The following is a 69,602-nucleotide window of genomic DNA, read 5'->3' as shown; positions in this document are numbered from 1 at the left end:
GTTGAAGGCCTTTAGAGAGAAGACTGAGCTTCCCTGAGGAGGAAGGAATTCTCCCAGCCGACTGCTTACCAGAATTTCTAGCCTGCCAACCTGCCTGCAGACTTCAGGCTTGCCAGTACCCACGTGGCATGAGCCACTTCCTTAAAATCAATCTCCCTCTGTCTCTGTGTCTGTCTCTCTCTATGTGTGTGTCTGTATCTATCTATCTGTCTGTCTCTCCATCCTACTGGTTCTGATTCTCTGGAGACCCCTGAGTAAGACAGTACCCCTTTCTGTCTCTAGTTAGGCCCTGAGAATGGCACATTGAGGCCACCACGAGAGCGGGCAGGCTCCATTTACTTGCTGCACCATTTCGTCCTTCCCTACCGTGGATGGCAAGGTGGCCGTGGGAGGACCCTGGGAGGCTCAGCTCCAGGTTCTTCCTACAGGAGTGATACAGCCAAGGCTCGGCCTCAGAAGACGTGCTTTCAAGTCCTGCTTCCTCTCTGCCCACAGCCATCCGTGTCCTTGGGAAGGGTGCCCTCCTGCCTGAGGAGGAGCGGGGGTGGGTAGAGAGGATGAGGGGGGACAGAGAGATGGTGGCCTAGCTGCGGGCCCCTCTCCCACCCCTGCCCACCGGCTGGCTGCACTGGCCTTTGCAGGGCCTGGCGTCTCTGTGGCTCATCGGGGAGGCTGATGATGGAGGCCCAAGGGGAGAGGGAGGCGGAGCTGGCACGCTGTCCTCCTGCCCCCGGGACGGCACGAAATTAGCACAGAAAGGAGCATGAAAATGAAAAAAACGTTTCTCTTTCTTCCTGCCGCCTCATTCTTGGCTGTCTTCCTGATCTTGCCGAAATTAATGTTTACCATCTCTTGAGACGTCAGAGAACAGAGCTGCTGCTTCCACAACATATTTTCAATGAGAAGAAAAGAAAGAACCAAGCCTGGCTGGGTGGTGGGCTGGGCCGCCCTCTCACTGCCCATTGGGCTGGGTGGCCCCTTGTTTGGCTGCGTCACCATGTATGACATTATCTAAATGCACTTTTATTTTTTTTTTACTTTATTTTTTTAACATCTTTGTTGGAGTATAATTGCTTTACAATGGTGTTAGTTTCTGCTTTATAACAAAGTGAATCAGCCACACATATACATATATCCCCATATCTCCTCCCTCTTGGGTCTCCCTCCCTCCTCCCTATCCCACCCCTCTAGGTGGTCACAAAGCACTGAGCTGATCTCCCTGTGCTATGTAAATGCACTTTTCTTCCGTGCAAATATTAGTCAGGATCAGTGGAAAGATTAAAGAATAGATTTGTTACCCGAGAACAGAAAGTGCTCATGTAATTAGAGACCTGGAAGGAAACCCTGGGTCCTTTTATGGGAAGAAAACTGGACAAGTTGAGGGCTCCCAGCAGTCCCGAAGGGCCATGAAGCCGGGCTGGGCCCTCATCCCGGGCTTAACTAACTGCCTTCAGAGTGAACAAAGAATACAAACGCTTCCCTAGTAAGGATTCAGAAGGCTTGTTTAGCAGTGGGGTGGAATCACTTAAAATCAGCTAAGCTTTTGCCAATTGTATGTAAAAGTTCTCAAAGCCTTTAATGAAGCATTTCTTACTTATTCTGATTCCACTATAGGCTTATCTACACCATCTTATTATCTCACGGCCAAAAGGTTTGCTAACCAAGATTAGCTTTCACTCCTGCCTTGTTCCAATCCTCAGCCCTCCTGCATTCCCAAAGGCACGTTAGCTGTTTTTAAAAGTTAGGGGGCTTCCCTGGTGGCGCGGTGGTTGAGAGTCCGCCTGCCGATGCGGCGGACACGGCCTCGTGCCCCGGTCCGCATCTTTCCAAGCAGGGGCAGGTTTGTTGATCTGCAAGGACATGCGTTCCTCTGCTGCTCGCACGCTCATGCTCTGTGTGTCGCCGACCACGCTTGGTAGCCTTGGTGTTGAGATGAGCACGGTTTCCTGGACGTATTGGCCTCTCCCATGGGCTCATGAATCCCCACCGTGAGTCAGGCTGGTGGGAAGTAACCAGCTGCCGCAGCTTGTCTTTATTCTGTGTACTCATCCGCCTCTGGGAACCAGTGATTTATAAATAAACATTTATTATTTACAAGATCGGAAATGTTACATTTATGGAACTCCAGAAATAAACTGTCAGCGACCAGGAAACATATTTTTGATGTATTGCAAATGTACTTCCCACGTCAACCATTTGCCCAGATGGCCCTCCAGTTTGTCAATTGAAGATGAGCTCTTTCCTCGTAGCATCCGATGCTTTGAAAGTTTACCTTCCTCTTTCATGGCCATGCTTCCCGTGGGGTCTAATCTATTTTCTGTCTCCTTGTCAACAACACCTCAAGGTGTGATGCAATAATTTGAGGGCCACGGAGTAGTAACTCGGTCTTGTATTCACGAGGCATCCTTCTCCCAGGGAAGCAAGGTGCTCTAAGGACAGCTCATGTGCCGTACACAGGGGCAGGTATTACTGTTATCTTTTAACCTTTTCATTTTGGAAATTTTCACAAAAATTCACGAAATTTTTTGCATGCACAGAAGTAGAGGGAAGAGTATCGTGAACCTGTGTGGACTCATCATTCAGCTGTAAGATTACCAACATTTTGCCAATCTTTTTTTAAGACTTTCTTTTTTTTCCCCCAAACAAACAACCCTTTATTGCAGGTTTTTTTTTTTTTTTTTTTTTTTTTTTTTTAATCCCACATTTGTTTCTTTATTTTTTGGGCTGTCTTGGGTCTTCGTTTCTGTGTGAGGGCTTTCTCTAGTTGTTGCAAGCGGGGGCCACTCTTCATCGCGGTGCGCGGGCCTCTCACTATCGCGGCCTCTAGTTGCGGAGCACAGGCTCCAGACGCGCAGGCTCAGTAGTTGTGGCTCATGGGCCTAGTTGCTCCATGGCATGTGGGATCTTCCCAGACCAGGGCTCGAACCCGTGTCCCCTGCATTAGCAGGCAGGTTCTCAACCACTGCGCCACCAGGGAAGCCCATATTGCAGGGTTTTTTTCTTTTCTTTTTCTCTGGCCGCTCCATGCAGTTTGCAGGATCTTAGTTCCCCGACCAGGGATCGAACCCGTGCCCCCTGTAGTGGAAGCGTGGAGTGTTAACCACTGGACCGACCACCAGGGAATTCCCTGAAGTATAGTTGATTTACAATGTTGTGTTAGTTTCTGGTGTACAGCAAAGTGAGTCAGTTATACGTATATATATATATTCTCTTTCAGATTCTTTTCCATTATGGTTTATCACAGGTTATTGAATATAGTTCCCTGTGCTGTATAGCAGGTCCTTGTTGTTTATCTGTTTTATATAATAGTGTGTATATGTTAATCCCAACCTCCTAATTTATCCCTTCCCCACCCTTTCCCCTTTGGTAACCATAAGTTTGTTTTCTATGTCTGTGAGTCTATTTCTGTTTTGTAAAGAAGTTCACTTGTATCATTTTTTTAGATTCCACGTATAAGCGATAGCATATGGTATTTGTCCTTCTTTTTCTGACTTACTTCACTTAGTGTGATAATCTCTAGGTTCATCCATGTTGCTGCAAATGGCATCATCTCATTCTTTTTTACGGCTGAGTAGTATTCCATTGTATATATACACCACATCTTCTTTATCCATTCATCTGTCGATACTTTGCTAATCTTGTTTCACCTATTTCCCATCCTTTCTTCCCCTTACATAGTTTAAAGCAAATCCCAGAGATCGTGCTATCTCACTGCAGTAGGATGCAAGTGTTAATAATTCCACTTTATGGGAAAATAGAAGCACTGAAAAGTATCGCCCAGAATGATACACTGAGTCTGTGGGGGAAGGTAGGTACCAGAAGCCAACTTCCCCCCGTCCTCAACTTCCCCCTGTCCTAACTGTGCTCCTGAAAACTGACGCAGCCATCCCACACACAGATTGACTCGGACATGGAGAGAGCATGTCACCCACGACACAGTGTCAGCTGGGACAGAGGTCTTCAACCAGATCCATCACGTGGAGAGATTTATCTCAGCCCACAACTATTTAAATAAATTAAGAGCTTACTTCCAGAAAGTAAAAGTCGGAGTCCCTCTAAAGAATAACTAGGAAGCTAAACGCCCCAAATTACATTTACTCAGAAGAATGTTATTTAAAATCCAAACATATGGAGCCATAAAGAATAAATGTGTGACCTTTTGTTTAACTGCAACCCTAAAAATACTTATTTTTGTTGTTGCACTGGCAGCTCCAACGTTCCTGCGAGGAGAATGACAGCAAACACCATCTCCCGCCAAGACATCTTGAGTGTCTGGGGTTTTCTGTTGAGCTTTGGATGCCGCCGCATCGAGGAATCTTTGCCAGACGCGTCACCCCCTCCGGCCTCCCCACAAGGGTGGGGCTTCCGGGGCAGCTCCCAGAGGCGAGAAGGCCAGTTCAGGAGTTTCCTTGGCGCCTCGAGGCACCCCCTGGGCAGCTGTTGTACAACAAGAATTTAGCCGTCTTTGTCTCCGGTTCCGGCTCAACCCCTCAGACCACACCTGAGTTTATGCTAATGAGGTGGCTAACCGTGGCCCCTTGAGAGCTTCAGGTGTGGGCGGGGGGGCCTTCGTGCCAGAAAGACCTGGGTTTAGAGGGTGGGGACCTGGTGTCGAGTGACATCAGGCTGACCTCTGACCTCCAGGGAGGGCGGGTGGGGGGGGCTGGAAACTGGATTCAATCACAAGATCAGAGTTCAATCGTGCGTACGTAACAAACCCCTAATAACTCCAGGCGCTGGAAACTCAGATGGGCGTCTGGATCACGTGGCTGTGCTGATGGGCGGAGGGAGCACCCAAGGGCCCTCCCGGACCTCACCTGTAGTCATCGGGACCTGCTTTCCCGAGTTCTGTGAGTCATTCTGGCGAGCGATGGAACTGGAGGGGGTGCCGGGAACCCCCAAATTTGTAGCCAGTTGGTCAGAAGCACGAGGGGCCTGGAACCCCCGAAGTGCAGCTGGTGTCCGGAGTGAGGACGGTCTTGTGGGGGGCCGTGTCCTCAACCTGCAGGGTCTGTGCTGAGCCCGGAGCTGGTGTCAGAGTCGTACCGCTCACCCCAGCGCACTCGCCTTGGGCCCAGGCGCCTGGTCCAGATCTGTCCTGCGACCACCCCCAGATCTCAACATGGCACCCCGGGGGCCTGGGGGCCACGCCCTAAGAGGAGGCAGTACCTCCAGCCTCACCGCGAGCGCGGGGAAGGGCCAGCTGCCCTAACGTTTCCCCCCAGTCGCCGCTTCGTGTACGTTTGGGAACGGACCAGTTGTAGTAGATTTTGTTATCGAATAACACACGTCGTTGATAGCTCAAATATAGAAGCAAACAAAAATATAGACGCCGATAAATGAAAATACCCCCAGTGTCCCCATGGGCTGTCGCCGTGCCCTGGAAGAGGTGCCCTTTTCAGGGGAGAAGGGGGAAGCCGGCCCGGTTCCCGCAGGGAAGGCGGGGATGCTGCACCCGCCCCCAACCCTCCCCCTGCCCCCTCCTGCTCTGTGCCCTGAGGGGCCATTGCACTGGCTGCCCCCAGGATCCTCCGCTGGCTCCCGGGTGGGCTGGCCGATGTGGCCACCTTCAGAAGGCAGAGGGTCGGCAGAAAGCGCGCGGTCGTGCCTGGGTCACCGTGGGTGCAGGGTCCTCGACCGCTGTCACAGCCCCAGGCATCCGCCTGCCTCCCCGGTTCTGGGACCGCCCCTCCCCTGGCCTCCCTCTGGGGGCTCTCAGCTCTCGATAACCAACCCCATGTGAGGAACCAGCGGTGCCTCGTCCCTTGGCCCCAGCTCGCAGCCAGTGCCCGCAGGAAGTGTCCTCAGATGACTGGGACTGTGTCCCGCTGGGAACAGGGAGGGGGCAGCAGAAAGCAGCCTACGCCCCGTGGGAGCAGCCGCCATCCGCCCAGCACTGAGGGTCATGGTGGGGAAGCCCGGGTGGTTCTGGTCCGACCAGGTTGGGGTGAGAGGGGGCAGGCCCGCAAAGGTCACTGAGCACAGAGGGCAGAGGGCAGGTACCCTAGGCTGGCAGACCCTCTGTGCGGCGGGGACGGGGAGGCCCCTCCTCCATCGTGGGCCTGGGGTCTCCCCAGTGTCAGACGTGGGAGACCCGCCTCATGGGCCGACAGCAGCAAACGCTGGAGAGGCCGGGATACCTGCACCCCGGTGTCTCAGGTTGTCACAGGACCAGGAGATGGCGAAGGTGCTACCAGGGCAACACGGGCCCTCCAGCCTCTCTTGGATGCTCCAGAGTGGAGTTTCTCAACGTCTGGTCCAGTCCCACCTGCCTCTCAGTCACTGAGCATTTGTCTAAAGTGCGGACCGTTGGTGCTGAGCCCCAGGAAACCCCCCTGCCCCACACGACTTAGATAAGTCCGCGCTTCCTCACGACCCCCGTAGGACTCGCAGAAGATGCCCCTTTTTTTTTCTAGAAGATGCCCTTTTACACACAGGCCCTCCAATGTCCCGTTCTTTGTCTTGTGAAGGGTGAGCTGAGATTAGAATTGTCCCTGTGAAACCAGCTGGACACAGAGACCAACATTTCCGTTCAGCGAACTGAGCCGTCTCTTGATGGCCCTGCCTGTAAAGCCCAAGGCAGGCCCCCTCCGCTGAGAAGCTCTGATCTCGGGCGTCCCCTTACCTCAGCAGCCTGAATAAAATCGATTTCCACTCTCGTTTGTTTTGTCCCCGCAGCTCCCACCCTGGGCCCAGGAGTCACCGGCGCCCTTGGGCGATTACTACGGGGTCAAGTTTGAGCAGTTCAGCCCTAGAGGCAGCAGCATCAGAGCATCTTGAGGGCTACACGGTCCGACCTCAGACAGACACTGCACGGCCAGGTGAGGGGCACGCGAGCATCCGGCTGGGGGGTCCGCTCTCCAGATGCAGGTCTGTCCTCGGACTCGTGTTCACAGGCCGTCTCTGATCTGCTCCAGGGGGCAAAGATCAGACTTTGTAAATAGAAACTGATTTCAGTAAGTAAATCAACGGTAAGCATTTTGGGGTCAAAACAGCCTCTTCACTCCCCAGGGACCCAGACGTCTCTCCCCACTAGGTCCTCCCCATGCAGCCTTTTATTGGTTTGTTATCATCACCCCTGCTGACAACGAGTGATCTCCCTGGGAGTATCCCAAGGACTGTGCTGGCCGCCAGGTGCTTTGGCACAGATTCCTCTCTGAGTCAGAGCCCGAGGCCGTTAGCGCTGGGGAACAGCTGCGAGGGCCACGCCTCCTCGAGCCATTTGAAAATTTTATGATGAATAAAAACGATCCATGACACAGACTTATGCATTATATATTAGCCTAATACCTCTACAATTACACCACCAACAGTCTTTTGTTGCACACATATTTTCCTAAGGACGCTCCAACTCCAATAGTAAAACGTTGACTATCCAGTGACACTACATAAAATTTCCTCCTTCTGTGTTGTCAAATCCTTAATAACAATGACAAGTCTAACATTCAGTGAAAGGAGGAGAGCGAGGTGGGAACCCCAGGAATGCTAAAAGTGTGGAAAAGAGAATTATGCGTTTTAGATTAAATAACCAAAAGACTGAGCAGAAATACAGGGTCAAAGGATGCTGAAAAATTAACCTTAAATATGGTTCAAGCACCTCAAGCTCTTTAAGCTGTACCCTGCGTGCAGGTGACCTTCGTTTGCAGCAGTACACCTGGTGATGCCATCACGATGCTTTAAAGGACCCGGTGGCACAGTGAGAACGGGGAAGGTGGGACCTGAAAGCCACGAGCCAGAGAAGGACCTGCTTAACTATTACATTTCAAATGGATAAGCAACAAGGTCCTGCTGTAGAGCACAGGGAACTATATCCAATCTCCTGGGATAAACCGTCATGGAAAAGAATGTGAAAAGGGATGTGTATATAAGTGTAACTGAGTCACTTTGCTGTACAGCAGAATTTAACACAACATTTTAAATCAACTATACTTCAATGAAATAAATTTTTTAAAAAAAGAAAGAAAAGGATCTCCCTGGAGGACCACGAGGCCCAGGCTGGAGCTCGTCCTGCCCACAAACCTCTCTGTGCAGTGTGCACACGTTGACTCTATCCAGATCCATCTCCTTCCCTTCCCGGTCGCCATCTCAGGTAGGACGGTCAGGTCGCCAGCGCCCAAGTGAGGTTTCAGCAATGCCTTTCCCCCTTTCCGTTTCTCGTTAACTCTGTCATTTAACAATTCACTCTGAAGGGCTTCCCTGGTGGCGCAGTGGTTAAGAGTCCGCGTGCCAATGCAGGGGCCACGGGTTCGAGTCCTGAACCAGGAAGATCCCACATGTCACGGAGCAACTAAGCCCGTGAGTCACAACTACTGAGCCCACGCGCCTAGAGCCCGTGCTCCGCAACAAGAGAAGCCACCACAATGAGAGACCCCTGCACCGCAACGAAGAGTAGCCCCCACTCGCCGCAACTAGAGAGAGCCCACGTGGAGCAACGAAGACCCAGTGTAGACAAAAATAAATAAATTTAAAAAAAAGAAATCTCAGCTTAAAAAAAAAAAAAATTCGCTCTGAAAACAGCGTTTGGTGGCATGAAGCTTTGTCTATTTCCATGCAATAAACCCACATTTTAATTTCATGCCAGAGCATCCTTTCTTTTCTGATTTCTCCCTATGCTGGCAGCAGCGACTGGCCATATGCTCCGAGGGAGACGGTGTTTTCCTTTGGCTTCCTCCAGCTGGCTCGGAGCAGAGGATGATGTATTTTAAGCCCCACGCTTTAAAAACCTTGGCAAGGCTTCTGATGAACTAAAGACATCAAGATATACTTGTAACCTGGCCTCCGAGTAGTTTGGATTTTGTAAGGTTTTAACACCAGTGCTTAAAAGAGAGAAAAAAGGACTGGGGGAGCCCAGGCGACAGGTCGGACTCCATCCCTCGAGGGCTGGTCCCGCTCCGGGGCGGGGCTGGCATCCCAGGACAGAGCGTGGTGGTCCAGGAAGCCGCTCCGTGGCCCTCAGAGCCTGGCGGCAGCCCTTGCCAAGGGGATGCAGGTGGTCGGTTGGCCTCGACCACCTAAGAAAGTGCAAAGAAGCTTCTCTCCAGGCTGCCCAAGTTTGCCCCCTTAATGTGTTTGCCGGGTTGCCTGTTTTAGACGTTCGACGGGCACGGCTATGCCTGGCCATCCATATCCTGTCCCTGATTTGTTGCACCCATTACATCCCTGCTCAGCTGGGGATTCAGCAGGCGGGGTCAACAGAAGAAACAGCTTCAACCTCAACTGGTAAAAAGAGTTGCTTCTTTCTTTCTTTCTTTAAAAATTTTTTTCCAAAGATTTAAAATTTTATTTTTGAGTATGTAATAAGTTCACATACTTCAAAAATCCAAATGGATGAAAGGAACATACGTGGAGAATTTGTGTTCCAACCCACGTCTCCATCTGTCACAGGCATAGTTCTAACATGGACCTAATCATTCATGCTGCCCTAGTACCTGTTTTGTGGAAGGTCCTCTCCTTGAGTGTGGGTAGACCTTGCTTAACCAGGTCCCGAGCAGCCCACTTTCTGGGACACCCATTTCCGTCCTCACCCTCTGCCCGGCCGAGGTACCCCACCACCCAGCCCCGCAGTGGCCGAGGAGCTGATTCGGTTTTACTGTTTCATTTCCAATATTACTTAGGTTAATACTTGATTTGTAAGTGTCAAACCCGGTATAAATGGAAGGAAGGTATTTTAATATACGCTGGGCAGCAGGGACTGCTCGGGGCACAGGGCATGGGTGGTTTGGAGGGCAGAGTCTGCACCCCTCACCTTCCCCTGGGTCTTCCTGTGCCCTGATGTCTGGAGAAGCCTGTGGTGGGTGCCTGCCCTGTCCATCTCCCCTTTCACCAGCACCCTGTTCCCCCCACAGAAGAAAGGCTGGCTTCTCACTTATCTGGGAGACTGCTCGGATACATCATCCCAGAGATGTTAAAAAAAAAAGAAACCTCCGGGGCACCCCTCAAAGAAACAACTCGCAATGTCAGAGGACGCCCCACTAATCAAGGCCCTAGGACCGCAGAGTGGGGCTCCCATCTTCCCTGGGCTTATATGTGTATTTCTGTTATGAACAAAATGTAGCATTAGACACAGACATTTTGGCCTGTGTCACGACGTTGGGTATTTGGGGGGGGGGGTGGGCTTGAAAGCAGTGGTCCCATGTAGCTGTGCCCCTTCCACCTCCGATTAGGGAAGAAGGACGAGGGTCCTCAGACAGCAGAGCAGACTCAAAGTCAGACCCCCTCCCCTGGCTCAAGGGTACGACTCCCGGCTTCATCCAGGCGATAACCTTTGGCAGGTCGGAGATGGATTTGCGGGATGCTGGGGCGCCTGCCGCACGTTTCCCACAAGGAAGTGTGTGGTGAGTGCTCTCACTAACTGGGGTTCAGCTGCAGTTTTCATGATTTCAAGGAGGCGGGGAGAAGTCCTCACTTCTGACAGATCAAGGTAACATCCTCAAGTAAAAGAAACAGATACCGGAGAAAACTGAATGTTTCACGTGTTCTCCAGACTTGGGAAAACAGTCACTGATTTTTGCCGAAAGGTAACTGGTTACTATAAATCCACACTCTTTTTTCTTTTTGACATGGGGCAATCTTGCCTACTCTCACTCACTCCTGCCTGCACGAAAGTGTGTGTTATATTTAAATGAGCTTAATGGGAAGTGCTGAGGCTTTTGTGTGAAGATGCACTCGGCCATCATCATGGCACGTGTGCAAGCTGGACGCTGACCCCAGCCCAGGGGCGGCTCTCCCATGGCTAAGGGGACAAGCCTCAGGACACTCCCGGGAGTAGTGGAGGGGCCGGCCAAGGCTTCACACAGTCAGGTGGCGTCAGACTTGCAAAAGGAGGGTATTTGACCACAATCACTTAAGACCACAGGCTCTTGGGACTTCCCTGGAGGTCCAGTGGTTAGGGCTCTGCACTCCCACTGCAGGGGGCACGGGTTCGATCCCTGATCAGGGAACTAAGATCCCATGTGCCAAAAAAAACAAAACCAAACCACAGCCTCTTTCCACTCCAGGGTCCTCCATCACTTTCCCCTCCTGGCCGGCTTGGAGTGGCTGTCGGGGCACACTTTGTCTGGGTTTAGAGACATGTCTATGGGTTCACACCGACTTCCGGTGTGGCCGAGCTACTGAGAGCTGTCTGCCGTGGGCACGGCCTCCGGGGACACTCCTGCTTCCCACCGAGCCAACTCGCCAGGCACGCGGATGTGAAGGTGGTGACCAGAGGGGAGACTGCAGTGGGAGCGTCACGGACATGTGCTATGACCATGTCCCATGACCGTGAACATGTAGCATGCTTACAAACATGTGATGTGAACGTGAGCTGTGACCACGTCCTGCGAGGTTTGGCAGCAGTGGTAGGTGGGGAAGGAGGAGAAGCAAGTTTTTGTTTTTGTCTTTTTAAACGTTTATTTATTTATTTATTTGGGGCTGCATCGGGTCTTAGTTGCGGCACACATGATCTTCCCTTGTGGCGCACAGGCTTCTCTCCAGTTGTGGCCCATGGGCTCTGGAGCATGTGGGCTCAGTAATTGCAGCGCACAGGTTAGTTGCCCCACAGGCATGTGGGATCCTAGTTCCCGGATCAGGGATTGAACCCGAGTCCCCTGCTTTGGAAGGCAGAGCCTCAACCACTGGACCACCAAGGAAGTCCTGAGAAGCAAAATTTTGAAATGCAGGGAGCCAGAAACTAGTCATGGAAAATTCTTTAAATCATGAAATATGGCATCAGATTTGATTCCCCTCCATACCTAGACGAACAGAACTTCTCTCTGTGGGAAACAAACTCCATAATACAGTACATGCAATCAAACATAGGCCTTGCTTTCTCTTTTTTTTTTTTTTTTTTTTACGGTACGCGGACCTCTCACTGTTGTGGCCTCTCCCTTTGTGGAGCACAGGCTCCGGACGCGCAGGCTCAGCGGCCATGGCTCACGGGCCCAGCCGCTCCGCGGCATGTGGGACCTTCCTGGACCGGGGCACGAACCCGTGTTCCCTGCATCGGCAGGCGGACTCTCAACCACTGCGCCACCAGGGAAGCCCGCTTTCTCTTTTTTGATGGGAATCATGTGAAATTATATTGATCAGAATTCCTGTGCTTGAAGCAGTGCTACAAACAGCGAGGATGTCTGTGTGCCGTCACAATTTTTATGTGTCCAGACTAAAAACAAATTTTGATCAACCCTGCAGGTGGAAAGACTGAATTATCTTTCTCTCCTATCAAAATAGTACTATAAAAATGCCATGTGGGGCTTCCCTGGTGGCGCAGTGGTTGAGAGTCGGCCTGCCGATGCAGGGGACACGGGTTCGTGCCCCGGTCTGGGAAGATCCCACATGCCGCGGAGCGGCTGGGCCATGGCCGCTGAGCCTGCGCGTCTGGAGCCTGTCCTCCGCAACGGGAGAGGCCACAACAGTGAGAGGCCCGCGTAACGCATAAAAAAAAAAAAAAAAAAATGCCATGTGAAGAAGGATTCAAAAAGTATGCAACCAAAAATTATTTCTTTATTAACTGCCTGACACATAAAGAGGTATGTCGAGCCATTATCAAAATATGTTATTTTTCTGGATTTTGCGAGGTTTACGGTATCTACCAAATTTTAAAATTTGTAAGCTAGTTTTTCCTCATTCTAAATAATATCACTTTCATACCTAATTTTGAATTCATAATTGTGCATTATTTTTATTTAAGAGCGCTCCGTATTCTGTCAGATTTAGGCCCCACAAAACCTGAATCAATCCTCAAGAGTGCGCTATACTTTCTCTTTTTTTTTTTCTATTAATTTTCATTGAACCTCTTCTAGCCTTAAGTATTAGTCATTCATGGATATAGGAACTAATTGAAAAAAATAGTTTCAATACAAATCACTAAGAAATACATATCCAGTAAAAACTTACTTTATAAGTTTAGAAATGTTTGTTAAAATTGGACTTTATAAGTAAGTTACTGAGACTTGTAAAAAAATGCTTTAAGAAAAATTAGGTTTTTATTAAGAATACTGTATTTTAAAAACTTTAATGTTTTCAAAAAATTGTTTAAATTTTAAAATATTTTTTTTAAAAATTTAATATTAATTTAAAAAGTCTCTTCTGTACAAGAATCTGTCAGACATAAAAGAACTCATCTGACACTTTCAAAAATAAAAAGCATTAAATTATTAAATTTTAACAGATGGAAAGAAATTGAAGTAAAAGAGGAGTTCCTAAACGTCAGAAACATTTTTTTTTTTTTTCAGAAACACATTTTTTTTCAAGACACACTGGTTCCTAAAAATCCCACTGAATCAAGAAACAGCCCATGCGAGCCCTGCAGAGCCCGGTGGCTGTTCTCCAAGTTTCTGCTCTAGGCCCCAGCTAACTTGCTCTGAAGGTCCAGCTGAGTCACCCTCTCAGGCTTCCCCCCGACCCCCCTGCCTCCTCCAGACCCCTTGGCTTGTTTGATTCTTCCTTAGTCGGGGTTCCTGACAGTTCCGTTGTCTTGCCAACCTGACCGCGTGCTCTGTCCTAGCTCTGTGCAGAGGGGCTGTGTGTTCAGCCCGGCCCCCTCCGCGCTCTCCAATCCCTGGGTCAGAAGCAAGCTCATTCATCTCCGAGCGCCTGGATTTCACTGCCTAGTTTTTTTCCCACCAAGGGCGCGGGGTAATATGCTGTCTGGAGAAAGGAGTTAGAAGATGGTAGATGTGGGGACAGACGGAAGTGCTATCACCGAAGGCTAGATGTCCAAACACATGGAAAAGAAAGAGAAATGTATTTATTTATTTTTTAATAAATCTATTTATTTATCTGTGGCTGTGTTGGGTCTTCATTGCTGCGTGCGGGCTTTTCTCTATTTGCGGCGAGCAGGGGCTACTCTTCGTTGCGGCGTGCGGGCTTCTCACTGCGGTGGCTTCTCTTGTTGAGGAGCACGGGCTCTAGGCGCGTGGGCTTCAGTAGTTGTGGCACATGGGCTTAGTTGCTCCGCGGCATGTGGGATCTTCCCGGACCAGGGCTCGAACCCGTCTCCCCTGCCTTGGCAGGCAGATTCTTAACCACTGCGCCACCAGGGAAGCCCTGTAAAAGTCTTTTTATTATGAAAGTTCCCAAGGACTTAATAAGTTGCAGAGAACAGAATCGTCAATCACCCAGGCTCAGCAATTATCATTTTCCCATTCTTTTATCATCTCTGCAGCTCAGCCTTTCCCATACTTTTTGTCAGAATATTTCAAACAAATTACCAGTTTAAAAAAAATATAAAACCAGATGGTGAAATTCTTCTCCTACAGGACAGAGCCTGTTGTGGACTGAATGTTTGTGTCCCCCTCAAATTCATATGTTGAAGCCCTAACCCCGGATGTGATGGGAGGAATTAGGACTAGAGAGGCCAGGAGGGTAGGGGGCCCAAGATGGGATTAGTGCCCTTATAAAAAGAGACACCAGAAATCTTACTCTCTGACTCTGCCACGTGAGGACACAGGGAGAAGGCAGACACATGCAAGCCAGGAGGAGGGCTCTCACCAGACGTTGAATCAGCCGGCACCAAGATCTCTTGATCTTGGACGTCCAGCCTCCAGAACTGTGAGACAGTAAATGGGTGTGGTTTAGCCACTGAACCTGCTGCATTTTGCCGTGGCAGGCGAAGGCCTGGCTGCCTGGTTCAGCACCAGCACTTACCACATTAGCAATGCCAAAGGACTTACAGCTTCCTGAAAACGCAACGCTCTTCCAGCATCCAGGCCCGTGCATCACACCCCCCATCCCCCGTGCCTCGGAGACCGACCTTCAGGGCTCCCTCCACCAGCTACACCTGCACCGGTGAGTCCCTGGCCCCCTTCCAGCGTTCAGGTGAGACATCACGCCCCACAGAGCCTCCTCTGATGAACGCCCGCCCTCACCTCTTCTCCAGACAGCTGACTCATGAGACTCGGCACGTGGCCTACAATGTGCCTCACATGCCTCCTTTCTCTCTCAGGCTGTGAACTCGGGAGAGGCCGGCGGCCTTTACCATCTGTGAACCCAAGGCCCAGACCCGAGCCCAGCATGGAGCAGACATTTAGACTGATGTTGATTCCAGGCCGGCAAGAGAGAAAACTACTCCCAAAGGAGCATCACTTCGGTGGTTAATATTTTACATCTTAGTCTCTGTTTCAGACCCTTCTAGAATAAAGGCCAGAGGAGGGCGGAGGGAAGGAGGGCAGGGGAGAGGGCAGTAGAGCTGGGGCGCTGAGCACTGGAGAACACCACTTAGCTGGCCTTTCACTGAATCAAATGATCTGTGGCCGCCTCATAACACTGGGGTATTAACACTTAAAACTGCGGCCCTCAGACCAACCCGGCTCTCTGCCTCTTTCTGTAAGGCCCACAGCAAGAATGGTTTTTAACATCTTTAAAGGGTTGAAAAAAAAGAATGAGAGCCGCACTGACTGTATGTGTCAAAGCCAAAAATATTTACCATCCGGCCCATTTCTGGAAAAGCGTGCCACCCCCTGCTTTAACAGACTGAGTCGGTGTGCTTCGTTTCTGTCTCATGCAGCCTCCCTGCAGGGTGAGGCACATCGTGCCGTTGGCGAACTCATGTTACAAACCTTTCCCTGCATCCAGCGCGCAGGGAACGGGGCCACGGTCACCCAGCGCTGGGGCTGAGCCAGGAAGCCGCCGAGCACTTTCTTGGGGTGGGAGACAAATAGAACTTACAAACTATCAAAACACAAACCTCGGGCTTGGAAGCAGCATCAGAAAAGCCACACGATAACCTGCTGAGTTTCAGGTTAAGCAGCGGCCAGTAAGCATTAGAACCAGGGTCCACAATAAGCAGGGCCTGGACTTAGGGTCTCTGTACAGCCTCCTGCGGTCCCAGGGTATGTGTTGTAACAGGTGTAAGAGAACCAACATCTAGGAAGATGTCAGAGTTCAGGTGACGTGATGGGAAAAATATAGAAGGAGGTAGAATCATTACCTTATTGAACTCAAAAACATATTAAGCCGGTTTAAAAATCTCACAGAAATGAGAGCAATACTTGTGTTCATGAATCACTTACGGTGTGATTATATGCGTTTTTTCCTGAATATACTCATCAGCTCGGCTTCTGGAAATTCATCTTCAAGAAACAATACAAAATACAAAATGCGTTACATTCACAAAGATGTTTCTGGTAGCGCTCTTTAAAGGAGAACACGGGAAATTACACAAATCCAAAACGCTGCACGTGGCGGGGAAGCACGGTGCTGGCCCCAGATGGAGGACCGGGGGTCTGAAGACAGAGCCACACCTGGTGCTGTTTATCGTGGCCGCGGGAAGCCCTTCCAGGGGGCGGGGCAGAGGGAACCAAACTCCCAGAGACACTGAGAGATGAGCCCAACAGCACTGGTTCCAAGGGAGAGCTTCATGCAACTTAAAATATATTTGGACTGGTTTTTATGTAAAAAGAACTTCAACTCTCCGTGGTGTTAACAGCTCAGGGAAACACACTCCGTGGCATCAGAGTCCATGGCCCCCCCTCACAGCACCACAGAGCACAGGGGTTCTGTGGGCCAGTGTGAGAAGCAAGCTATCCAATGAAAAAAAGCCCCAGAAGGATAGAAAACTGTACATACATTATATGGTCATATCTAAACAAAACCACCACCACCACCAGGAAAACCTGTTCAGTGTTAATAATGGTTGGGTTAGCAGAGGGGATTTTAGGTAATCTTAATATTTTCCATTTTCTTTCTTTTTTTCTTTTTTTTTTGTGGTACGCGGGCCTCTCACCACTGTGGCCTCTCCCGTTGTGGAGCACAGGCTCCGGACGCGCAAGCTCAGCAGCCATGGCTCACGGGCCCAGCCGCTCCGCGGCATGTGGGATCTTCCCAGACCGGGGCACGAACCCGTGTCCCCTGCATCGGCAGGCGGACTCTCAACCACTGCGCCACCAGGGAAACCCCGTTTTCTTTCTTTTGGTAATGGGGTTTTAGTGCTATTATAATAAAAAATGTGATTAGAGGAATCTTGCAGAGTTGCTAAGCCTCCAGGGTGGTAACAAAGTCTGAGACATATGATCACGATATTAGTTTTCAACACCATGTTTTCGGTCCTGGTATCCTTACTTGGACTCATTTTAAGAAATGCAGGATTACAGAAATGTGAGTCAGAAGTTATAACACCCTGTACTGTTTGCTATAAATTGACTAGAGGCCAAGAACCAGAATTGAAATGAAATAAGGCCCACGAGTTTGGGCACATAAACATGAGGGAAGTGTGAGAACAGGCAAACCAGGAAACGTCCCCGGTGTGCAGACGGACATTCTGCTTCGGGGGGGGACGCGAGGCCCCAACAGATGGGTGCAGTCTCTCAGCCCAGCAACACCTCATCTGGATTTGTTACTTCTCAGAACGGACTGTTTATTCCGGCCTCACAGGGGCCTGGTGCAGGCACCGAGTGACACACGGGAGCCTGCTCACACAGCGCACGTCCCCAAGCCTGGGTAATGTTCCCGCAAATGACAAGAGTTATTCGGCCAACCCAGAAGCGCTCTGTGGCTAAATGAGCTCAGTCTGCCGGGCCACCTGGGAACCCAGCTGCTGCTGGACCCTATACGACCTTCACCTATCTGTAATGCCACCGCTCGAAACTTCCCCGAGTTTACATCCCATGCCTAATTTAAGTGAGCAAAAGAATTCCGATCCTTCTGATAATAAAATGCCATAATTTAGTAATTTCTTTGCAATGCAGCAGGTAGTTAAAATGTGTAAAACTCCTATTTCCAATTCATCAAGAACTAGGTCTACCAAATCAGAAGGCCCTGCTGCCCCTATCAACACCTTGCTGGTGAACCAGAAAACGCTGAACTGACCAGGGGTCCAGCACAGCAGAATCACAGAGGGAAAGCACCTGCAATTCTCTAATTGTGTGGATCTGTCCAGTGACCCATACTTTATAATTAAGGAAAAATTCCCGGACTTCTCTGGTGGCGCAGCGGTTAAGAATCCGCCTGCCAGTGCAGGCGACACAGGTTCAAACCCTCGTCCAGGAAGATCCCACATGCCGCGGAGTAGCTAAGCCCATACGCCACAACTACTGGGCCTGAGCTCTAGAGCCCACGAGCCACAACTACTGAAGCCCGTGCTCTAGAGCCTGTGCTCCGCAACAAGAGAAGCCACCGCAGTGAGAAGCCTGCACGCCGCAACGAAGAGTAGCCCCCACTTGCTACAACTAGAGAAAGCCTGTGCACAGCAACGAAGACCCAACACAGCCAGAAATAATTAATTAAAAAAATTTTTAATTAAAAAAAAGAGAAAAATTCCCTGCATATAGATGCATCTAAACACATGGTGAATAAATCATCAGCAGGACTGCTGCCAATTCACAACTCACTATGAAAGGTGCGGAAGGGAAAGCAATCCTACACACCAGGCCTCATGACCACTGAGTGGGTTTTATTTTCGCACGCAAGAATGCAGAAAGACACGGAAAGGTTAACCTTTAAACAGCTCTCAGTGGCGAGGTGACTCTCGTCCTGAGGAGGGCTGAGGCATCCTGAACTTCAAGAGCTCCAGGTTTAGGTCCAAGAAGGTGTACGTGCTGTAGTCATGATGCTGGAGATTCTTGTAGGTGGTGTTGTCAAATGGCTCAGCGGGGGTGGCGGCCAGCGGGGACTCTGCGGGGGAAACAGCGCAGGTGAGGATCCGAGAGGGAGGGAGCTTCTGAGTGAGTCAGCGCACACTCTCTCTCACACACACACACACACACACACACTCACATACCAAGCATTCTACATGAACCTTTCCTGAATGCACTGTCTACTTAGAAAAGCCCAGAAAGCAAGTGTCTTCAAAAGCAAAATAAATTAGCTGAAAATTTATACTAAAACATATAGCCTCAATAATGTAAGAAGTGGAATAGCTTTTACAACGTGCCTTAACATCTTAACTTTGTATACCTCTAGCCTTGAAAATGCCAAGAACAGTTATGGAGGGACTTTCAGGTCATTTAAAGATGCAAAAAAATAGCAGATCTATTAAAAAATGTCTCTAATAGAAATAAACCATTCACAGAAGAGAAATTTAAAAGCAGAAACTAAGTGAGCCTTTTAAGTCTCTAAACGCAAGAAAATTAGATAAAGCCCAGTGGTTTTAATAATGACACAGTTAAGGGGAACTGGAAATGAGATGTGTAGTTTCTGTTGTTTAACTTTTTTTGAAGAAGTTGTTGGTATACTTTAGATTCACAGACTAAGAAATACTTAGCCTTATTTCTCTAAGTGGAAAAAAGAATTAAAATCCACACACCTACGCAACTGGTGATCTTAGAACTAAGAGCACGGATGAAGCAAAAGACACCCAGCTCTCCTGCAACATGACACGCCACACGATGGAGGCACAGCGAAGCTGGCGTGGGGTGACGGCTCAGCCTGGTTAAGTTCTTACTGACCCTAAACCACTGCCGTCGGGACTCTCGCCACTCCTACTCACGCGGCACAAAAAATAGCTACGGTTTTCCACTATTTGGATTCATACCAAAAGTTTTGGCTTTCATTTTTTTGGTTGTATTAAAATAAATGATGTCTTATTTAAAGACGTGACATCCTTCCAATCTCAACACGCAGAGTATCTTCGATGTGCTACAGGGACATCCCAAGCAGATGCACTCTTACAGCCCAGGTGGGGAAGGTGCTGACTGGAGGGAACGAGGGTCTGGAGAACTCTTGTCCAACACCAATCCCCCCGGAGGGCCAGGAGCCAGGCAGCTGGGCTGGGAGAGCTACGAAGTCGGCCCCGTGTAGACGCTGCCCCTGCAAGTGAGCTGCACTCCTGGGCAGTGTCTTTGCCCTGAAGGGCAAAGAGAATACTGGAAAAATAACACAACCAGGGGCTTCCCCGGTGGCGCAGTGGTTGAGCGTCCGCCTGCCGATGCGGGGGACGCGGGTTCGTGCCCCGGTCCGGGAAGATCCCACGTGCCGCGGAGCGGCTGCGCCCGTGAGCCCTGGCCACTGAGCCTGCGCGTCCGGAGCCTGTGCTCCGCAACGGGAGAGGCCACAGCAGTGAGAGGCCCGCGTACCGCAAAAAAAAAAAAAAAAAAAAAAAATAACACAACCGTGAAAAAGTAGGGGCAAATTGTTTTCAAAAAGACTGCAGTCTGAAAACCCCCAATTCTCTATGTTATCATCCTGAAGGTTTTACAAATTTACAGCAGAATGACTAACACAGCAGCATCAGGAAAGTGGTTCTTGACGTCTGGAGAAGACTGGCAGGGGCTGGCACTTCGCACATTTATGAAAGAGAAGATGGAGAGGGAAGAAAACACATCAATCCCGTCAACATAGTGCAACCCGTAAGTATAATTACAGGTAATGTAAATTAGGCAAGGGGGAGGGCTTTAAAAAGAAGAGAGCAAACAGGAAGGAGCAGGGTTTGTCAGTGATGCGTTTTCAAGAGCCACAGATCCTAAGACAGGAGACCTGCTTTACAGTTTTGCCATGATCCACCTAGCGCACACTGCATTTTATGAAGTTCAAAGCGCAAGAAAATGGTAAAATAATAGGAATAAAGTTTCTCTTTAAAAATTTAGGGTAGCAGGGCTTCCCTGGTGTGGCAGTGATTGAGAGTCCGCCTGCCGATGCAGGGGACGCGGGTTCGTGCCCCGGTCCGGGAAGATCCCACATGCTGCGGAGCGGCTGGGCCCGTGAGCCATGGCAGCTGAGCCTGCGCGTCCGGAGCCTGTGCTCCGCAACGGGAGAGGCCACAACAGTGAGAGGCTCGCGTACCGCAAAAAAAAAAGAAAAAAGAAAAAAGAAAAAAATGTAGGGTAGCGAAAAAGCCCTTCATGAAAATTCAATATAGAAAAAGCAGCCCACTGTGCTCTTTACGAGCAGGAACTGTCTGGGGTAAATCAGACTCGTGCATTTCACGGCTGCCTTCATGCCACGGCTTTACTCCCTAAAACGCGGTTTTCCCTTAGGCATAAAGATGCTGAAAGCCACAGCCTGTCTGGCTCACCTGAAGACCATCAGTACAGCTGGAACTATCGCTCCTCACCCGTGGGAGTTTAACAGGACAGCCCCCCTCCACTCAGTGACATGCTCTGCAGGTTCAAGAAATGAACACATGAACACCCTCAAAAGTTAAGGGTGCCTATTTTCACAAGTTACACTGGTTAAGGGACAGTCCAAGAGTGCCAAGGGCATACTCTTCCACTGTGATATAAATTTCAAATGTTTCAGGGATTTTTATCCGTAACTAACATATATCCCTCAGCTTATCTGAGACAGGGCTATAGGCCGTGTTCCTATTGCAGAATCTGATCGAGCGTAAGGCTTCTTCAGATCACACAGCTCTTCAGTCTCACCCACCACCACAGGACAAGAGCTCTCGGCCCCAAGTCAAGGTATACCCTGCGTGCCGTCCTGGCCTTCCATCTGAGCTGCTGGGTCCTCGATGACTCCACCCTTTTCCTCAAGCTTTAGGACCGCTGTCTTTTCATCACAAACGTCTTTATTGTGAACAGGGACTGGCTTCACATTACTCGCTGGTAACTGATCTTCCAAAATCTCTCCCTTGGCCTTCAGGATTCCTTCTGCTACTCGCTTTCCCAGATCTTCTTTTCGGAACAGGGAAAGAGCCACCTCCCCATCAGGCTCTGGTACTTGTTTTTCCAAAAGCCTTTCCTTGGTCTCCGGAGTCGCTGGCAGCCGTCTTCCTGCTCTGGTTTCCGCAGACTGAGTGGGCGCTGGGCTGCCACGCGGCCGCGTGGATAATCCTGGTTTCGTCCGGTCAGATAAGGTTTTTGTAATTTCCAGCGGCTTCTGGCTTTCCTTATCCATTCCATTTGATGTAGATACTTTCTGCCATTGTTTTTCCTTTACATCTTGCTCCATAAACTTTTCACCTGCGTGTGACTTGGGTGCTGTGGTTTTTGGTTTGGGGTCTTTTCTGTCCTCTGATGGTTGACGGGAGGCCCCTTTCTTCTTTGCCCCGTGGGGCCTCTGTGCAGAGACGAGGTCCGGATGCAGCTGCCGTGATACACTCTTCTCTTGTGCAGGTATTTCAATTTGGGGGGCCCCACCTGCAGAGGAATGGGAGGCCTGTGCTACGGGAAACCCTCCTCTGAGTTTGCTCTTTGCCTGAGGACCCGCTTCTGAGCTGTCACCCTCCTCATCTGACTCGGAATCAGAGGAGCTGGACGAAGATGAAGACGAAGATGAGTCATCTGTCCCTTTCCTGCCCTGCTGGGTTCCTTCTGAATCAGAACCCTGTTTTCTGAATGGAGGTGCAACTTTCTGAGGAAACTCTACCAAAGTCTTTCTTGGCAAAAACTTCAGAACCCCTTGGTCTGTGAGCGGCATGCTGGCATCGGGGTTAGGGCCAGCTAGCACCCTGCCTTGCTTCACAACTGGTGGGGAAGAAGTGGGTGAAGGTACGTTTTTAGACAATTCATCTGCTGTTGGGGTGGCTAGCTGCTGGCCCCTCTCCTTTGGCTCCACTACATCTAGGAAATGGCATAAAGAGGAAGATTATTTTTAATATTTAGTAAAACAGTGAAAATTCACCAAGGCCACAGACATTTCATTACATATCACTTTGTTATTGATAATATCTTCAACATAATCATCTTAGGAACTGTTCCGTCGAAACCCATTCTTAAGCGAAAGGCAAGCCACACAAGACAGAGAACAGTAAAAAACGCAGATGTTTTTCTTGGTGGCTGAAACTTTTTAAGATGGGATTTTTACCAACAGAAGTAACAATCTTGTCTCCATTTTTTGCAGCGAGAGCTGCTGGATGGTAATTTTTTAAGCTACTATTTTCATCTAAATTTAAGATAAACTATAATATAAAGGTATTTTCAGATGATGAAGTTTTAGAAATGTATCATTTCTTAAATCCCTAAAAAAATTGGTGCACCTCAAATATTTTTAAAAATTACCCGTATTGTATGAACTTGAACTTTCTGAGCAAAACAGCAAAGCAGAAGTAGAGACAGTGGCCTGGTTTGGGTCTGGGGTGCGCATATGCATGAGTCTAAGAGTGGGAGATCAGACTGAGGGCGTAATGTGACTCAAGTGAAGGTGCCGGAGAGGATGGAAGTCCTGCAAAATCCTATCATTTGGGGATCTCCTCTGCCAAGGAAAAGTATTCCAAGACCAGAAAAGTCTAAAATAATTTAGTATCATATGTATCATTGGAAACAATGAGTTTTAAGCTGTTACAAAAAGATGCTGATATAAAAGTCTTAGACTTTGTAGAGTCAGTTACAAAAGAAAATGAAAGCCTGCCACAGTACATTCATGAGAGCTCATTTCATTCAGGTTTCTCAGGTGCTAAATCTTTTTTAACCATACAGATTAGAAGAAAAATACAGGGTAAGTGTTTACAAATTAAAATTACTTTTCAAATCTAAAGCAAAACTTATAAAGTATATTTCAGATGAGCAAACTCTAAATGCATTCCTTACTTTCAAGTCTAGGAGTCTACTTTATACTAAAAAGTATACTACTTCTTTAAAGTGGAAAAAAATGTATTTCTAACTTTACCATCTTACTGGTATCCAAAAAAGTTTCTAATTGTTTTCTGAGCTCAGGAACTCTCTCTCTGTCTAAAACAGAATGATAGAAAATGGTCAAAGAAAACTGAGGAATAACCAGAAATAATGAGAAATGGGCCAGAGAGAGGTTAATGGACAGTGTAAGAGGATATGACTGAACAGCTGGAGCAGTGGGTCACTGCTTTAAAAACCATCACCGTGTCACCTCCACCCCCCGCCCCCCGCCATGCCGTCTGATTCTGTGGCCGTGTGCCACCCCAGAATCTGCATTCTGCTACAGGAGCAGAACAGAGCTCCAGGATCGTGTTAAACATAAAACCATGGCAAAGGCGTGCGCGTGCGCTTGAACTCGTCTTTCTAAACCATACCTGATATAGCCCAGAAGTTCCTATAAGCAATGGGTAACACAGGCTGGTCTACGAACCCTGCTAGCCTGCTCACCTGTATCATTAATACACTTCTACGCTGAGCATGAATTTTCCAAGTGTGAAATATTAACTTAAAATAAGGCTTATTTTAGATAGGCTGCTATCTAATTATTATGCCTCAATCTTCTAAAATTTATTGTGGAGATTTTTAAAACTGTAAATAAGTTATTAAAACGTTAGAGTTTATCACCTATTGAAAACAGGAAGAAAACTTCAAATGATATAGTTTATTTTGTTTGAAAAAGGAAACTTGTCTTATTTAATGTTATAAGAACATTAATGTTCTAAAATATCTTTTATTCAGGCTTAGTTATTGGGACAATTCCATGGAAAGGCTCATAGAATAAGCCTCAGTGGCATATTTGCTTTTTATTAAGAGCCAACCTCTGACCTGCTGCAGCAGAGGCCCAGCGTCCTCTGTGACTCAGCAGGAAGCCTGCCACGACGATCTGTGGCTGCCACCAGTGACCTCTGTGCCAAAGTGCCAGTGTGGACACCACACCTGCATTCACAGTGCAGGATGTCACCTGGAGACACAACCATCGGGTACAGGAACAATGGCTCTCATTTTGAATATAAGTATGACTTTACCTGTTTGTTTTCATGAAACCTCTTGCGTGTCTAGAGGCGGGATGCCTGCATACTCTGAAAACGTTTTAGTTTCAGTGTGACTTTCCTTGAAAGATAAATATACGAAAACACAAAGCTACTTAAATAAGACTAGCCATGGAGACACCCCTCCCGGCACAAGAGGGGGGCTCTCAGGGACGGTTTCGAACCCTCAGAGACCATCACAACCCACGTAAATAAAGGTCTACGAACACTAGTGACAGCGCAGAGACAGGAGCTCTCTTATTGCTTCTCTGTCTCCTCTCAATTTGAATTTCCTGAATTTCTTTCCTGCTCATTGAAAAGCAAGGGAGGGCATGACCTTCAACTTTTTAGTAGTCCCCTACTGAAAGGAAAAATGCCTTTGGTGTTTGAAACAGGTCAGCAGCCTTACAATACCACCACATCTTGTCAGTGGGTCACAAAACTAATTTCAGAAACGAAGCACATTGAGAAACAAAGGTGCATTTCAACAGGATGTGAAGGAATAGTTATTCAAATTCTGTATGGTAACTAAAACCTCTTTTTACATGTTTTTTACTATTAAAAAAAGTTTTGTTTTGTTTTTTTTGGTTTTGGTTTTAATGAACATGCGAGAACTGAGACTTTTTTCAGAGGCAAGACAGCACATTGCTTATAAATATGGGCTGTGGGGCCTTACTGCCTGGGCTCAGACTGGGCTCCACTACCGACATCTGTGTGACCTTGGGCAGCTCAGGAGTCCCCCGCCCACTTTCTCATCTATAACCCAGGGATACTAACGGTACCTTCTCACGGGGTGTGGAGGGGAGATACGGGGTGTGGCGGGGAGATACGGAGTGCTTAAAACAGTGCCTAGCAACGCTGGTTAGAATTAAATACATCAAACCCCTATTTCCGGAGATTCCTCGTTTCTCAAACTGGAACAGGGGCTTGAAGCAGATAATGAACTTTGGCTTCCTGAAAGAGTCTTTAGAAAGCCACATAGGAGTTATCCCGTCAATGGTTGCTTACTGATTATTGCAAAATTCAGCCTAGCGATGGAATTCACCAGAACATCAAAGCTGGCAAGCCGGGCAGCTGTGCAGGGGAGGCATCCACCTGGAGACCCGGATTCTGATGTCTGTGCTTGCAGTGCCGGCAGCTCCCCTCAGGAAGGAAGCGCGGGCTACGATGAGCTGCGCCCCAGGTGGAACAATGGAGAGCGTGTTCACCCCAGATGCAGATCCCCAGACTAGACGTGAACCCAAGGGTGAGCGCTCAGGGCCCCGTCTGCATGCAGGGAACTTTCCCTCGAGCTTCCAAAACCACCCACAGTGGCAATGCGCCACTGGCAGGCCAAAGCATTTCTGTATCTTACACTCACCAATCACTGACACTTCGGGAGAAATACTGAGGCCTGCACATGTTGACTTAGAAGCATCATTTCTTTTTCTTCATGGAGGGACTGTAATTATTTTTTAAATTCTGAGATACAAACATAATGTGCATTAAAGACGGTGTAGCTCTAAAAACTGTCCTCCCACCTGACGGCACATACACATGACACGCCGGTTGTCAGTCTCACATCGACCAGGCCAAGACTGGCGCACTGATCCCGCTGGGCACGGAGGAACTCCGAGGGCGGCACGGCCTGCCACGCCCAGAGGCAGAAGCTACATGAGCCCGAGGCCAACTCCCAGCTCGGTGTTCCCTGCTCGTAACTGCACCCCAAACCGCCACAGGATGAAGTATCCCATTTCTACTCATATGCAGAAGCATGTTTGTAAAAAGGGGGATCTTTGGAAAAAAGAAGAGTCCTTATGTTTAAGATACCTGTTTAGAAACGTACAGATGAAAATGGAATTCTGGCTTTAAAAACACAGCAGGCACAGGACAGAAAACAAGCTCCTGCTGAACTCGGACGGGGGCGCGTAGACACCACAGGGAGGGTACACCTGCTCAGCGTGGACGGATGGCGTGTGAAAGGCAGTGGGTGGCTGGCTCTCTCAACAGCGCGCGGACGTTTTATAGGCTGCCCACGTCTCTGTGGGCAGATGAACGGGGACTAAACAAAAGTGTCTACACGCTTTTCAAGCATTCAAACTGAGTAAATGATATTTTGATGAAAACAAGACAAACTCCAATTATCCTTCTAAACCCCACACAGTCAAAGCTTTATAAAGAGACTGTATATATCATATGCATATATTAAGAGTTAACTAGGGTTTCATCAGTTAAGACTAAACGCAGTGGACCTGGATTATAACCAGGTTCACACTGCTGCGTTTCCTGCTCTCCTCCTATGAGGATATACTACACTGGATTCAGGGGAAAGAGTCAAAACTGGTGATAAAAGTCAAAATGACTGTGGACAGAGCTGGAAGCAGATTAGAATCACGCTTCACCAGAGTCATAATGGAAGACGGTACCTACTCCTAACTCTCTCTCCACAGTCGTAAAAGGATGCCTGCAATCCTGGGCTATGACCAAGCAAAGCCTGGGAGACTACGGATAAGTCCCAGAGACACTGAAAAGTCACAATCAGGGAAGAAAAAAAAGGAGGGGTTCACAGCTGCTTCACGGAAGTATGGGATCGGTATGAGGGCCACCTAAATGCCACAGAGCCTGCATACTCCGCATCCCGTTGCCATCCGTGGAGTTTGGCATTTAGAAAATACAGAGAGAACAGTTCAGGGCTAATCGTTGAGTTCAGCCTTAACAGAGTTAACTGTTATGTTACTGATGTGTTTGGTCTAAAGCCTGTTACAGATCCTATGTCTGATTATAACCTGGACACTGCTAGAAACAAAGAGTCCAATTACGTAGCTAGTAAACTCCTTTTCCTGCTTGGGAAGCTGAGTGATTTACTCTGTATTCTGTCTCCCTTATGACGACCACTAAAATCTTACTTTTTGGTGGACTTTGCTTCTTGGGATTCGGTGGCAATCCCTTTTCATTCTTTCCTGATTCTGCAGAGAGAGAAACTGTAGAAGCAAGTCCTCGAAACACTCCTGCTTCTAGGAGCACAGTCTGACAAAAGAATGGCACAAATACGAATATTTTAGAGTAATACCGTTTTTAACAGCTATTACGACATGAAAACTATGTATTATTATGACATATAAATGCTTTGCATACATATGGCATATTTCTAACAGTTATTACAATTCTCTTAATCTATGTGTATTATGGAAATTTGGGAAAATACTAAAAAAGCTGCAAGAAAAGAACACCTGAGTTCAAGGACAGTCACTATTAACATTCGGGTATTTCTCCAACCACTTTCTCCTGAGCGTACTGTTTTGTACTCTCCAATTACCTATCAACCTACAAAATACTGATTCTTTTCATAAAATGTTTTCCTGTACTTAGAATATAAAGTAGAAGCACTATCTAGCCATGAAAAATAATGTAGATGAATAATAGTTGCTTCAAAACTGCCTACCATGTATCATAAGTGGAAAGCATTTTACAGACCGTTAATTCACTCAGCATACATTTACTAAGGCCTGCTATGTGCTGGGCACTGTCCCAGATGCTGGACACAGGAGAGAGGTGCCTACAGCCCATGTACGAGAGTGAAACATTTGCTTCTTATGGTTATGACGTCAGCACGTGTGTATATGTATACATGAAAGCTAAAACAAAAATGAACTGGGACTAGATATGCAGAGGTAAACAGTGGCCTCTCTGACAACAGATCTCCCCTCCAACCATCTGTACTTTATTTTGCCACGAATAGTTCTTGCTTTTCTAATAAGAGCCCCTTTTAATTTTAAAGATAGTGAAGGGGACTTCGCTTTTCCTATATGGAGAACGCCCTTCTTTCTTCCTTTTTTTTCACAGATGAGGTAACCTAAGCTGGCTTCACATGGCCTCGTAAGTTACCGGGTCAACCAGGTGCCTGAAAGTGCCCTCATTTCCTCGCGGGTTAAATAAGCAGTAGAGACACTGTCCTCAAGGGTTCGGACAGGGCTCGGCGCGGGGCACCAGCGGCCCCCACGCCTGTCGGAGGCCCGGACCGCACACCGGAGGTTCCCGGTGATCCAGCACCAGAGGGAGCGGTGGCCGGGGTCGCCGGGACCCTCGCCGCTCCCCGGGCCCGGCCCCCGACCCGGCGTCCTCTCCTCGGCCCGGGAAATGGGGTCAGAGGCGTCCCCGGACGGCTGGAGGTGACCGTTAGGGCCGCGGCCCTCGCCCCGCCCTCCGCGGGCCCCCGGGAGCCGGCCCGGCCCGGCCCCCCTTTACCTTCAGCCCCCCGGCTAGTCCTTGCCGCAGCAGAAACGAGGCCGCCATGGCCATGACGGGGGCACGGACCGAGGAACAGGCCGGGCGGAAGAAGGTCACACCTAACAGACGCGGCCGCAGCGCGCCCTCTGCCACCTGAGGGCCCGCCCCCTAGGATGAAGGCGCCAATCACAGGCAGGGACAGGGCGGGGCGGGGCTCCGGCTGCTGCGCGCGCACCACCGCCGAGGTCCTGCGCGCGCATCCTGGCGGCCTCCAGGCTCCCCGCGCTGCGCCTCGAGGCCACGCCCCCGGGAAGAGCCACCAATCACTGGCGGTTGGGGCCCGCGGACCCGGACGGCGGGGCGGCCTGGGCGCTGGGTCACCGAAGTGATCATTGTGGGTGCCATTTCCTGTACTCCGGAGTGGTCACCTGTGGTCACCCTGCAGGGCAGCCTCAGGTGGGACCGTGGACGCTCTTTTGGCCTGTGACCGCACTAGTCCCGTAGCCAAACAGATCAGAAGTGCAAGCTTTAGTTTACTTGAGTGTTTATAACTTGCGGTGCAGACTCCCCCCAAGTTAGGCATAGACATGGAGTAGGTGTAGTTAGTTATTGGCTTCCTTCTGCCCCATTGATCGTGCCTTCAATCCCCACTCCTGCCCATGCCCGGTGCCGGGAAGCATTCCAACCAAGAGGCGCATACCCACACCTCAACTCCACCCGGGAGAGGCCCCCCACCTTGGCTAAGGCTGGAGACTCATACGAGTGCCAGATAAATGGGTAAAACAGATACCCCGTGAAACCGTGCCCCATAGGGTTAAAAAAAAAGCATCCGCATAGGATTAACAGAAACTGGTGACTAACAGAAATACCTGAGCTTGTCTGACAGAACAGCAGCTAAAGGAACAGCTCGCTAAAAACTCTGCTTCTAACCTGCCTTCACTGACCAAGCTCACCTTAGTTACTTTTGACTCCTTAGTCACGCCTATAGATAACACCTCTGACCTATGGGTCACTGTAGTAATGGAGGCTTTAGTGGTTTTTCAAGAACTTCAGTGGTTTTTCAATGACCACTTCGGTGACCCAGCGCCCAGGCCGCCGCACCGTTTTTCAGGAACTTGGGGTGGGCTCCTGTCCAGTTCAAGCCGGCTAAGACTGGTTGGGATCACCAACCCTAAAACTGGGCCCGTGCCAGGTGTCGGACAAATGACCTTTTGAGATCAGAGGATGGAAAACTCCACCCTCAGATCACGCTAATCAGGAGGAACAGATGTCACCGTGACATCTGCTGCAAATCTCTAACTATCTGAGGGCCTGTTCTGCCAGTTTCTCCCAGAGCACAGAGGGCCTCATTCCTGATGTCCACCCTGAGCTCCTTTCAGGGGGTGTTGAAGGTGAGCGGCTGCAGTGGTGGATGACCTCATCTTTGTAGAGGCAGATGGCAAGTGACAATTTGTAGCTGGCACCAGCACCTAAGCCTGGGGGGAGCAGGACCTCCTTGGACGCTGCTGCAGGCAGGTGGGGAGGTTAAGCAGGCCTACACGACATTTGGCCAAAAGGAACAGAAGCAACAGTGCCAAGTGCAAGAGGCAAATAGGAAATAGAAAAATCAAGCAGGGGCCAGAGAAAGGGCCGGTGGTTTCACAGGTATTTGTGGAGAGGAGATTATATCTTATTTCACAGTCAGCTGGAAAAGTGTAGGCTAGATTTTGCTGCCAGCGGGGGTTGTTCCTCAGTTGTTAGTTCTCTGCCCTAGTCGTTCTGCAGGCACCGTCACCTCCGCCTGAAGTTCTAGCAAGTGATGATCCAGCGTTTTTAGGCAAAACCTCAAAAACTTGTGTTTGTCTATATTCCTTAATAAATCACATACAATTCTATCTAAACTATTAGGAATCCACCACCTACCCAACCAAGGGTGAATTAAACTTCTTTTTAAGATAACTGGATAACTTGGGCATCACTTGGACCCAGTGATGGGTCCTGAACTCAAAGGTGTTTGGGCCAAAGAGGAAAATTAACATACTCAGCTCTCACACCTTCCATACGCATGACCTCACTCTGCATCCTGGGCTAATATGTACATGCTTTGTAAGCCCCAAAGGAAATGTATTATGGCATTATCCTATGTAAATAAGTATGATTTAATTATGTCTTAAATTAAGATTTTTTTTAAAACAAAGCTTTCAATAACAGTGTAGTTTTAAAATTTATTTTTATTGGAGTATAGTTGATTTACAGTGTTGTGTTAGTTTCAGGGGTACAGCAAAGTGATTCAGTTTTATATATATATATATATTTTTTTTTTTCAGTCTTTTCCCATATAGATTATTACAAAATATTGAGTATAGTTCCCTGTGCTATACAGTAGGTCCTTGTTGTTTATTTTATGTATAGTAGTGTGTATATAATAACAGTGTAGTTTAAAACTATTTTTCAGAATGACCATACATAGTATGCCTTACTAAGTAAGATAATTTTCTTTTTAATAATCGAATAAAAAAACCAGATTGCTCAGCAAACAGGAAAAGTAAATTTAAAAGCTTTTACATAAAGAAAATAAAGTTGAAGTTATATTGGATGTACCTAAAACTGTGTTTTAAAACATATGTAATGACTTCTATTTCTGGCAGTATGTGACCACGAGACGTAATGAAAAACCCTCGGGTTACAAAACATGTAGCAATGCTGGGTACAATATTACAAGCATAATTTCAAACGACCAGTTCCGTTCTCACGCCAGTTCCGTTTTCCGTGGTCTCTGCTGGCTCCTATTCATGACTGCCGGGCAGTGATGTTTCTGGGCTCTTCTCTGTGGGAATTCCCAAGTTCTGGGTTGAATGTGCATCCCTCCTGAGTGGATTTGGGTTTTGCCATACCCTTCCTAGTGCTGGTTGTCTTGGTCTAGTGTGATCATGTTTTTCACAGTCTGGAGTGTCCTGGACCACAGGAAGTGTGTGTCTCCAGGGGCCAAAAAACAGAAGCCAGAAACTGCAAGAAGCCAGCACTGCCCTGGGAGCATTTGCTGATCTCAGTTAAGCCAAAGCATTGGTTTAACTGACATCAGAAGAGGAGACAAGACTTTGGCCCTGAGGACACTTGGGAGTGGGCTGGAGAGCACCAGAGGAAGCCCTTGCAGAGCTCCCCTCAGTGACAGGGTGAACCTGGGCAAAGCCACCCACTAGCAAAAAAATCTGCAAAGAAAGTCCACAGGAAATGTGTCTATTTCGGGTGGGGTTACATATCTCAAGGCCTATTCTCTCTTGAGTCTGGGGTTAAAACATACACATACCTCCCATGGTCCAGGATGTGCCAAGCCCTAAAATTAAAATTTCTCTCTAGCAAAAGATACTATAAAAAGTGAAATGATAAGCCACAAACCGGGAAGTCATTTAACTCGTGAGGAATTGGTATCCAAAATACATAAAGTGTTTCCTACTTATTAACAAGAGAGACAAGCCAACCAAAAGAATCAGATAGGGGCTACTTCTGGAGGGGATTTGGGAGACTGGAGTGAGGCCTACATGGAAGGGAGCCTTGGGGCTTCAGTTCTATTTCTAATGGTTAGCTCTTAAGGTATATTGGGGGTACATGAGTGTTTGCTCTCTTATATGCATGGTTTTGATTTGTAAGAAATATTTCATAATGCATTTTGATGAGTTAAAAAAACCCACAAATGTTTTGTTTCATTTGGTGCTTCAAAGTTATATGATTGTTTTCTTTTCTCTTTTCTTTTTTTACTTTTTGACCATGCCATGAATCATGTGGGATCTTAGTTCCCGAATCAGGGATCCAACCCGTGCCCCCTGCAGTGGAAGCACAGAGTCTTAACCACTGGACCACCAGGGAAGTCCTGATATGATCGTTTTAGATGCCCACTGTTTCATGGAAAAGATGTAGATTCCAATGATGCCCTAGAAAGTCTGTCTTCTTGTACACTGACACGATGACTAGGATTATCCAGCAAGGTCCTGTGTATATGAATCCTGCATATATAAGCATGCTCTAACTCATTCTCATGGACCAACTGGGATAAAACTTGCATCCAGCTTGGAAGATCTGCTTTCACGTTTCTCCCACCTCACCAAGTGGCTGTTACTGGAGACTTTCCAAGCCTCTGATGGACAAAGGTCGCTACCAACTAAGCGAGAAGCTGAGTGCTGCCACCAAGAACTTAGTTGTTATAATACTAGTGTCCTCAAGATGAAACTATGTGTCGTAGTAGCCTGTGAGGGCTGCTGTAACAAAGGACCACAAACTGGGTGACTTAAAACAACAGACATTTATTGTCTGTTTTTCCTGGAGGTTGGAGTCCTAAATCAAGGTGTCAGCAGGGCCACGCGCCCCCTGAGATCCTGGGTAGAATCTTTCCTTGCCTCTTCTTAGCTGTGGTGGCCAGCAGTCCTTGCTGTCCCTGGGTTTCTGCTGCATCAGTCCAGTCTCTGCCTCTGTTTCCACAAGGCGTACTCCTTGTGTGTCTTCAGTGAGTCTTCCTTCTGTGCATGTCTGTGTATCTAAATTTCCCCCTATTATAAGGACACCAGTCGTATTGGATTAGGGCCCACCCTAATGACCTCATTATAACTTGATTACCTCTGTAAAGACCCTCTCTCCAAATAGGGTCATATTCTGAGGTCCTGGGGCTTAGGGCTTCCATATATCTTCAGTATATCTGGGGGAAACACAATTCAACCCATAACATATGTCAAAACCACACCAAATGGGAGATTATGAGTGACTTTATTTTTTTAATGGAAAAAATTGTTAAGCTTTACTGAGATATGGTTGACAAAACATTGTGTGGGTTTAAGGTGAATAATGTAATGATTTGACATATGTACAGTTGACCTTTGAACAACAGGCTTTGAACTACATGGGTCCACTTATACCTGTATCTTTTTCAATAAATATGGTACCTGTATTTTCCTTTTACAGATCTTTACATTAACTAAGTGTAGGGAAGTTTGTGTTCGATTAGCAATCATAACACACGGAATCAAAAGAACTGGGGTTTGAGTCCTGACTCGGAACAAACTGCGTCAGCTTCCTGCCCTTTGAGGCAGAGATAGCAGTACCTGCATTTCGACTGCACCGGGGGTTGGCGCCCCTAGCCCCTGAGTTGGTCAAGGGTCAAGTGTATATACTGCAAATTCTTACCACAGTAAGTTTAGTTAACACTCCCCTCGCCTCACATAGGTATAATTTTTGTGTGTGTGCTGAGAACTTTTAAGATCTACTCTATTAAATTTCCAGTATACAATCCAATATTCCTAACTATGGTCACCGTGTTGTACATTACATGCCCAGTGTTTATTCATCTTATAACTGGAGGTTTGTAGCCTTTGACCACCTTCACCCATTTTCTCCTGATTCCCCACTCCAACCCCTGTCCGTGTCAACTGCCAATCTGCTCTGTTTCTATGAGTTTGGTTTTTTTATTCCACATATAGATAAGATTATACAGTATTCATCTTTTTCTGCCTGTCTTATTTCACACAGAATCATGCCCTCTAGGTTCATCCATGTTGTTGCAATGGTGCAGTGGCAGGATTTACTTCTTTTTTATGGCTGAATTATATGTAGACATATATATATGTATATATATATATATGTAGCATTTTCTTTTTTCTCTTTTCCGTAAAATTTTTATTTTATTTTTTATTGAGATATAGTTGACGTATAACATTGTATCAGTTCCAGGTGTACAACATAATGATTCAGTATTTGTATACATTGTGAAATCATGACCACAGTAAGTCTAGGTAACATTCATTACCACACATAGTTGCAAACTTTTTTTTCTTGTGATGAGGACTTTCAAGATCTATTCTCTTAACTTTTAAAAAAATCAATTAATTGATTGATTGATTTTTGGCTGCATTGGGTCTTCGCTGCTGTGCGCGGGCTTTCTCTAGTTGCCACGAGCGGGGGCTACTCTTCGTTGTGGTGCGCGGGGGCTTCTCTTTTTGTGGAGCACGGGCTCTAGGTGCGTGGGCTCAGTAGTTGTGGCTCTCGGGCTTAGCTGCTCTGTGGCAGGTGGGATCTTCCCGAACCAGGGCTCGAACCCGTGTACCCTGTATTGGCAGGCAGATTCTTAACCCCTGCACCACCAGGGAAGCCCCTTCAAGTAGATTTGATTAAAATTAAAAAGGTAGATGTTATCATGAAATTTGATGAAAAAAATCTTGAGGAAAATAAGTCTTGTTGGCACAAGTACTATAAGAATTGTTTACATCTGATGGTCAAGTACAGATCTTTAAGTTTTCATTTATAGCTGCTCTGCGTCTTTTGATACAATGCAGGATTCCTCTTAACTCTTTATTATTTTTCCTCCAAATAACAAATAATAAAGACTTAAGAGGAATAGTGCAGCTCCAAAACAATTGTAGTTATTTCTCGAGGTTGTAACCTATAACATGAAAGTAGTGAAGCTTCCAGGTCAGTTTAGTGTTTGTTTGTTTTTTTCCGGTACGCGGGACGCGCAGGCTCAGCGGCCATGGTTCACGGGCCCAGCCTCTCCGCGGCACGTGGGATCTTCCCGGACCGGGGCACGAACCCGTGTCCCCTGCATCGGCAGGCGGACTCTCAACCACTGCGCCACCAGGGAAGCCCCAAGGTCAGGTTAAATACGCACATTACAGTTAATTGTATCTGTTAGAATGTGTGTTACAGAACATTTAAAACGATGTAAAACCACGATTGTAAAGAAAGTTAAATTTGCCTGTAAGCCTGCGATGACTGGCTGCCCCTTTCTAGGATCTCTGTGGTCTTGGTATTGTTATCCCACCCAGAAGAGAAACTGTAAATTCACCTGCGGGCCTGAAAAATACCCCAGACCATGAGTATGGACTTTCACTGTACCGGCTAGGTTAGCTGAATAGAAATGATGTTTATAGCCGACTCACCTTCAGAAACACTGTGGAGCCTCCTGCTTCCTCTGCTTTCTGCCCAGCGTCAATCCCTCCTTGGAAGCTCCCTTGCGATGATCTCATGTGAGTCTCTGGCTTAGCTCCTGCCCCTTCTCCCCACCCCCAACCTCCCGCCCCCAGCCCTCTGCGTTCTCTGTTCTGTGATACAGACTCTCTTCCATCTTCTGCCTCCATGAAAGCCCCTTTTACCTCATTGCCTTAAAGGAAGCCCAGGTTTTCCCAAGCATTCTGCTTTTTTAAAAAAAAATATTTATTTTATTTTTGGCTCCGGGTCTTAGCTGCGGCACTAGGGTTCTTCCTTGGGATCTTTGTTGCGGCACGGGGGATCCTCCATTGCGGCATGTTGGATCCTCCACTGCAGCGCGTGGGCTCCTCATTGTGGCACACAGGCTCAGTAGGTGTGGCACGCAGGCTTAGTTGCTCCGCGGCACGTGGGATCTTAGTTTCCCGACCAGGGATTGAACCTGGGACCCCTGCAATGGAAGGCTGATTCTTAACCGCTGGACCACCAGGGAAGTCTCCCAAGCATTCTGCTTTAAGTCTGGGTGTCAATTCATCCTTGAATCAAACTGGAGGTGGGGTTGAGTCAGGCAGAGTTTCCATGCCTCATGCCTATCGTAATTCGTCTTATGCAAAAATAGCTGATCTTTTAAGACTGCCAATTAGTTGTTCCATTTATTTACTTAGCAAATATTGAGCACTGACTTCATGTCAGGTTTTGTGGTGCAAGCTGGGGCATCGATCGGTGACTTGCCAATTTAGTAGGCATCAGTCCCTGCCTTCATGGCATTTGTAGTCTGGAGACAGACATTAAACAAGTTATCACGGTGCTGTGGATGCAAATAATGGAAAGTCAGGAGAGGCTTCCCTGACTAAGTGATGACTCCACTGTGAGGAAACTGAGTGACTGGAATTAACTAGGGACATAGGGTGTGGGGAGAACATTTCAGGCAGAAAGAACAGCACGCGCTAAGGTCCTGTGGTTAGTAGAACCATTGTTCCAGTGAACTGAAGGGTAGTCACGGCCAGAGCACTGAGACTGAAGCGGGCCTGGTAGGGAAGGAGGCTGCAGCGTCGTTAGGAGGTAGACCACATTTGGTCTCATAGTGGAAGATTAGGATTTGGTTTCTGTACTGAGAACAATGAGAAGCCACTTGTTGATTTTAAGCAGGGAATTGGAACTGTGTTCTGAAAAGGTCCCTCTGGCTTCAGCGTGGAAATTGCATGAGGTGGGGTGGCGGGGAGACAAGGGCGGATGTGACACCAGTGAGCAGCGAGACTCCTGTGGGCTGTGTCGTGGTGGAGGCCACGGAGCTGGAGAGAAGGGGCGTCCAGGAGGATTTATGAGATTAGATGAAGAGTGTGGAATACGGGGGCGGAGAGTCCCGAGAAATCATCCCGCATAACTGATGCCTGGTGACCCACTCCATGAGCATAAGAACACAGGAAAGGAGCCCTATCTTGGGTTGAAAAATAGCAGTTCAGAGGCTTTGCGTTTCGGGCGCGTCTGGCTTATCTTCCCTCAGCTCTGAGCCCACCTCTGACACCGTGTCCTCGACCTGGAGGCAAACTCAGACCCTCTCACTTTTTGAAGGACCAAGTAGGTACCAGGCCGGCCAAGTCGCCCGGCCACAGCGTGAGAAAGATCCAGAACTGGCCCTATGCAGTCTGGAGGATGAGACGAACACTAAACAAGCAAGTGTATTCCATTCGGACAAACGCAACCCACCCCAAGCCACCAGAGGCGCGAAGGCCAGTTTGCGAGTTCTAGGGATAATGCACCTCCTGCGCATGCCCGGGGCTGGCACGTTCGCGGGGCCAGCACGGATGACGTCTCCTCGCGGCGTCTACGTCTGACGTCACTTTTCGGCGCTGGCAGGAAGGGGCGCTAGGCGGCGCACGTGGATAGCTGCGCGGCGGGCGGGTACATGGCGGGTTCTGCAGGGCTGGCGCTGTGCGGGCATGAGCTGGTGGTGCGGGGCGGCAGCCGGTTGCTGGCCACCTCCACTTCGAGCAGGTGAGGGGGTCTGGGCCTGGAGCAGGAGCCAAGGCTGCGGTCGCGTGTCGGGGCCCTGAGACCCCGGCTCTCCCGCACTGCCGGGGTTGCACCCGCCTTGGGGTGACCCCGGGGAGCCCCGCTACTACCTGTGAGCTCTCCGTTGCCACCTGGGCCCGGCCGCGTTCCTGCGCCGCGGAATGTCCGCTCTCCGCGCCTTTCTCCCAAGACCCGCCCAGGGGTCCCCTAGCCGCCTGCCCAGGGCCCCGCGCCCTCCGCGGCGGGTCTGCGGCGCTCTTTGAGGGTTCGGCGCGAGACACTTCCGGGCTGTGCGGGGTCCGGGGGACGCTGGTCAGACCCTCTCTGGAGAGAGGGGTGTGAAGGCAGCCCTTGGGGAGAGGGCTTTTCTCCCGGCCACCAAGTTCGGCGCACCCCCTCTCTCCCCTCCCTCTTCCTGCGTAGGTGCTTGTTTCCTCCTCCCAGCCCACATCCCTCGACCCCGCCCTACTTGCCCTTCGGGGCTGGAGGGTTTTATCTGACACCTCCTCGTTCGGGGGGGTACTCCAGAGCCACTGCGCGCACCTCCCTAGTGGCCCATTACAAGGTCTTGCTTTTGCTTTCCCTAATTTCACGCTCCTTCCTTATCGTTCCCGGGATTTTTAAATCAGTAAATGTTTGTTGATCGAATAGTCTTGACCCAGGAGCCTCTTGGATATTAGTAGTGGTAAGTTTCGGCCCCTGTTTTCTTTCCCAGGGTAGTTTTGATTCTTCCATACTTGAAACAATGTGTCTCTCAAATGTAAAGATACTCTCTGTGTTCTTTGTTCAGTGTTTGGTTTCAGAGATCCAATAAGATGTTAAGTTTAGATTTCACAGATTTATTCACAAACCTGTTGTCTGGCCCAGGTTATTTTGTTTTAGAGCCTCGGGGTATCTAACACATGCCACAGTGAGAGACGGCTAAATTAGACTCCATCTGGTTGCTTCATTCCATACCTTTTGAGGAAATCTAGTGGCTGGCTGGCACAGTTTCTGGCTTGGAGGACTGTTTCGCTTCCTGCGCTGCAGTGTGCCACGTGAAAAGAGTTTGGCTGCAGTCACTTTAAAGGCTATAAATTTGCACGATGTCTTCTCTGTGCCAGGCATTGGAGGGGGAGCTCAGGGTCTGATAGGGATGGTGGGTGGCTTCTATACTGGTAAATGCCTGGCAGCCATGGGAGCTTTTCTGGGGCAGATCAGACATTTTTCTAAACAAGTAATGGCGGTTTTAAACGGGTACAAAAGACCCTCTGAAAACTCAGTAACATCAGAATATAACTTGTTCTTACATAGCCATCTTGCACTGATGTTCTGGTTATCAAAGAACGGTATATTACTTCCTGTTGAATTTTTGTCTTCATTTATTTCACTTAACTGACTTTTATGGACAGACCATATCAGTTATGTATGGCAAATATAAATAGGTTAAGCAAATAAAGCTCCTTAACTGTTCCCTGAAATATGGAGACAGTTTCTTGTGGATAAGACCCTTAGTGAGCATGCAAATATTGTTTTGATCCAGGTTAAAAAAAAAGAAATGAACATTATAATTACCGAAGTGCTTCCTTTAAAATGTTTTTGTTATTTTTTTCTTTAGTGATGATGACAGCCTCTTCATATATGATTGCAGTGCTGCAGAAAAGGAGGCACGAGAGCATAAAGGGTGAGATGGTAGGGGAGCCTCTTCAGGGCTGATGCATGGTTTGAATAATGGGACCGTTCAGTCTAAGGAGTAAGCTGTTTTCTTATTTGCTGAATTCTTCATTTCTGTTACCCGGCTGTGTGGATAAACCAGGGACCACCTCAGGAGAGAAATGTGGAACTACCTTCCAAATTCAGCATTAAGAATATTAGCAGTTTTTAAAATACTTTAAATTCGTTTTTGTCAGTAATTAACTATTTTATTGGCACTTTGAAATAACAGGGCAATTTTAAATGCATTGAAAGCAGGTGTATGAAATTCACTTTAGCTAATTGAAAGATAAAAGTAGAGTATGGTTTTTAAAACATTTTTTATTGGAGTATAGTTGATTTACAATGTTGTGTTAGTTTCTGCTGTACAGCAAAGTGAATCAGCTGTACATCTATATATATCTCCACTCTTTTTTAGATTCTTTTCCCATATAGGTCATTACAGAATATTGAGTAGAGTTCCCTGCGCTCTACAGTAGGTCCTTATTCGTTATCTATTTTATATATAGTAGTGTGTATATGTCAATCCCAATCTCCCAATTTATCCCTCTCCACCTTTCCCCCCTGGTAACCACAGGTTTGTTTTCAGAGTATGGTCATTCTGTATGGTGGTTTTCTTTAGAAGAATCAGGCTTGGGGCCCACTTTAGTTTTCTTAATATGATTTGATCCCTGCCTCTAGTTGTAGATCAGTTCATGTCCTTGAGGGAGTGGGCCTCTGAGGGTCTTTGCAGCTCAGCCCTTGGCATTCTGGTGTGTATGCTGAGAGACTTTTCTGTTTACTTAGCTTTACTCCTTAAAAATTAGAGAGGTCCTTAACCTCTCCGTGTCCCCTTAATATGTTTTATGTTCTGGCTACACGAACCTCGTCACATTCTCCACGTCCGACCGCGTTACAAGCGCACGGGGCTGGCCTGGAGGGCGCAGCCTCGCCTGCTGAGGTAAGGCCTGACCTGCCCGCTCTCTTCCTCAGGGAGGACGCGCAGCCTGCGGGTGAGGGGAGTGACACGGCTCTGGCGGCCGCCTTCTCCACGTCTGGCAGCTATTTCGCTTTAACTGATGACAGTAAGCGCCTGATTCTTTTCCGTACAAAACCATGGCAATGTCTGAGTGTCAGGTATGAAATGCTAACGTGGAGTCACTACGCTGTTGAACGCACGGCTTACCCTTGCATGCCAGTAACAATAGTGACAGTAGCGATAGTGTAAGAAGCTAACACAGAGCACCAGTTCTGTGCCAGGAGCTGTGTCGAGTGCTGTACTTGCGTTAACTGATTTAATTCTCATACCAGGCCCATGAGTGGGGCGGCGCGGGGCGGGGCGGTGTTCTCACCCACACCACTGCTCAGGAAACTTTGAAGCAGCTCCAGTTACTCAGCTCGGCTGGGCCCCGTCCTGGTCACTGGCTACAGAGTCTGTGCCCCTGGCCACTGTGCCGTTGTGCTTTCCAAACACTGTTTCTCCAGTCTTGTGGTGGCAGAAATAGAGAATGCCAGCATGCCCCCTGGGAGTGTGTCGGGGGCTTCGTGTAAGTTAAGGCACCTGGGCGACTTTTTTTTTTTTTTTTTTGCGGTACGCGGGCCTCTCACTGCTGTGGCCTCTCCCGTTGCGGAGCACAGGCTCCGGACGCGCAGGCTCAGCGGCCATGGCTCACGGGCCCAGCCGCTCCGCGGCATGTGGGATCTTCCCAGACCGGGGCACGAACCCGCGTCCCCTGCATCGGCAGGCGGACTCTCAACCACTGCGCCACCAGGGAAGCCCTGGGCCACGGTTTTAACTTGGTGAGTTTTTAAGTCGGTGCACTTACTTGAGTATCTCAAGGGCTGGGGCTCAGCATTGATGGGAGATGATGTCAGTAACTCAGCAAGGACATAGCTGTCACTGGGCCTGGGTGTTTCCTCTTACCCAGCGAAGTCCTGTGCATGCTCTTGCGACTTTTTATTCTTCTCCTGCATCTCTCTCCATCATTTCCTCAAAGGGAGGGGGCACTGTGGTTTTCTGAGCGCTCGCTTCCCGAGCGCTTCCTTGTCTTTGGAGAGGAGGTGGGTGATGCTGACAGTCGGCTGGGGGCAGATGTAAATGCCCTTTGGCTTTGTTACTCTCTTAACTTGCACCTTCTCTGTTTCCTTAGGAGGGTGCAGGCGGGCTTTATTTTGATTGTTCTTTGACGTTGATGGAAACACCCACACGGAGCAGAGCTGGCCTTCCCCTTCTTCTCGCCTCCCTGCAGCTGCAGGGTTTAACTGCCCTTTCATCATCAGAGATAAATGTGTGCGGTTATAACGCTCTAACTACTGAAGGGCCAAGGTCAAGGAATTTCCTGTTGTAGCCGACTCACACCTGTATTGGGACAGCTACACTTCTGAGATTTTTATCTCATCTTATTTGCTGAGAGAAGGATAAAAAGCCAGATTCCAGGTGGCATCAAAAGCAAGGAGTACCCACTCTGCCCTCGATTCCAGTCAGGTTAAAAAGAAAGTTCAGTAACATTACTTCGTTTTTACCTTATACGTGTTTTTGTGTATTAGGTGGGCAATAGATGGTCATGTTTTAAAAGCTTAAAACAGAAACTTAAAAGGATGTATGGGGAATCTCCCTGCACCCGCGCCCTCCAGCTACCGCCCACAGTCAGTTACAGTTTCCAGCCCCAGAATGACTTTTAAATGTGTGTTGCCGTGTAGCCACAGTATAATTGATGATGAACTGCTCCTTCCTGCCGATGTGAATTCACATCACCCTTAACCCGAGGGGCCTGTGAGGCAGCATCTTCCTGCCAACATAGCCGGAACATTAGCGGGTCACTTAGAGCACAGACGATGTCGTGTGTTTTCGGGGTTCAGGGTTGAGCATCGCCGGCAACGTTGGGGTCTCTGACCCTGAGCTCCCCCACAGGGATCCTTGCGGGTAGCCTTGGTTTTGCTTCCACAGCCTGTAGGGAGCGGGGAGGACAGGCCCGCGACAGTGATGGCAGGTGATGGTGGCTTATGAGGCAGCCAGGGCTGCCGTAACGAACACCACAGCTTCAGCAACAGGTATGTAGTCCTCAGTTCTGGGGCTGAGGTCCAAGATCAAGGTGTCAGCAGGATTGGTTTCTCCTGGGCGTGGCTTGTAGATGGCCACCCTCTCGCTGTCTCTTCACATGGTCATCCCTCTGTGTGCTGTAAGGGTGCCCATCACACTGGATTGGGGTCCACCTGGACAGCCACATCGCACCTGAATCACCTCTCTAAAGGCTGTCTTTCCAAATACAGCCACATTCTGAGGTCTGGGGGGTTTTTAGATTCCAACATGAATTTGGGGTGGGGGGGACACAGTTCAGCCCGTAACAGTAGTTAATCTCCTTTCTTGACCCTGACTGCTGACTTTTGTCTGTGGAGTCTCCATACCTTACGTCAGATTCTCAGAAAGGGGGCTTTGCCCCAAAAGATGAAAATCAAACGATCTAAAGGAATCTGGCAGTAGTTCTTTTGCTACAGTAAAGGCTGTCCGGCCGTGCTTCTGGTGCGCCCACCAGGGTGCCTCGAGGACATGCAGGCTGATCCTGCCTGCAGCGGGATGTTTTAGAGCTCTGATCGCTCTCCAGGGACATCCGGAAATCTGCGTCTGACCCCCAGGTTGCCGAGGGGACCCGGGCAACGATCAGAGGACCCAGGGGATCAGGCCTGGGTCAGAGGAGACTTGGGGTCTTTAGGACTGAAGGGCGTGTTGCAGGTGTACCCGATGGAGCCGATGGCAGAGATGTCTGTGCTGGTCAGTACTTTGTGAAGAGTAGCAACTGCGTGCAGTCCCGTCGTTTTCTTGACCTTCTCTCTTCATGGACATTTCTTACCTGCGTTTCACTTGTTCTGCTCTTTCAAAAAGTGCTTCAGTGAATTATCATATTTTCTCAGACGTAACTTTTCTCATTTATCTGTAAAAGTTGCTAAAACTGAATTGCCAAGTCTGAAGATGTGTATTTGTAAATTATGTCGATGATCACAAATTGCCTTCCCAAGGGGTTTTCCCTTTACCCCCGGAGTGCAGGAGCAAACACCGCACCCCCCAGCGCTGAGTAGCATCTAACCTTGGGCCTGGGGCCGTGTGAGAGAAAAGTGGGACCTTGCGTGCGTGCCTCGTTAGGAGTGAGGAGAGCAGCCGTACCCTGAAGAACTGCTTGTATCTTGTGAGCTGTCTTACGCCCTTTGCTTTTCTGCGGGGTGGTGGTTCCTTTTCCCTTTGATTCTCTGTTAGGGAACTTGGGTTTTTCCCATTTGTGTTAAACGAGTCCATCCACTGCGGCTGCCCTGTCACCCGGCCGTCCCATATAGCGTCACGTGCTGAGCAAGACACTACGGGTGAGCCTCGGCCGACAGGCTCCCCCAGGCCGCCGTCCAGAGCTGCCACGGGCGTGCTAGTGTGCAGACTGGGGTCTGCGGGAGGGCAGCTGAGGGCAGGTTCGTAGGTGTCCCGTCTGGTCCCTGGAGCAGTGTGGTTTTTCCTACCACAGCAATTTTTTCCATTCTCCGCCTTGAATTTTTTTGGTTCATGTAAAAATTTGGGAACCTCAGAGAAGGCCAAAGTGGGAACAAAAACAAATCACTCTGAATCTCATCATCCAGAGATCCCTAGCGAGAGACACCACGCGGCCCTCCAACAAGGCGTTTGCCTCCCCGGCACCTGCCTTCCCCCTGAGACAGTTTCTTCGCGGGATCTGTTTCTGCCCCTGGAGACCTGTTGGTCCTCCTAGAGATCACCTCCTCCCAGGCCGTGAGGCCACGGACCTGACCTCTCTTTGGATGGGGGTGATTCTTAACCGAGGGGGTGTGCCCACTGTTAGGGCTCTTGACCCCTGGGTCCCTCGCAGTCACACTGACCACTTCTGTGAAGCGTGGGTGCGGGCGCAGGGCCTGCTGGTGGTGGGGAGAGTTGGCGGCCAGCTTGCTCTCGCTCTGTAGGTGGCAGCTCTGGACTTGCTAGAAGGCAGACACGCGGGTGAACTGCCACTTCTGTGTGCGTTCCGCGGGTGGGTAGGGATTTCACTCTGGACGTGGGCACAGGGGTGTCCATGCAGCCTGCCGCACTCCTGGGTCCTGGTTCCGGAGCTCTTGCCCTTCTTCCGGGGTGGCACGGCCAGCGCCCAGGGCTCCTGGGGGGCTCTGGCTGTTCTAGAAGGGTCCTGGCTCGTGCAGGGTCAGAGGAGGGAGCAGGGGGTCTGCGTGGCGTCGGGCTTCTTAATGAGAGTTTAGGTGAGGCCTCCTCGGGCGCGGGGCGGGGCAGGTGTTCAGACGCCTGGTCCCCGTGACCGTGCCTGGGTCCCCCTACCCCGAGGCCTGTGGGTGTGGACTGAAGGGAAGGTGCCGTGTTGTTTTGTCTCTGGAAGGTTGTGTGTCGGGGCTTCTTTCCACGTGAGACCCAATAACACTCGGGGCCGTAGACCTTAGCGGTCTTGGTGCTGGGCGTTTTCCCTTTAGTCGTTCTCTCTTGGCTTTTAAGTTGGTATCAACAGAATAACTTTGTGTAGGAAATGCTTGCATTAGGTGGTGTGGAAGGCATGACGTGATTGGATGAAATTAAGGAACCAGATTACAACTGCAGGACCTCCCTCGTGTTGCAGCCTTCGGATAATGGGGCCAAGGGCCTGGGCCAGGGCGAGCTCAGGGCAGGGGTCATGTGTCTCCCGCTGCCTTTTCCTGTGCGTTTACCCTGAGCTCAGCGCCTTTCCTCTCTGATTACGCTTTTGCGGGAGAGCAGGGTGAGTTGAAGTCGCCGGGGCGACGACATGCAGTGGGCGGTCCCCCCCATGCTGGTCGAGTGGACGTCACCCTGGAGGGGGTGCAGCAGCTCTTCACCTTTGGGGCACAGACCCCTTTGGGATCTGATGGGCCGCCTCAGAACGGCACCCACCCTCGGTACATCTGACGTCCAGTTCATCCACATTTGACCGGCCGGGGCCCCGAGCGGCTGTGGGACCTGCTCACGGCTCAGAGCTCGCTCTAGCGGCCCTTCCTCTGTCCCTGGCAGGGAGGAGGGGGCCGCACCCACCCTGGGGGGGCCTGGGCCTTGAACCCAGTGACTCTGTGGAGCGAGGGAAAGTGCTGAGGCCCCAGACCTCGCGGAGGCCGAAGGTTGGTGCCCCCGGGGCTCGTTCTGCTGGGGCGGCATGGCCAGCCACCGACGGTCCTGTCCGCCACCTGTGTCCTGATGCCCACGGGTCCCAATTCCTACACCTGTCCTGCACAGCTGAGCCACGTCCTGGAATCGTTGCCAGGATGGGTTTAGCCTCAGAAGCTGGAAGCCCCCAGCTGGCAGAGGACAAAGGGGCGAGATGCAGAGTGGGAATGGGGGGCTGCAGTGGGGAGGGGGCCGGCTCTGGAGGGCTCACTTCCTCCTGGGGTGGGCGAGCTCATTGGGATGCAAGCCTGTTGCCTCCCGAGGACTGTCCTAGGCCGGTGCCCCCTAGGAGGTCGTGCCTCCCCCACCCGCCCCCCCAAGGCCGTGGCCGCGCTCCGCGCAGATGCTCAGTGGGCCCGTTAGGCTGTGCAGCTGGGTTGCTGGTGCCGCACAGGCCGTTTGTTTAAATGACGGGCGCGCTGCGAGTTCTGACCAGTCTTGACCTGGGGTCTGCTTCCCTTTCCTTGTTGCTGTTTCCCCACGTTCATGGCATCACGCCTCCTTGCCGGGCTTCACCGGACCGAGGAGTGGGGGCCGTCCAGCAGCTGCCGAGCCCCGTGGCGGCGCCTGGAACCCAGCAGGGCCTCCCGCTCGCTCCTCTGTCGTCTCGCCCCTCCCTCGCCCCTCCCTCCCGGAAGGCGGAAGGCGGAAGGCGGAAGGCGGAAGGCGGAAGGCGGAAGGCGGAGGAAGGCGGGCGAGGCTCTGATGGGCCCTGCGTGGGGGGCGTAACGTTCAGTTTCCGTTTCAGGCTGACGTCTGGAGTCCGGCTGCTGTGAGCTGGGTGCTGTCTGCACGGATGTTAGCTCTTTATGGGGACAGTGGGTCTCCTTCCAGCCCTCGGGTGACGGCAAAGCTGAGGCCGGCCCTTCTGTGAAGAGGCCACGCGTGTAGATAAACGGAAGGCGTTTGTGTGTAAAGCAGCGTTATGGCTTGTCTCTAACGTAGGATGAAAAATACGGGCACCCTGTCGTGGAGAGCCTAGTTTGCTACCTGGAAGACGTCCCAGTAGAAACAAAATGAAAAATGGTAACAGGAGGAACCGGCATGACCCCGACCCGGGGCGAGCGGGCCGGCGGTGGGGCCTGTGTCGCCACTTGTGGTTTTGCTCCTCGTGGCTGATGTCGTTACTGAACCAGCTCGCAGACGTGACAGCTCTTGTGGCCCCGGATCAAGGATTTGGACTTGTGATGCGCCTCCAGCTCTCAGCATCGCGGCCCTCCCGTGTGCTCACGAGCAGCGCGTGCAGGATCCCGGTCCAGGCGGCAGAGCCGGCGGTGGGTGGGCGGCGCGGAGGGCGGGGTCCTGGATGGGAAGCCACAGGGGCAGGAGGGCCCTCCGCAGCTGTGGTCGCGGCCCAGAGCGCATTGGCGTTTAGGAAGCTGGCTGCTGTTGTGTCCCCCCCCCACGCACGACGCGCGGGGAGGCCGGGGAGCCCCGCCACCAGCACTCTATCAGGACAGCCTTCAAACACACTGTCAAGCTGAGCGGGTCTCACGTTGGCCACGTAGAAACCCACCACTCAGATTCTGCCATTAGCACATTTTTAAAAGAAAAGATATTGCGAAAGTAAGTTTTGTCTGAGGCATTGGCTCTGTTTCCATCCCTTATGTTTTTGGCACCGTCTTCGGTAACTGCCACATGGCGGGAGCCTTGCGGGTCAGTGGGCGGCCCTGGCGCCGACCCGTAGAGGCCGACCGTGGGCTTCTCTGGCCTTGTAGGACTGTGGTGAGGAGGTGCACAGCCCTGACCTTCACGGCCTCTGAGGAGAAGGTTCTGGTAGCAGACAAGTCTGGGGACGTTTATTCCTTTTCGGTGCTGGAGCCGCACGGGAGCGGCAAGCTTGAACTGGGACACCTGTCGATGCTGCTGGATGTGGTACGTGGACGACGTGCTTCATTGGCTACAGTCCGGCTCAGGGGACGAGGAGGGGGCGGCCTGTGTGCCAGGTGGGCGGGTTTGGGCTCTGCTGTGGGCAGGGCCCCGATTTCAGAGGTGAAGCTGGCAGCAGGCTGAAGGAGGACGGTCAAGTTAGGGACAGCTGCGTGGTCTAGACGTGGGGGAGGCCCAGGTCGGGGAGACGAGGGGGAGGGGTGTGGAAAGAGCAGGCGTCCTCGGAGCCCCCGAGCCACGAGCTGTGCCCCCAGGGGCCCCGAGAGGCCCATGAGGGCTGGGCGGCGGGGGCGGGGTGGGACCCTGCAGGGGCTCACAGGACCCGGGGGGGTCGTGAAAGACAGATCACCAGGACTCAGTGGCGGGCTGGACATGGGGACACGTGAAAGGAAGGAGAGGAAGGCTACCAGGTGCCGGAGACGGGAGTGGGCGCAGCCGGGCTGGGGCGGGAGCAGGTGTGGGGCAGCTGTGGCCCTCAGGGGACACGTAAGCTGAGGCCTGGGGTGGCAGGGGGCAGGGTTAGCCGGCCATGCTGACCCACCCCTTCTAACCCTCGTGCACAGGCCGTGAGTCCCGACGACCGCTATGTCCTCACTGCCGACCGGGACGAGAAAATCCGGGTGAGCTGGGCTGCGGCTCCGCACAACATCGAGTCCTTCTGCCTTGGGCACACCGAGTGAGTGTCCCCCGTCCCCGTCCCCCCACCGAGTGTCCCCCGTCCCCGTTCCCCCACCGAGTGAGTGTCCCCCGTCCCCCCACCGAGTGAGTGTCCCCCGTCCCCCCACCGAGTGAGTGTCCCCCGTCCCCCCACCGAGTGAGTGTCCCCCGTCCCCCGACCGAGTGAGTGTCCCCCGTCCCCGTCCCCCCACCGAGTGAGTGTCCCCTGTCCCCCCACCGAGTGAGTGTCCCCCATCCCCCCACTGAGTGAGTGTCCCCCGTCCCCCGACTGAGTGAGTGACCCCATCCCCGTCCCTCCACCGAGTGAGTGTCCCCCGTCCCCCCACTGAGTGTTCCCTGTCCCCCCACCGAGTGAGTGTCCCCCGTCCCCCCACTGAGTGAGTGTCCCCCGTCCCCCCACTGAGTGAGTGTCCTCCGTCCCCCGACTGAGTGACCCCATCCCCGTCCCCCCACCTAGTGAGTGTCCCCATCCCCGTCCCTCCACCTAGTGAGTGTCCCCCGTCCCTCCACTGAGTGTCCCCTGTCCCCCCCACCGAGTGAGTGTCCCCCGTCCCCCCACCGAGTGTCCCCTGTCCCCGTCCCCCCACCGAGTGAGTGTCCCCCATCCCCCGACCGAGTGACCCCTGTCCCCGCACCGTGTCCCCTGTCCCCGTCGCCCCAACTAGTGAGTGTCCCCCGTCCCTGTACCCCCACCGAGTGAGTCCCTCACCCTCCACAGAGGGAGGCTCAGGTTTGAAACGCAGGTGAACCCTTCAGCTGGGGAAGCTGGTGGCGAAGTGAGAGGTGCCTCCTGGGAGGAGGGGACCAGCCTGGACGGCCTGGCCTGCATCGGTTTGCTTCCTCATGGGCCCCGTCTAGCTCACGCCCTGGTCCCAGGGCTTCAGAACCTTCAGGACCTCCTTCCCTGTTCAGAATGCATTTCCCAGAGGTTTTCTTGGGGGCACCGAGGTCTCAGTCCCCAGTGCGTGGTCACCGCAGGCCAGCATCGATGCCCTTCAGCGCCTGGCAGTAGGGTCAGCGGTCAGTGGGGGTGTGTCGGGGGACGAGGAACATGCTTCAGCAGTTGAAATCGTCCAGGCAGGCGTTGTTGCTCTGTGATCTGTCTTCTGGCAAGCGAGCGCTCCTTTAGTAAGTGAAGTTTGACGTCACGTGAGGGTGGCGTTTCCGAAGAATGTCGCTCTTCTGAGGCAGAAGGCTGGTTACAGTTTGCAGGAAGGAAAAGCACGTAGTTTAACTGGCTGAAGCGTTTTAAACTGCGTTATTTGAGGCAGGGGAAGAATTGGAGGGATTTAATTCAATTCTGAGCTCGCTCCTGTTTCCTGGTGTTTGAATGGAACGTAAACGTTGACCTTAAAGGGCGGTGGTTGCTGGCTTTGTACGTCAGGATAGCATTGTTTTCGCTTTTATTCAGTTGTCTAGTGATAACTAGACAGAGTTCCTGTGGCCGGCCAGCCCCCCGCCCCGTTCCCGTCTCTCAGGGGCCTTTGCTGCTCCCCACCCCACTGGGCACACTGGCCTCGGGGCCTTTGCATGTGCCATTTTCTCCACCGGGCAAGCTCTTGCCCACGCTGCCCAGCGCCCTCCTTCACTCAGCTTTCTGCCCGATGCCACCTGCCCTCTCGGGAAGCACCCCTCCCCCCGGCCCCTCCCTGCTGGGCTTCTCAGCCTGTGCCGGCCAGTTCAGAGCCATGAGCCGCCAGGTCTCAAGTGAGATGTGCCAGTAGTTAGTGTAAAACGCCTGATTCCAGAGACAGTGTGAAAAAACAGTGTAAAAATAGCTCATTATTAATTTGTTATATTGATTGCGGGTTGAGATGATAACATTTTGGGTATATTGAGTTAAGTCAAAACATAGTATTAGTCTCACCTGAGTCTATTTACTTTTTTAGTGTGGTTATCAGCAGATGTAAAGTGCCCTTGGTGACTCACATCATGGCTGGGGCCGTGTTTCTGTTGGACGGGCCTTTCTGAGCCTCCGCGGACACCCAGGGTCTCCTATGGCCTGTCTCCCGCCGAGTCCTAGACTTGGGCGGGGGGGTGTCTTTGTCAGGTTTGCTCACTGCTGTCTGCAGCCCTCAGCACAGCGCCTGGCACGCAGTAGGTGCTCAGTGGATATTTCGGCGAATAAATGACCAATCGTTGCTCCTTAAGAGTCTTGGTGAAGGCCCTGGAAACTGTGGTTTCCACTCCTTTCCTGTAAAGACATCGAGGTGGCTCGTACCTGCTGTCGTGGACCTGCCATTGCGGGGGGACACAGGTTGCATTCATCCTGCAACGTGTTCTTGTTCCTTTTTGAGGGCCTTCGGGGAAGGCTGTCCTGGGGAGGGAGGGTGGCTGCAGCCAGGACGGGGCCCAGGCCGGGGTGAGGCTCCAGGCGGCTGGGATGGGAACCGGTGGAGGCGAGGGAGCCACGGGGGCCCCCTTCCCAGGGTGGTCGCGTTAGAGATGCTGGTGCACGCCTGCAGCCCCGAGGCTGCTTTCTTGGGGGGGCTGGGTTGCTCGGCTGAGGCTTGTGGGTGTGGCCCTGGCTGCGGTCAGTGGCGCTGCCCCCCTCCACCCGGCCCTGCTCGCAGGTCGCCCTGGCGTCACAGACCCCGTTGAAGCGCGTGGTTGGACAGCTCCCGAGCAGGGCAGAACCCCGGGGGCCTTCCTGGCAGGCGTGGCCGGGGACTGCCTCTGGGCCCGAGTGACGGGGCGTGCTCCCCACGCAGTCACGCTACCCCTCTCGGCTTCTGTTGGGGTCAGGCTCCGAGGTGACACGGGCGGGGCAGAGTCACAGCAGCCCGGCTCATCCTCTGCCTCTCTCCACCTGTAGGTTTGTGAGTCGCATCTTCGTGGTGCCCGACCACCCCGAGCTGCTCTTGTCCTCGTCCGGGGTAAGTGCTCTGCTCCCCACGGGCGCCCCGGCTCCCCGTGGTGGGGTTGCAGCCTGGAGCCTCGGTTGGGGGAGGACCTGTCAGCGAGCAGCCTGTTTTCTGTTCCCAGCGTGGTTGGGAGGTCAGCACGTGCCTTTCCTGGGTGGCTGTCCACTAGGTGGTGCTTGTGGTCTGCAGGGTAGAGCTGGCCGGTTGCTGTGTGTGTGTGTGTGTGTGTGTGTGTGTGTGTGTGTGTGTGTTGAGCCAGAACCGCTGTGCAGACGGCCCTTTCCGAATCCCAGAGGGACCTGGTTCCCTCCGGTCCTGCCGCTCTCATGCCTTGTCCCTGACCTGCCCCCGTGTGAGCGCGTGGAGAGGGGCCAGGCACTTGGCCTTGGAAGTTTGATCAGTAAGTACAGCAGCTCTGTCCCAGGAGCCGGAAGCCTTAACAGCTGAGTGATTGGTGGCACCCTTCTCTAAGGAACACTCTTTAGAAGGATCATCAGGCAGTACTTTTGCTGAAGTGCAGGTTTTGAGTTCCTAACTGGCTCTGATTCTTCTTTTCTTTTCAGAAGCTCTGCCCACAGCCCTTTATCTTTGTCTTTCCACCCTTTAGCTTTTTATGCAACTCAGGGGCCTGGGGTGGGCTGGGGGCCTCATGGACTCCTGACAGGCAGGCCTTCCAGGCGGTGGCCACGTCCCATTTCCTTCACCAAGTGTGGTTTCTCACAGGTTTTTACTTTTCCCTTCTCTTGAAAGTGACTTGTGAAAGTAAAGAGAAGAAAATAAATGTGCTGGAGTTCCCAGAGATAGCCAGTTTCTGTGAATTTTGCTGTAAGCCTCTTTTACAATAAAAAAAAAATACTCAGCCACACAGAAAAGCGTAGTGACCACCTTTGGTCTTACCACTTAGTTTTGTCAAGTCCAGCGTTTTGCTTCTACTCCTTTTTACAGAACTGCAGTAGGGCTGGCGCTGGCCGTCCTGGGTGCCCCATCCCATTGCCTTCCTACCTCCTCACGGGCCCCGCGGCCCAGGCGTGGTATGCCGCGTGCCCTGCGTGCTGTGAAGTGCAGATTGTAGGTTGATTTAAAGAGTCAGGTGCTGCTGTGAGGCTTAGAGTGGAAACTAGCACTCCATCCGCCATGGCCTCCAAGGCAGGCCCTGGGAGCCTTCAGCCGTGTCCTCTTGATGGCCGGTGTTTCCAAACAACACGAGTTATCAAGAAACAAACATGAGCAGTTTCTTCGTGTCAGCTGCTGCCATCTGCATGGGAATCAGCAGTGTCCTGCCTGCGTCCCCTGCCTCTTTGCTGGTGGGCTCCTTGTCTCCAGAGCGTGCCCCCCGACCTTGTTTGGGGTACATGTCATGGGGCAGCTTTCTGAAGGTGCAGGGAGGGTGGTTAGGAAGGAGCCTGCCTTTCAGGAGGTGCCCTTCTCCCGTCTCCAGCACTCGGTTATCAGGCAGGTGTGTGATGCTCAGTCAGATGTTTCCCTGCAGATTGTCAAGCCGTTGCTCCAGGCTTTTCTCTGGTTTTTAGTTTGCTTGGTTTTCTGCCCGCTTTTTCTTTTGAGAAGTCTGCGGCCATTGAGTCTGGGTCCTTCATGTGGGCTCTGATCGCCCTTCTCTCTGGCTGTTTTCTGGGGGCCTTCTCACCCCGTGCTCTGAAGAATGACGGAGCAGGGCGGGGGTGTCATGGGGGCCCTGAAACTAGCTGCACAGTCAGTGGCGCTTTCCGTTCTGAGTCTTCAGGTCCACAGACCTGGGAGTTTCCTTAGGCTCCCTCCCTCTGGAGCCGTCCGCGCCTCACTCTTCCTGGGATTTGTGCAGTTGGATGTTTGACCCGCTGACTCTTGGTTCTTTCCTTTCATATTTTTTCTCTCATGTGCCTGCTCCCTGTTCTGCTTTGGGGGAGATTTTCTCAACTTTATTTTCCAGACTTCTGTGGGCATGTTCATTTCTGCTGTGGTTTCTACTTTCCAAGAGGCTCTTTCTCGTCCTTGGGATATTCTCTCTTCATAGCCCCCATCCTTGCATCCTGAATGTAGACTTTGGATCTCCTTGAGGTGCTGTGACGTGTGTTTCTGTTTTTAGGGATTTTCCTGTGTGTGTTTTCTTTCCTCCCTGTATGTCACACACCTTTCCAGCTGGAGGTTTTCCTCGATGTCTGGTGGTCCGTCCGCTTATGGCATTGGGGCTGGGTTTGCGAGCCCGGGTGTCAGACTCAGGCACCCGGCTGCATCCCTGTGGGAGCCCTCCTGGGTCAGTCAGTCCTCCTTTTCTCATGGGGGTGGGGTTCGGTGTCCTGTCTTCACCCTTTGTGGGGAGGGGCCCCGTGTCTCTTCTCTACATGTGTCCCAGCGTCCCCGAGACCAAGGCCTCTTGTTCCCATCATCTGTCCCCAGCATCTGGGTTCTGTCTGCATCTACCCGTGATTGGCTTTGTCCTGTGGGGCTCTGCTCTAAAACACCCCTCGTCGCCTGGGGGGACTAGAGGCGAGTGGGGACACCTGTAGATGTGCGTTCGTCAGCCATATCGACGGCAAGGCATTCATACTCACATCCCAGCCCCCGGAGATTCCTGCCTTAACCATTTGGGGGAAGTTAATTTTCCTCTCTCTCTCTCTCGGTCATTTAAATCACACAGAGGTTCTTCTCATCAGACTTCGTATTTGCTCTGCAGGTGGATGTGGCCTGTGCATGTCTGGTTTTAGTAAAGGCATCCCACTCACAGGAGGGGTTCTTCTGAGGCGGATGCTGGCGTGGACCCTGCTTCGTTTCAGTCATTGTCTGGTCCTTCTCCTTAGATGTGTGGTTCTATTTCCTGCCGTCCTCATGAGTGTTGTAACAAACGTTCCTTAATATAACCCTCTCCTGTTTTCTGTATTACGGAGGTAACGTTGGTTTATAACGTGTGAGTTTCACGTGGACAGCGTTGCGTTTTGACTTCTTTATACACTACGGTGTGCTCACCACCGAAAGTCTAGTCACCGTGCACCACAATACCGTGCATTTGAGTCGCTTCACTCATCTTGCCCTCCCCCCACCCCTTCCCCGCTGGTAACCACCGCTCTGTTCTTTGTATCTGCACGTTTGTTTTTGTTCTGTTTGTTTACTTTTTATATTCCACGTATGAGTGAAATCATATGGTATTTGTCTTTCTCCATCTGACTTATTTCACTGAGCGTAATACCCTCCAGGTCCATCCATGTTGCTGCAAATGGCGAGATTTCATTCTTTTTTATGGCTCAGTAACGTGTGTGTGTGTGTGTGTGTGTACCACATTTTTCTGTTGATGCGTACTTCGGTTGCTTCCAGATCTTGGCTATTGCAAGAAGGGTGCGTATATCTTTTCAAATTAGTGTTTTTTGTTTTCTTCTCAGGGGTGGAATTGCTGGATCATATGGTAGCTCTATTTTTAATTTTTTTTTTTTTTTGCGGTACGCGGGCCTCTCACTGTTGTGGCCTCTCCCGTTGCGGAGCACAGGCTCCGATGCGCAGGCTCAGCGGCCATGGCTTACGGGCCCAGCCACTCCGCGGCATGTGGGATCTTCCCGGACCGGGGCACAAACCCGTTTCCCTTGCATCGGCAGGCGGACTCTCAACCACTGCGCCCCCAGGGAAGCCCTATTTTGAATTTTTTGAGGAACCTCCATACTGTTTTCCACAGTGGCTGCACCAGTTTACATTCCCACCAACAGTGCACGGGGGTTCCCTTTTCTCTACATCCTTGCCAACATTTGTCATTTGTTGTCTTTTTGGTAGTAGTCATTCTGGCAGATGTGAGGTGATATCTCATTGTGGTTTTGATTTGCATTTCCCTGGTGATTAGTGATGTTGAGCACCTTTTCATGTGCGTGTTGCCCATCTGTATGTCTTTAGAAAAATGTCTATTCATAGTCTCTGCCCATTTTTTTTTAAATAAGTAAATTTATTTATTTTGGGCTGTGTTGGGTCTTCGTTTCTGTGCGAGGGCTTTCTCTAGTTGCAACAAGCGGGGGGCCACTCTTCATCACGGTGTGTGGGCCTCTCACTGTCGCGACCTCTCTTGCTATGGAGCACAGGCTTCAGACGCACAGGCTCAGTAGTTGTGGCACACGGGCCCAGTTGCTCCACGGCATGTGGGATCTTCCCAGACCAGGGATCGAACCCGTGTCCCCTGCATTGGCAGGCAGATTCTCAACCACTGCGCCACCAGGGAAGCCCCTTCTCTGCCCATTTTTTTTTTTTTTTTTTTTTTTTGCGGTACGCAGGCCTCTCACTGTTGTGGCCTCTCCCGTTGTGGAGCACAGGCTCTGGATGCGCAGGCTCAGCGGCCATGGCTCACAGGCCCAGCCGCTCCACGGCATGTGGGATCTTCCCGGACCGGGGCATGAACCCGTGTCCCCTGCATCGGCAGGCAGACTCTCAACCACTGCGCCACCAGGGAAGCCCCTCTGCCCATTTTTAAAGGTTTTTTTGTTGTCGAGTTGTAGGAGTTCCTTATCTGTTTTGGTTATTAACCACTTATCAGATGTATGATTTGGAAATATCTTCTCCTATTCAGTTGGTTGTCCTTTTGTTGATCGTTTCTCTTGCTGTGTAGAAGCTTTTTAGATTGAAATAGTTCCATTTGTTTATTTTTGCTTTTATTTCCTTTGCCTGAGGAGATATATTCAGAAAGATATTGCTAAGATCAATGTCAAAGAGCGTACTGCCTGTGTTTTCTTCTAGGAGTCTTATGGTTTCAGGTTTTACGTGTAAGTCTTTAATCCATTTCAAGTTCATTTTTGTGTATGGTTTGAGATTGTGGACCAGTTTTATTTTTTTGTATGTGGCTGTTCAGTTTACCCCACACCATTTATTGAAGAGACTGCCCTTTCTCTGTTGTATGTTCTTTACTCCTTTGTTGTAAATTGTCCATATGTGCATGGGTTTATTTCTGGGCTCTCAATTCTGTTCCATTGATCTGTGTGTGTGTTTTTCTGCCAATACCATGACATTTTGATTATTGTAGTTTTGCAGTGTAGTTTGAAATCAGGGAGCGTGACACACTCTAGCTTTGTTATTCTTTCTCAAGATGGCTTTGGCTATTTTGGGTCTTTTGTGTTTTCATATAAATTTTAGGATTTTTTTGTCTTATGTTTGAAACATGTTGTTGCGATTTTGATAGTGATTGTAGTGAGTCTTCAATTGTTTTAGTTAATAATGTACATTTTAACAATGTTAATTTTTCTAATCCATGAGCAGGAATATCTTTCCGTTTGTGTTTTCAGCTTCTTTCTACAACGTCTTATACTTTTCTGAGTACAGGTCTTTCATCTCCTTGGTTAAATTTATTCCTAAATAAATTGTAAGTGGGGTTGCTTTCTTAATTTTTCTTTCTTGTAGTCTGTTGTTAGTGTGTAGAAGCACAACAGATTTTTCTACATTGATTGTGTACCCTGCGACTTTATTCTATTCATTTATTATTTCTAGTAGTCTTTTGGTGGAGGCTTTTCTATATATAAAATCACATCTGCAAACAGTAACAGTTTTACTTTTCCAATTTGGATTCCTTTTCTTTTTCTTGTCTGATTGCTGTGGCTAAGACTGCCATTACTGTGTTGAATAAAAGTGGCCAAAGTGGGCATCTTTGTCTTGTTCCCGATAAACCCTCCTTTTTTTTGCATTTGTGTTATTTTTGGAGCACACATCAAGGCCATGCCAGTTGACGCTCTCATGGGTAACAAACGGATGTCCTCTTTTCACGCATTCTTAAACAGTGATGTGCGGGCAGTTGTCACATGCTCAGTAACCCCATGTGTTTCTCCTTGTGCGAATGCATGCTCATTGATGGGCCCGTGTGTGTACGTGCATGCATGCGTGTGTGTTCACTCCCAGCCCGAGCATAGCGGGTGTGGTCTTTGACCGCCGGCATGTGACAGGGTGTCTTGTGACCTTGCCCATTTGGCTGTGTGGGGTCACCCATGTTTACTTATTGGTCTGTGCGCCTCTTTGCACAGTTCTTACTAAGCAAAGAGCCTTTAGCTGGGAGAGAGGTACGGTGGACACAGCTGAGTTATTCCCACTACCCGGTGAAGCCTGGATGCCTCATTGGGTGCTGACCCGTCCTTGGTGTGTGCAGGACCGCACCCTGAGACTCTGGCAGTACAGAAGCGGCCGCGAGTTGCATTGTTGTCACCTGCCCAGCCTGCAGGAGCCAGCGGAGCCCTGGAGCAACAAGGTAACCTCACGTTTGTCTCTGGTTTATAGGGCGTCTCTCCAGTCATGGATCCTGTGGAAAAAATTTGTTTTACGTTGGAAAAGTGTTTTTCCTGTCAATGTAAACTTCTTCCAGCTTGAGAGGAATCGTGTATTTCAGATTCTGAAGGCACCTAGTCACGTAAATGGGAAAAAATTTATATCTTACCATGTTTGCATTCAAACCACTAATTTACAGAAAGGCCTCTAATCCTGCTTGGAAATGGATAAAATAGTGGTGCCTGGCGGGGAGCTGAGCATGCCCAGGATTCCCTACCTCTGTCCATCGTGGGTCAACCTCATGCCCCCAGGATGGCGCACTGGCCAGTGCATCCCCAGGTCAGGTCACCTGAGCCTTCAGCTGTCAGGGGATCTGCAGGGGAGAAGGTGTGGGCTGCCTTTCAGGCTCTCGGGGTTCTTGGCTCTGATGCTCCCGGGCGGGCGCCCTGTTTGGCTGGGGTCCAGCTGATCACACGTGGACGGTTCTGGCAGCTTCCAGAGGCCCAGCTGGGCCTGGTGGGGAGGGAGGGTCTGCTCACGCGTTCCCAGGGCCTGCAGAGCTGGCCTGGGGGCTGGGGTCATGACGCTCAGGGTGGCAGCCCGTGGCACGGGGCTTTGCTGCGTGTCTGACGAGACCTGGGCCTGAGCTGAAGGGCTCTCCTCCCTTGTCCTTGGCTTCTCAGTTCTCTCGTCTACCCCGAGACCTCTCTCTAGCACGTGGGCAGGTAGGCCTGACGTGGGTCAGAGCCCCAGGACCCCAGGGCCGCGGCCACCCAGCCCAGTGGCTGCAGGGCCCTCTGGGTCAGTGGCCTCCAGCTGCCCTGGCTGCCCCCGTGCGCGCCTCCGCCTTGGGTCTCTGCAGCCACGGTGCCCCCGTTAGAGCTGCGGCGGAGAGAGGCCTGCTCCTTCTGCCTTCTTCCCGTCAGCGCTCTGCTCACCCCTGACGCCCCTGGACGGCGAGGAGAAGGCGTAGAGGGGAGCGGCGGCCAGGGCAGCCCCCGAGAGCTGTGCGTGGGCCTGCCGTGCCCCCTGCGCCTCTGCTGGCTCCCAGCCCAGGCTGCTTTCTCTGCCGGAGCCTGTGGACGCCCACATGCATGCCTTTCTTTCCTCCCCATGTGCTCTGTCCTCCCTCCTTTTTGAGCAATTCCATTGGCCTTGGAGATGTGGCACAGCTCCGGAGGGAGGGCCAGAGCCACGGAGCGGCCTCTGCCGTCTGCCCCGTGTGTCGGAATTCCCTGTGAGCTGTGCCCTCACTGGTGTCCAGAGAGTCCTGCAGTGTCTTCTCTTTGCCTGTCATGGACCACATGTGGGGACTGTCCGTCCTGCAGCGATGCTCGCAGTTTGAGGCTGCCAGGCTGACACCCCTGAAGCCGCTGCTTTTCCTTTCAGAGGTTTGCTGCGTCCAGGATCACTTACTGGCGCCAGGAGGACTGCGTGGCGCTCCTGTGTGACGGGTGAGCCTGCGCGGCCCGTTCGGGAGGCTTGGACGGCGACGCTGGTGCGGCGTCTGCCTGCAGTGAACTTTGCTTTACGAGCCCTGCTGCTGCGGGCCGGGCGGCTCCCTTTCCGTGCGCTGCATCTTAATCCGCTAGGGTGAAGGGAGCAGTGGCCCCCGGCTGGTCTTTTGTGCAGATAGAATCCCAACGAAGGGTCGGCTGTGGTAGAGTCTACCTCATTCAGTCCCAGTTGGGCATGAGAGACCCGTCGGGGGCTGGCGGTGCTGACGAGGTGGGTGTGGGGGGCACGGGCCACTCAGCGTTCCCTCCTGGGCCTTGTCTGCGTGTCGGGGGGGGCGTTTGGGGGCCTCCCACATTGTCACTTGTCCTGACAGCAGGCCTGGGGCGGGCGGCTGAGCTCATGTTGGAAATGAGGACGCAGGATTAGAGGGTAAAAAGCCTGCTGGGGAGGGCTGAGCGCGGCCCGGGGTCCCGTCCGCTGCTTGGCGGGCAGGGCGGCTGTCTCATCTGCACGGCTTCGACTTCGCTGCCTAGTAAGCTGCCCCCGGACTTCAGGACTGGAGCGTTCGTTAGCTCACGGTTCCCGGGGTCGGGGAAGCGGGAGTGGCTTGGCTGGGGGCTCCGGCCTCAGGGCGTCCCGAGGTTGCCGCTGAGGTGTTGGCGGGGCTGGCCCGGGGCTGAGTGCCCCCGCGGGCGCTGTCGTGATCGTCCCCTCTCTCCCTGGGAAGGCTGCCCGTGGTCTGCCTCTTCCAGCTGGATGTCCCCCGGCGGCAGCTGGTCTACCAGCAGCAGCTGACTTTCCAGCACAGAGTGTGGGACGCCGCCTTCGAGGAGGCCCGGGGGCTGTGGGTCCTGCAGGACTGCCGGGAGGCCCCCCTCGTGCTCTGCAGGCCTGTGGGCGGCCAGTGGCAGGTGAGATGGGCGGCCCCGCTGTTTCCGTCGACCACGCCCGTGCCAGCGGCTGTGTCCTTGGGGGACAGCGGCCGCAGGGCTTGCGGCGTGGGTGCAGGGAGCTGGGTGCCTGGCCGGGTTCTTCAGTGTCACGGTGCCTGCACGGGTGTCTCGGGGGTGAATTGCTGTCATTGGTATGTATTTCCTGTGATTGTTCGGCTGACACGTCTTTTTAGGAGAAAAGCCCACAGTTGGTGAGCCCTGGGTGTGTATCCTTAACGTTTGCAGCCTCAGCGCAGCCTTGCGCCGGGGCAGTGGTCCCGCTGGACAGCGAGGGGGCCCCTCCTTGCAGCTGGCCTGGGTGAGCCTGTGCGTAAAGCAGGGATGTCACCTCCCGCCTGTCCTGTGTCTAAGGTGCCACGGGGAGAAGCAGGTGACACCCGCAGAGCCCTTTGCAAACTTGCACGGCCTTGACGAGTGCTCAGAGCGCCCGACAGCTCGCTCGGGGGTCTCTATCTGAAAACTAGCAGTGAGCGATGCTGCCAGCCGGCGCCTGCCAGGTTCCAGGCACCTTGGGCGGAGTCCTGCGTGGCGAGCCGCGGTCGCTGCCATGCCTGATGAGCCGGGGAGAGCGGCCTTCCCGCCTCCTGTGAGTACAGGGGTCGACCACTGTCCACCGGCCTCTTTCCAATAAAGGTTTTCCGTTCGTCTTCTCAGTCTCTTCCTGAAAGTGCTGTGTCGAAGAGGGTCTGTGCTCACCTTCGCGAGAACTGGGCCATGTTGGAAGGTGAGGACCCGCCCTGGCCTGCTTTGCAGGGTCATGTTCGGCCGTGGGCGCGGGCGGACGCTGGTTCCAGAGCGTGGAACGCAGCAGGAAGCTCTTCTGTGGGTGAGGGTGCAGGGCCTGTGGTGGGTGCGGCGTGTGTGTCCGCGTCCGCGTCAGGACAGCAGAGCTGCTGTGAGCTGGGGCCTGGCTGGTTCCCTTAGCGGAGATTCAGGCGCCAAGAGCCCCTCCGTTTGTAGTGGCAGAAGGCAGGCTCTTGGGACGCAGCTTCTGGCTGTGTCTGGGGGTGCTTTTAACTCGGCCCTGGAACTCAGGTGCCTTTACTCGAATAAAGAAATGATTGCTCAGAAGACTTTTCTTGGGAAGACAAGCCACCGTCCGGATGGAGGCCTGGGTCCTCTGAGCTCTGGGGACGCAAACGCAGCTTCGGTGTGTATAGACGCTAGAGCAGCCCGCACATCCCACTGTTTCTGTGGGTCCTGCGGGGTCTGCATCCGGCCGCTCGGTGGTTGGCAGATTTCAGGTCCCCGCTTGCTGTTGGCTGGAGGACACCCCAGTCCCCAGTGCAGAGGAGCAGGGGCACGGTGCCGACAGGACACAGCCACAGCCTCTGCACCTGGCCTCCCGGGGACCCCTGGGCCCCGCATGTCCTGTTAGAAGCGAGTCCTCGGTCCAGCCAGGTGTGGCCACCAGAAGGTGGGCATCCTTGGGGCCATGCCAGAGGAGGCGCCACAGGTCCACGGAGAGCCGGGTGGTCACTGTTGCAGGAGGGTCCCTCCGGCCCACCACGTTCCCCGCTAGAAGCAGAGCCCCTGCGCTCCCGTGGCACACTGGCACCCACCCATTCTTGTTCTGCACAGGCTCTGCTGGCACGGACAGTGGCTTCAGCAGCCTCTACAAGGCCACCTGCGACAACATGACCACTTACCTGAAGAAGAAGGAGGAACGGCTGCAGCAGCAGCTGGAGAAGAAACGACGCAGGGGGCCACCGCGCGGGTCCAACGGGCAGACCAAGAAGATGAAGGCGGGGCGCGCACCACGGAGCTGCTCGTCCTAGCTCGGCTCGGGGGGTGCTCGGGGCGGCGGGACGCTGTGCTCGCCCCTCCTGCCCGCAGCGCCCTGACGCAGGCAAAGGGGGGACCTCATTCCCGACTCGGGCTGGGGGGCGGCGAGATCCGTCCCGACTCAGCGGACACCTGGGGCCGTGCCGGGTAGCTGGACGTGGGACCCTGGGCTCTGGAACGTTCTGTTGCTGAGCAGAGCCCTCTGGCTGGAGGGAGGCCGTGCAGCGTGCTAGCCGCTATGGCTGAGCAGTGAGGGCCTCTGAGCCCCTTCCCTTCACACCGTGGTGCACGTCACCCTGCAGGCGTGGCGCTGTCCTTTCCTGCTCGTCCACGCGGCTTCCTCTAGGGGAGCCTGGGCGCGGACGGACGTCTTCCCAGCAGTGCGGTGCTTTTCTCCAGTCCCCTCGCCCTCCCGGATGGTCCACTACGCTGTCCAGCGGGCGGCTGCGCGCCGCGGGGGCCGTAAACCCGAGGGGAGTTAAGTCCTCGGTTCCCTGGGCAGCGCTGGCTCCGGTGCTCAGGCCCCTCGGGGTGCGGAGAGCTCCCCGCCGGCGCTGGTGGAGACGGGAGCTTGTCCGCGACGCGTGCGGACAGAGAAGCCCGGCTGCGCGCTTTCTCCGCAGGGAAGTGGCGGGTGACGCTGTGTACGTTTGATTTCGGTTTGCACTTTGTGCACGTGCTGCAGAGCAGCGGGTCGGCTGAATTCTAATCACTGATCAATAAAGATGAGCTTTTTTGCAGCTTCTAGAAATTTTAGCAGCAGCACCTGGAGCTGATCTCAGAATATATTGAGTGGAACCATTTGTGATGAGTGCGCTGTTTCCGACCGAAACATTTGCCTTTTGATTTGAAGAAAAACATTTCTTTGGTTTGGGGTTTCACAGGGTACTTGGACACAAGTCATTTTGTGTATCAGAAGCTGCAAGGCTTCCAGCTTTTCCTCAGTGCCTCGTTTTACTTTAACCATTGATCTGAAAACATGCTGTTTGTGAGCCACCCGGGGTAACTTCCCACAAGGGACATCAGGACCTCCCCAGACTGGGGGCTGTCTCGGGCAAAGGAGAGCAGAGTGGGTGTGCCTGGGATGGAATGGGGTCCCCAGGGCAGAGTGGGGTGCCCAGGCCATAGTCCTGGAGGGGGAGCCTGACCTCGTGAGCACTGCATCGGGCCCAGGAAGGGTTTTCGATAATAGTCTGCTCTGAATTCTTGGTTTTAGGAGCAATTTAGGTTTGTTCTTGTTGTGTCTTGGTCTAAGATAGGGATCAGCAAATGGGCTCGCAGGCCACGTGCTGCCTGTTGACCAGTTTTCTGTGGTCTGTGAGCTAAGCGTAGTTTTTACATTTTTAAAGGGTTGAAAAAAGTCAAAAGCAAAAGATTTCGAGATGAGTGTCCATAACTAAAATTTTACTGGGACACGCCCACGCCTGCTCGATTGTGGGTGGTCGGCGTCGGCTTTGGGGCTGCAGCCGCAGGGTGGGATGGGTGCCTCGGAGACCGGATGGCCTGCACAGTCTACAGCCTTGATTTTCTGGTCCTCTACAGAGAGCCTTGCCAGTCCCTACCGCGCTCTCTCTCTCTCAAGTCTGTGCAGTGTTTTAAAGGAACTGGTTAATTTCACCGCGTTCCACGTGGTCCCTGAGGGCAGCTAGGGGAGCAGCCTCTGGAACCCCGGTGTCCCAGCTCCGGGCAGCAGGGGTGGCGCTGAGGGGTGTGTGAGGCTGGCCTCTTGCACCTGATTGGGAGGCTCAGACTTAACGATAGCGGCAGTGCCAGGCAGCCTGTCCGGGAGAGCAGAGCACAGGGGAGAGGGGCCACGAATATCTCCCGCCTTTCCGGGGGTTGCTTTAAAGTTACTTGCGTTCTGATCGAAGCTACGCACGCATGTGTCAGAGACCAGGCTATACTGACGGGCTGACTGTGACTGTGGTCTGGTCTGCTGCTTCTCCCACACAGCCCCGCCCCACTTGGTGATCCGTGCCTCCATTCCCTGGGCTTCCGCCGCTAGAGGCCCGGCAGCAGGTGTGGGGGGGGAGGGGGAGGGAGGCAGCGGCCTTCTCTTCTGCTGCGGTGCCCGTTCCCGTGGGCTGCCTCCCTCTGGGACTGTCGCCTCCTGGGAGCCCTGGCTGCACCCAGCCCCAGGGGCAGACGTGGCTTCTTCTTGGTCCCGAAGCCCCTTCGCGTCTCTGGAACTAGCGTCTCCATCAAAGGACCTTAACGAATCTCAGGTGAGTGTGAGCTGAATTCTCGCTGGAAGCCTGACTTAGGAACCATTCCTGCTCACCTGCCCCCGTTGTCCCGAAGTTTCTCCTGTGGTTGGCGGAACCCAGGCCCGTGAGGAGCCAGCTGTTGGATTTCCTGGGTTTCTGTCTCTTACCTCTTCACCCATAGCAGCAGCATCCCTGCTTCCCTCCGTGGCTTTGCCTTGAGAAGACCGGTCCATCGTCATCCGATTAGAAAAGCAGCTGCTTCCGGTTTGTCTGTTGAGCCACGGGGGCTGAGGAGTTGAGTTGGCTTTCTTACCCCTTTACTTATCTTTATTTTCCGTCCTTTCTCGGTGTCCGTGTGTTTTGCGTTTGGGGAGATTCGCTGGGCTTTGTTCCGGCTCATTTACTGATTTTTTAAAAACCTGGTCACCACAGTTGTGAATTCGAAGTGGTTTTGTTCCTTCGTTTTCATCCTAGTGTACGGCTGGCGAGTGTGCCCGGGACGGGTAACAGTCCCAGCCAGAGCCAGGACGCTCAGTAGCAGCAGAGTGGTCCCCAGGTTCCCTCCTGACAGTTACCGCCGACCCCCCGCCCCTACCCCCAGGCCAGGCCGACCCAGCGCGCTGGTTCGCCGCCTCTCACGCTGTTGTGTACGGCTGTGGTGTTCACTCTCACTGCTCCCTCGTGTGAAAACACCACAGCGTGCTCGCCCCACTGTCACGTGGGCATTTGAGGAGTTCCCACTTCTGGGCTGCGGGGAGCGAGCTGGTCGCTGTCCTGGAACACGCGTAAGCGTTTCTCTCTGGAGGTCCCTTGCTGGCCTGCCGGCACTTGGACAGCGCCGCCCACCCTCATTCATTTCAACCCCTACCGTGAACGGACAACGTACACCTCGGTACATTCTTGTGCTCAGCCTTTGAGGCTTAACTTTGCAAAGGGGCAGACTTGGAGTTACGGGCCGCGTGTGCGGGCCAGTGAAGCAGCCCACTTCGTGTCGAGGCTTAACCCTGACCCTGTTCTCAGCAAAGGCGCCTTAACAAAGCGTGGATCACCGCTCGGGGGGATGCCAGCACACGGTCGTGGGGACATTCAGGCCTGCCAATAGATCACCGTGGCAGGGAACTGAGGCCTCCTGCCAGCAGCTAGCGGCGGACTGTCTTGGGAGAGCTTTCTTGTGTAAATAGAGAGGATGCTGTGAATTCGTCTCTGGCAGCACTGTTACTTGAGTTCTGTACGTGTTGCCGTGCATTTTTCTTTCTAATTTCCGTGTGATTTCTTTGCCGCATGGGCTGTTTGGAAGTGTGGTTAAATTCCCAAACGTTGGATGTGTTTTCTTCAGATTTTTAAAATTGATTTCTGGTTTTAATTCCATTGTGGTCTCGATATACTTTGATTCCTTTCCTTTTAGATTTACTGAGCCTTGTTTTATGCTCCAATATGGTGGCGGTTTCACGTGCCCTTGAAGAGGACATGTCCCATCGTTGCTGGCTGGACGAGTGTTCTCTAAATGTCCATCAGGTCAAGCCGGTGATGCTGTTGGTTGTTACCAGTTTCAGGAGCACAGCCATCCTCCTAATTTCTGTGTACCTCTCTCACGTACTGAAAGCAGTACTTAAATGTCTAATTGTGGAACTAATTTTCCATTGTCCTAGTGGTTTTTGATTCTGATATTAGGCGCGTCCGCACGTAGGAGTAGTGTGTCATCGTCTTAAATGATGCCTTATCATTCTGAAATATCCCTCTGTCCCTAGTCCTGTTCTTTGTTCTGAAGTGTAGGTTATCCTGTGAATGCAGCCACTCCAAGTAAAAAGTTAGTGTTAGCATGGAATTTCTTTTTTCATTCCTTCTAACCTATGTATGTATTTATATTTAAAGTGTTTGGTTTTTTTTTGTTTTTTTGTAGACAGTCTCTTCTTATCCTCCCAATTTTGGATTTCAGTGGGAATTCAGCTGAGCCATATATGTAATTTAAAGTGTTCAGTAGTCACTTTGAAAAGTTTGAAAAAGCAGATAAAATTTTGAGAGTAGTCTTTTTAACCAAATACAGCAAAAATAGTGTTTCAGCATATAATTTATATAAAAGTTATTCATGAGCTATTTTACATTCTATTTTTAGTCTTAACTGTCAGAAATATGGTGTGTACTGTACATAAGGTTCCTCTTTCAGAAAGCCCTGGTCGCCTAGATAAACTGACTGTGTGAATGACCTTGCTTTGCCCTTCCCACAACCTAATTCCCACTCTTAAGCCTCAAAGTAGCCAATAAACAGTGAACCCTTGAAACCCTGGGCACCCCAGCGCCGACCCCAATAGAGGCAGTGCCCCAGGCTCATGCGTTTGCACGGTCACTGTCTCCTCGGCCTCGCTGTGTGGCCCTCGGGCATGCTGTGCCCTCTAGGACTGACTAGTAAACCTCATTGCTCAAAGTTCCCTGATGGCTTTTGCTGAATTGTGTCCTGTAACCGTAAGAACCAGACAGGCTGGTCCAGCCACAACCTTGGCTGTGGTGGGGAGAACGTCTGGGGGCTCGCTCTAAGTAATTCGGGTTGTATGAAGCCCATGTGTGGTTTTGTAAGAAAGCTCCGTACCATTTTCCAGAGTGGGTGTGTCATTTTACATTCCTATGGGTGATGCACGTTGACCCAGTTTCTCTGCATCCTCACCAGCATTTGGTGTCGTCACTGTTTTATCTTAAGTGGGTTTTGAGAGTTCTTTATTCAAGTTCTTTGCCAGTTATGGTTTGCAAACGTCTTCTCCCAGGGCGCAGTTCCTTTTTTCATCCTTTGAACATGGGGTCTTTTGCAAAGCAAACACGTGTGATATTGATGGGCTCCAGTTTATCAGTTTTTTCCTTTGACGGATGGTGCCTTTGGTGTCAAGAACCCTTTTCCTAGCCCTAGCCCCTCAGGATTTCCTCCTGTGATATTTCTAGATGTTTCATAGTTTCACGTTTTACATTTAAGTCCATGATCCATCATGCGTTAATTTGTATGTAAGATGTGAGGTTCTGTTCTTTGACTGTGGACGTCTGCCTGCCCTGGCACGACTTGTTGGAAAGGCTGTCTGTCTGTTGAATTGCCGCTGTGGCCTTCATTGTGGAAGGATATTCTCACTGGATGTAGTTCTTTAATTTTCGTTTCTTTGGAGATGTTCCTGCTCTGTCTCGGGGCCTCCCTAGTCTCCCCAGTGTCTGTTTTCCTCTGTGCTGGTGGCCTCAGTGTCTGTGCACAAAGTCCGTGCCCAGCTCCGTGCCCCTGCAGCTGGACCCTCTGCCTTTTCCTTTGCGGTTGGCACAGTGGCAGGCATGGTCAGTGGAGGGCGCTGGGCTGGGGGGGCACTGCAGGAGGACAGGGCTGCTGCTCCAGGGCCCAGGGTCCTTTCTTCGTGGGCTGTGATATGCCGGCCAGCAGCACCCCATATCTGCATGGGACACCCCAGCGGGCTCCCAGTGAGCATGCACCGCACCCCAGCAGGAGGCGTCCTGGCACGTGCCCTGGCACCACGTCCAGCTCCCAGGGAGTGTGTCTCCTGGTGCCCCAGTGAGTTGCTGGAACCCTGGCAGGAGGCTTTCTGCTCACCAGCGCCACCAGCTGGCACATCACAGCCGCACCCCCTCAAACAAGGTCCAGTCCCCACCCCAAACCCCCAGTGGGATGCTGCCATCTGCCCGAGGTCCACAGATGCCACGCTTCTCCTGGCTTGTTCCCTCTGCGTCAGTCCTGGAGGTGCCGGCTACTCCCAGACCTCAGATTCCTTTGTTCTTTAAAGTTCTTTACACTTTACTCAGCAACCCTCTGTTCCTATTTAACAATTCTTTATATTAGAGTTCTTTATATTAGAGTTTTCCTCCTTAAATTGTCTGTGTGACTTCCATCTCTTGACTGATACACCTTCTTTTCCCCACTGTACACAACGTGTCTTCTTTTCCTGGCTTTTAAAAAGCTTCCCCCCTCATCACTGGTCCTCTGTAATTTGATCATGATGTGCTTTGGGGGTATGCGTGTGTTTATCCTCTTCAGCATTTGCTGAGTTTCTTAAATCTGTGGATTTATCGTCTTTATCAAATTTGGGAGTTTCCAAGTATTATTTCTTCAAATATTTTTTTCCTTCCCCCTTCTCTCTTTGCCTCTTGCAAACTTCAGTACTTGTATTTCAGGCTGTTTGATGCGGGCACCAGGGTCAACCAGTCTCAGCAGTTTCTCTTCGGCCCTTTTTCTGCTTCTGCTTCTGCTTCATTGTGGATAGATTCTTTTTTTAAAATTTATTTTTGGCTGCGTTGGGTCTCCGTTGCTGCGCGCGGGCTTTCTCTAGTTGCAGTGAGCGGGGGCTACTCTTCGTTGCAGCGTGCGGGCTTCTCATTGGGGTGGCTTCTCTGTTGCGGAGCACGGGCTCTAGGCGCACGCGGGCTTCAGTAGTCGTGGCTCGTGGGCTCAGTAGTTGTGGTGCACGGGCTCTAGAGCGCAGGCTCAGTAGATGTGGCGCACGGTCTCTAGAGCGCAGGCTCAGTAGTTGTGGTGCAGGGCTTGGTTCCTCCGCAGCATGCGGGATCTTCCCGGACCAGGGCTCGAACCCGTGTCCCCTGCACTGGCAGGCGGATTCTTAACCACTGTGCCACTGGGGAATTCCATGGATGGATTCTATTTCTCATCTTCACGTTCCCTGATCTTTTCTTCTGTGGTGTGTAAGCTGCTGTCATTCCAAGGCTGAGCATTTTCTGAACCAGACATTGTATTTTTCATCTTTGTAATTTCGATTTTGTTCTTTTGAAAATAGCTTTCATTTTTCTCATCATATGCATTAAAAACTGTCCTTGAGCACCCGGCGCATACTTAAAATGGTGGTTTTCTCTTACGTCGACTCCACCTTCCCTGTCATTTCTGGTCTGTTTCTGCTGACTGGTTTACCTTCTGTTTATGCACCTGTTTTCCGCTGCTGTGTCCAGGAGGTTTTCTGTCGGGTGCCTGATACGGTGACACTGTCACGGTTGAGTGCTCAGCTTTATTACCTTCCTTTAGAGAACGTTTCGCTCCTCCTGGCAGGCTGTTAAGCTCCTGGGGATGAAGTCAATCCTTCTGGGGTCTGTTTTGGAGCTCACCGGGGCAGGTCTGGAGCAGCCTTTAGAGGTATAGTGTGCTCTGCTTTCTGAGGCCGGCCCACCTGGCATCCCTGGGGAACACCCTGTATGTTCGTGAAGTCTCCCCATGCTGGGCTGGCCGGAGGGGCCTCGGGTGACCTCTGGTCTGGGAATTGTCCTGTCCTCAGAAGCACTTGTGTGAGCCTCGCGGGGTTTCACCACACGGGAGCAGGGTGGTGTTGAAGCAGAGACCCAAGGGGACCCGGGCAGCTCCCTCTTCTCAGGCGCCCTGTCCCAGACTCAGCTGCCCTGCCTCCGAATTCCCTTCCACCTGGACCTGCCCCCACTGTGCTGCGGCCAAACGATCACTTGAGGCAAAAAGTCCTCAGGCCTGTGTCGCCAGGTTTCCAGTTGGTCCTGGGGGGCGGGGTGTGTGTCTGGGCCCGCCGTGTTCCCCATGGTCTGCGGTTGAGTCACGTTTGTCCTGTGACGAGTGAGGTCTGGCCTCTCGTCTCTGACCTGCCTGTGACCGTCCTTGGCCCAGGTGCTTGGCAGTGTTTCCTGGGGGGAGGGGGCGCTGATCTGAAGGACATCTTCCTAGCCTTTCCTCTGTTATGTGAATTGTGCATCTTTCCCAGTTTGGCTTCTGGCTTTGTTTTAGATATTTTCTTTTTAATGTGGCCTTTTCTGGTAGTCGGATTCATCCATCTTTTTATGATTTTTGGGTATCACACTGTATTTGGGAAGGTTTTCTCCACCCTGCATACCTTTGAAACAGCTGGTTTAGGAAGCGGGGGGGCAGAAGCGTGCGACCAAAGACAGGATGAGCCCGCCTGACGTGGGGAGGAGCGTGTGGGAAGACTGTGATTTCCGTGTCAAAAGCCATTTGTTTTTTCCCCCCAAGCCTGGCTTTTTACCCGTGAAATGGAGGCGAAGTGGTGCTAAGATTCACAGTGGGATTTGCCAATTTTTGAAGCAGAAAATCAC

The 69,602-nt window shown here is 51.5% G+C and overlaps 2 protein-coding genes across 3 annotated transcripts; one reads left to right on the top strand and one right to left on the bottom strand.

Moving 5' to 3' along the window:
• Nucleotides 1-18,427: 18,427 nt before the first annotated feature.
• NDUFV3 (NADH:ubiquinone oxidoreductase subunit V3) lies at nucleotides 18,428-28,768 on the bottom strand. Of its 2 annotated transcripts, XM_065876815.1 has the most exons (4): nucleotides 28,721-28,768; nucleotides 27,382-27,502; nucleotides 21,324-22,418; nucleotides 18,428-18,591 (listed from the first exon to the last, which is right to left on the bottom strand). In XM_065876815.1, exons 1-4 carry the CDS (start codon nucleotides 28,766-28,768, stop codon nucleotides 18,428-18,430), a joined length of 1,428 nt encoding a protein of 475 aa, XP_065732887.1. The 2 variants fall into 2 exon arrangements, with proteins under 2 accessions (XP_065732887.1, XP_065732888.1); XM_065876816.1 differs by lacking the exon at nucleotides 21,324-22,418.
• Nucleotides 28,769-37,503: 8,735 nt separating this feature from the next.
• WDR4 (WD repeat domain 4) lies at nucleotides 37,504-61,398 on the top strand. Its single transcript, XM_065876515.1, has 11 exons — nucleotides 37,504-37,642; nucleotides 39,258-39,323; nucleotides 40,325-40,468; nucleotides 47,219-47,375; nucleotides 47,954-48,066; nucleotides 50,884-50,944; nucleotides 57,027-57,125; nucleotides 58,532-58,596; nucleotides 59,328-59,511; nucleotides 60,208-60,277; nucleotides 61,135-61,398. The coding sequence occupies exons 1-11, from the start codon at nucleotides 37,554-37,556 to the stop codon at nucleotides 61,329-61,331; spliced, it is 1,245 nt and encodes a 414-aa protein (XP_065732587.1). The 5' UTR covers nucleotides 37,504-37,553; the 3' UTR covers nucleotides 61,332-61,398.
• Nucleotides 61,399-69,602: the final 8,204 nt, after the last annotated feature.

Source organism: Phocoena phocoena, chromosome 4 (genome assembly GCF_963924675.1).
Source record: "Phocoena phocoena chromosome 4, mPhoPho1.1, whole genome shotgun sequence".
Taxonomy (NCBI): Eukaryota; Metazoa; Chordata; class Mammalia; order Artiodactyla; family Phocoenidae; genus Phocoena; species Phocoena phocoena.
The sequence above is the reverse complement of the archived record's forward strand: the minus strand, read 5'-3'. Positions and strand labels throughout refer to the sequence as shown.

Excerpts from the sequence above, each read along its gene's own strand:
- NDUFV3 (XM_065876815.1), bottom strand. The coding sequence starts at position 28,768 with ATGGCGGCCTCGTTTCTGCTGCGGCAAGGACTAGCCGGGGGGCTGAAG. Across the intron at positions 27,503-28,720 it reads GACTAGCCGGGGGGCTGAAG|ACTGTGCTCCTAGAAGCAGG; the intron begins GTAAAGGGGGGC and ends TTCTTTTGTCAG. Across the intron at positions 22,419-27,381 it reads GAAGCAAAGTCCACCAAAAA|ATGTAGTGGAGCCAAAGGAG; the intron begins GTAAGATTTTAG and ends GCCATTTCCTAG.
- WDR4 (XM_065876515.1), top strand. The coding sequence starts at position 37,554 with ATGGCGGGTTCTGCAGGGCTGGCGCTGTGCGGGCATGAGCTGGTGGTG. Across the intron at positions 40,469-47,218 it reads TGGCAATGTCTGAGTGTCAG|GACTGTGGTGAGGAGGTGCA; the intron begins GTATGAAATGCT and ends CTGGCCTTGTAG. Across the intron at positions 60,278-61,134 it reads GAACTGGGCCATGTTGGAAG|GCTCTGCTGGCACGGACAGT; the intron begins GTGAGGACCCGC and ends TGTTCTGCACAG.